This window comes from Sus scrofa, unplaced genomic scaffold, assembly GCF_000003025.6.
Source record: "Sus scrofa isolate TJ Tabasco breed Duroc unplaced genomic scaffold, Sscrofa11.1 Contig74, whole genome shotgun sequence".
Lineage (NCBI taxonomy): Eukaryota > Metazoa > Chordata > Mammalia > Artiodactyla > Suidae > Sus > Sus scrofa.
Window position 1 is genome coordinate 305,515 of NW_018085302.1, and position 69,227 is coordinate 374,741.

Below are 69,227 nucleotides of genomic sequence, written 5' to 3' on the forward strand. Positions count from 1 at the left end.
ATATGTTATATAAATAAGCAAATTATAAGAAATATATGTAAATATATATACATATAATTTCAGTGAACAAGATAAATAATCATAAGGCAATTACATACCTCTGTTTACTAAAGACCTCAGGATTAGTGTTATGGTTCCAAATGCAACTATTAGCTGGTTTTTACATTTAGCTAATTAAAAAAAAATTTACATGTATATTTTAAATTTTTAAATTTTTTAATTTTTTTTGTCTTTTGTGTTTTTAAGGCTGCACCCATGGCACATGGAGGTTCCCAGGCTAGGGGTCTAATTGGAGCCGTAGCTGCCAGCCTACGCCACAGCCACAGCAATGCCAGATCCGAGCCACGTCTGCGACCTATATCTCAGCTCATGGCAATGCCAGATCCTTAACCCACTGAGTGAGTCCAGGGAGGGAACCCACGACTACATGGTTCCTAATCAGATTGTTTCCGCTGCACTACAACGGGAACTCCATACATGTATTTTTTTTTTTAATTGAAAAGGCACCTGGAAATTAAATCTCATTGTCAATTCTCTAAAGTGGTTCTAATTCTGGAGGGAGACTTTGGGGGGAAGGCTTTCCCCAGGGTCATTAACCTTTTATATCATTCTCTTTAAAGTGACCCAACAAGAAGTAAACAGCACTTGTTGCCAAAAGTACTGTGAAATGACAGGTTTCAGCTGGTGAGAAACAGGCTGGGAGCAACAAAGACATGATTTCAACCAAACTTTGAGTTTTTTTGGTCAGAGATTCTTTGAAATTAATTATTCACAAAGCAATTCTTAAGGCATCACTTAACTTTATTTTGGAAAAGCACACTCAAATTATCAGAAGAGAGAAAGAGAAATAAAGCAAAACTCAAGCCCTGGGCAATACTGGTGAGATATGTTTTCTTCTAAAACTAATACTAAATTTTGTGGAAAAAGAGGATTGAATCAAATATCTATATTTTGAATGCTTGTGATATAATTTCAAGATACTGTATAATTATAATTTTATGGATGATGATAAGATAATGAAGCGCATCCACACATGACTATGAGAGGGTGTATTCCCGATTATGAGTAAGAAAATGCCAGAATTTCAAAGGAAAGTGAGGCATTATCATGTTGAAATGCTCAGGAAGGGGAGGAAGGTATTGATTCACGGAGAAAGAAGACTTTCTCATGGACATTAGAGAATGGACAATGGAAGCACAGTTGCTAGGATTGTGTTTAAATGCACAGTTTCTTCTAGATGAGAACCAAGGAACATTATTCACAGTTGTCAAAAACTGCTATGATTTGAGCTCTCTTAAAAGGAAAAGCTCTCTCCGTGGGAAATAGTATATTTCCTTCAATTCAGGAGGAAAAACAAAAGGGTTATATAAGCATGTAAAACAAGGGAATGTGTTTGAGTGTGATTTGGAATTATTATTATTACCTTATTCTTGTTATCATTATTCTGTCCTATATAAGACACTAATATAATTAAATAGAGTAATATAATTAAGTAGACTAATATAAGTCTAACATACAGATCTGCGGAAACACAGCCCTGTAGTTTCCCATAAGCTGCAAAAGCCAGGCCCAACGTTGCTGCAAAGAATAGAGGAGAGCCCAGGGTTCAAGAGAGACTGTAAGCCCTGAACTTGAACTTGACAGAACTTTGGAATGTGTCCTCAGGTGGACACAATTCCAGATGCTTACCTAAGACAGCGTGCAATTCTACCCCAGCCCAGAACTAAAGGAATTGTTAACATCTGTAGCTTGGTTTAAAGAGTGACTTCTGAGCCCATTTAATCAAAACTATGTCCCAAAGCCCTTTCCACACATACTTTGCAGTGACCTCACTAGAGTGTTCAAGTTCCACCAAGTGGAGAGGCATCCCTTAATAAATACGAAAGAGTGGTGAGATTAAGAGCAGAGTCGTCCCCCCCCCCAACTAATTTATTTCTTCACATTAAGAGACAAATGTGGGAGTTCCCATCATGGCACAGTGGTAACGAATCCAACTAGGAACCATGAGGTTGCGGTTTTGATCCCTAGTCTCGCTCAGTGGGTTAAGGATCTGGCGTTGCCATGAGCTGTGGTGTAGGTCAGAGATGAAGCTCAGATCTAGTGTGGTTCTGGTGTAGGCTGGCAGCTACAGCTCTGATTCAACCCCTAGCCTGGGAACCTCTGTATGCCATGGGTGCCGTACAAAAAAAAAAAAAAAGAGTCTAATGTGGAATGTTTAAAATACCAAGGCAAAGCAATTCCTGGGGAATCCACAAACACAGTTGGAAGATGAAATTTTCTTTTCTTTCATTGCAGATCCAACAGCTCCTGATATATCTCCAGCAGTTTTTTTTTTTTTATTTCTTTTGCTGCCTTTCTTTCTGCCTCCTTTTAAGCATCTGATGGTTTTTCCAAACTGAAAGAAATGATTTGATTCCATAGTAGAAATAGCAGTTAATATTATATAAACTTTCTTATTTGCAAATGGAATAACAGAAGCCCCAGGAAGCTAAAGGATTTATTTAGGCATACAGCAACCATATCTCAGAATCAGATTTGTATAATTTTGTTTACCTTCTGCTACTCCACACCACTTCTTGACCGTAAAAGCTTTATATTAAATAGGGGATCAAAAATTCATGCACACAAAGATCAGAGTTTTCAAAGGAGAAGCATCTGCAGGGTTATCAAGTCCCAACTAATCGAACCCTCATGGCAGAATTCAGAAGGGAAAATGTCGGCGTATGTTTTGACTTCTGTATACAAAATGAGATGCTAAATTATATAAGTTAGAGAAGAACAAGTATGGTATCACTTATATGTGAAATAGGAAAAATAAACAAACCAGAAAATATAACAAAAATGCAGACACACAGATCTAGAGAACAAATTAGTGGTTGCCAGTGGGGAGCACTGGGGAGGGGCACCTCAGGGCTCAGGGAGTGGGAGGTACAAAATAGTAGGTTCGGAGTAAGATAGGCTCAAATTGATATTGTATAACACAGGGAATATAGACAGTATTTTGTAATAACTAAACAGAGTATCATTTAAAAATTTTATGAGAATAAGATCATTTTTTTCAAAATATAAACATTACCATATCCTCCAACTCAAAAGGTATCTCAAATTTAGGTTGAGTGCCTTTGAAAGATTAGAAAGAAGTAAATTGTTAGAAACAAAGGAAGGAACCTTAAAGAAAGAGGAGGGAGGTGAACTCAGGGTTAGGTGTGTGCCTTAGAGGGGTTTACTTTATTTCTCTAGACTCTGTTTCCTCATCACATGTAAATGACTAGACTATCATTCTGAAGTAAGATGATCAGAATATGGACTTTGATTTTTTAGGTATACAAACCAACCGGCTGGAAGCACCCTTTTTTTTTTTTTTTTCCATTTTTAACTATTCTGCTGATTCATTTCATTTGTTTTGAGTTATACATAAATGTTGGTGGTCTTTGTTATATGTTTCTTTCAGGTAATTTAATGGTCTCTTGGGAATTTGGCCTTCTAGAGTAACTCCATGGAGAAGATAAACAATGTAACTGAATTTGTTTTCTGGGGTCTTTCTCAGAACCTCAAGGTTGAGAAAGTGTGTTTCGTGCTGTTTTCTTTCTTCTACTCTGTCATTCTTCTGGGAAACCTGCTCATCATGCTCACAGTTTATGTGGGCAACCTTTCCAAGTCCCCAATGTATTTCTTTCTCAGCTACCTGTCTTTTGTGGACGTCTGTTACTCTTCAGTCACAGCTCCTAAGATGATTGTTGACTTACTGGCCAAGACCAAGACAATCTCCTATGTGGGGTGCATGTTGCAGCTCTTTGCAGTACACTTCTTGGGTTGCACTGAGATCTTCATCCTCATGGTAATGGCCTATGATCGTTACGTGGCTATCTGTAAACCCCTACACTATATGACCATCATGGACCGGGAGAGATGCAATAAAATGTTGCTGGGGACCTGGCTAGGTGGGTTCTTGCACTCCATCGTCCAAGTGGCTCTAGTAGTCCAGCTGCCCTTCTGTGGGCCCAATGAGATCGATCACTACTTCTGTGATATTCACCCTCTGCTGAAACTTGCCTGCACAGACACATACGTCGTTGGTGTTGTTGTGATAGCCAACAGTGGTATCATCGCTCAGGTGAGCTTTGTTATCTTGCTCTTCTCCTACATCCTCATCCTGGTGTTCCTGAGAAAGCAGTCAGCAGAAGGCAGGCGCAAAGCTCTCTCCACCTGTGGCTCCCACATTGCTGTGGTCATCATCTTTTTTGGTCCCTGTACATTCATGTATATGCGTCCCAAAACTACCTTTTCAGAGGATAAGATGGTGGCTTTGTTTTATACCATTATCTCCCCTATGTTAAACCCCCTGATTTATACACTGAGAAATGCAGAAGTAAAAAATGCAATGAAGAAACTGTGGGGCAGGTGGGTTTTCTGGGGAGCAAAAGGTAAAGAGTTGGAAGTAACAATACAAGGTGGATGATCTTCAATGGTCTCATCTGCACAGGGAAGACAATAATAACCTCACGGGGATTTTTTTTTGGGGGGGGGAGGAGCAACTAAGAGAATAAAATGTTCTATACAAGTAAGGTATTTTTAAATCACTATTATTTCATTTGTTTGAAAAGTCCATAAGCATGATGTTCTAAAATATCTAGGAAAAAGAAATCTTATTAAACTCAGAAGCTCAGCATGATCATACTCAGCACCAAGATTTTCTCCTTCCCATTTCCCCCATTTGCCAATGTCTTTAAAGAATTGAGAGTCCTCTGTGAAGTAAGGCTGTTTTATTTAAAACTAAAATTGTTAGATATTGTACAGTCAAAGATAAATGCTGAATGAAGGAAAGGCTACATGGAAAATGACATTAATCTGAGGTAATGTGATACAAATCCTCTAAAACAGTGAAAACTAAGTTTCCTGAGGTTGGAATTGGGGGGGGGGGGTCAGTGTGTGCAGAATGCCAAAAGGAGATAAAGAACAGACTTGGAAACAAAAGGCCTGTCCTTGTCCTCTGGTTTGGAGAAAAAGCTTTTTTCTTTCTCTAGCTCACTTTCTTCATGCAAACTATAAGTAAATTGGAAAAAATTACCTCTAAGATCCCCAGTTTAACTGTAACATCCCATGTATGTGCTTCTGCTAATTGACTCTTTACTTGTACTCTGTAGCCAGAGATCCTGTCCCTATTAATGTAAGGTGACTCACAGGAAACCCTCAAGAAACTGAATGAAAACAAAATATTTGTAATGAATACATGATTGTGCCTCAATCAAGAGGGTCAACACGACTTTCTGAAATGCATTGTTGGGAAACCATATTCCCTCCACTGTTTGAACCAAGCAGCTTTACTGAAAACCGTGAGTTTATCACTGCTTCTTTGCCCAGCATGACCTGACTTCCAGCTGTGGATTCCAGAGACATTTGTTCTGGACAAATAAACATATCTTTCTTATGTGAACTGACACTTCCTGGTGCTATATTCCTCCTTCACTTCACCCAACCTGAGATCACATCACAGATTATCTCTCTGCCATTGCTTCACTGTCTTTTCCACAAATCTTATTATTCAAGTTGCTGCCCATACCTGGGTCTGTGTTTATTGTTGTGGAGTGTGTGTGTGTGTTTGTATGCAAGTGTGTGTGTGCATGTGCATGCATGCACACATGTGTGTGTGTGTGTGTTTTGCACTCACACATTAGGTTGAGGACTGTTATGTAGTGCTTTAAAAAATGATCACTAATGATGAGGCATTCACAGAAATAAGAAAAGAAAAATCAAAATGAAGCAAGATACCTGGATTCAAAGTCACAATTAGGAGTCCCTTACCCTGGCCCACACAAACCCATGCTTATTGTCCCTGCTTGGACATACACTGGTTCTACATGAACCTCCATTTGCTCAATTTTAAAGTGGTCCATAGGTTGGTACTTATGAAACTTCTCTGATCATTGAAATCATCTTGAGAGGTTTCTGAATAGATGAAAGCATCTATTCCAAGAATTTCTGATCCAGTAGGCTAGTGTTAGAGGGGCTCCACACTAACAAGCTTCTCTGATAATTTTTATCCAGGCAATGGTGCATTCAAGACCTTAGACTTGGAAATACTGGAGCCTGCTGATGTTCTTAGAGCACAAGGGGTTTATGGATCAATAAAACTCCAAGAACCTTACTTTCAGATATATATTTCTATGTTTCTGCTAAAACACAAAGAGACCTTAACTTGAAGTGAATTTATAAAATTCTGGAATGAATAAATGCTATCCATTTGATGTGTCCTCCGCAATGCTCTTCCCTTTATGTTTCTGCACTTAAGACTTGACTATCAAGGGACTTTAGGGATATTGACGGTCTGAAGTCCCTAGGAAGGTAAGAGCTGACAGATTCAGTACTCTCAAAGATCAACACACAAAGAATCTATACATGTATGTGTAACTGGGTCACCATGGTGTACAGTAGAAAATTGACAGAACACTGTAAACCAGCTATAGTAAAAAAATAAAATAAAAATCATTAAATACAAATAAGATCAACAAACAGAACATATGAAATGGTTTTCAAGTTTCTACCACTGAGTTTATAAATGTACTCCAGTTCAAACAAGTTCCTCAGGGTCAATCCCAATCAGAAGAGCTCAGAGAGTCTTATTGGTACCTTGGAAAGAGATGGCCAAGAATCATGGTAATTCAACAGTCTCCAGTTTCTGTGGGGGTTAGTCTCGTCAACAACATCATTTTATTTTATAGACGTAGGATCAATACATTGGCTGCTAGTTGTATAGTTTTATAATCTCACTGTTAAAAGAAGGCAGATATGAGTTTGATTATAGCTTTCACCGATGAAAATAAATGGTAACCCTTTTCATTTTCTAAGTGGATAACCTAGTTTATGTCACAGTAGAAGCAATAAAAAATATATTTCTGTGCATCTTCTAACCTGTGGTTATACTCCTGCCCCTGGAATAGCAAAAAAAATTAAAATGTGTACTACTAATTGAATAGGTAAAGACAACTTTCATGTTCCTCTTCATGTTACTCTCCCTTTTCTCTTTTGAACACATCCAAGAGATTGAAACATATATCTCATGTCAGAGCCTCCAGAATTTTCACTACTTTTTTTAAAATAGTAACTGAGTGGGAAGTCCTCATCTTGACAGTATTCTGATGTGTCCAGTTCTTACCTGGTGACCTGCTTTGTTTTGTGTTTTGAGGTGTAATATAACTTCATCGCTTACTTCAGAGCTTTGAAATAGTTCTTCTTCTGCACTTTCAGTGTAAAAAGATCCACAAGGTAAGTGCACCGCAATGTAGAGAGATGCAACACTGTACATATTCTTTGCACTCTGTAAAAGTCAATGATACAGTCCAACATCACATGTACAGATATAAAATTTCATTTTCCTCAGGCTTACCTTCATTTTATTTTTAAAAAAATGGAAAACAACATGAAGTGTATCTGAGCCTACTCTGCAGTTTGGAATTTAGCCTAGTCAAGCCTGACCTTGGTCAGCTGAACCCCAGTTGATCCAAAGACACATGAGCAAGAATTTTCAATGTCTAATGTGTAAGTGGTGAGTTTAGGACTGGCTGATACATGACATCATTGAGCTGATTTATCTAAGAATAGCATGATCAAACTGTAGGAGTGGGAGGCACATTCTTTTTTTTCTTTTTTTTTTTTTTTTACCTTTTAGGGCCTCACCTGAGGCATACAGAGGTTATCAGGGTAGGAGAAATTGATTGGAGCTGGTCTACACCACAGCCATAGCAACACAGGATCTGAGCCACCTCTCTGACCTACACCACAGCTCATGGCAACGCCAGATCCTTAACCCACTGAGCAAGGTCAGGGTCGAACCCATATCCTCAGGGATACTGGTTGGGTTCATTACCACCGAGCCACAACAGGAGCTCCTGGGAGGCATGTTTTTGAATTGGTAAAACCTCCAGTGTTTTTAGTGAAAGTACTTTGAAAGGAGCAGTGTAAAAGGGCCAAGTAGGACAGAATGGGCATGAGAGACAGTGATAATAAAAATAATAAAAAATAAATTCAATGGTAAGATACATAATAAAATAATAAATAATAAAAATAAACAATAATAAAAAGCAAATTCTAAAAACCTATGTAGGCAGCCAGCCTCCCTCCCTCCCTGTTTCATCCATGGATAACACATAGGAAGAGAAGGGCATAGGACTAACCACACTTGGGTAGATTCCTTTTCACCCCTCCTTTGTTGATAAATTACAAGAACAGAGTCAACACAAGATAAGTATGAGCCATATTCAAATAGATTTCTTTAAGACTTCTTTGGTTCTTAGAAGCAACCAAAATAGTGAATTTGTCACAGTGAGAAAATATAATCCATCACTGGAAAAAGTGGCCTACATAAGCATCAGGAACAGGCTTATGAAAAATAAACACTGGAATTCGACAGCTGCCCATGCAGCTCTGACGGTTCTGTCCCCCTTTGCCTTCCTGATTCAGATCAGCCTCCCAGGAGGTAGTCACCACCAGACCTATGTCGAAACAAAACCCTGACTTGCTTTGCTATTGTCTTGCTCAGCTCCTTTTCAATGTACTTCGTTATTTGTCTGCCTCCTCTCATGTTTTAAGTCTCCTAAATTTTCAGGCAGTACACATGTCAGGGTCTTGTTGGAAGAGAAACTATATTGCTGAAATCTTCATCAACCCCTAGCTAATTTCTGCGTGTGTACACCTCACCTTACAATGTGGATTCCTGTTGAACAAGGCACAATAATTCTTTAAAGATACACAATTTCTTAGTGGGGACTGGTGGGGCACCAGATGATGAGAGGTCTGGGTCTCTCATATTTGAAAACTTGGTGAACCCACCCTCCAGGACTCAGAGGACCCTGGGTGACATCAGAAGTCTCTTTCAATTCATAAACTGGAAGATTCTTGTCTCAGTGTACCAAGACCTTAATGTATCAAAACTGATCTTAGCTTATGCCCCAGTTTAGTTTATACCTGCTTCTTAGTCTAATCTTTCTCCCTTCTCTGAGGACCTGTGTGAGTGGAAATGAGACAAATTTTCAGAGCTTGAATAATTGAAGAAAACATAAAAATATACTATTAGCATGAGGAACAGAGAGGGTTAACCAAATGCATCCCAGGAGCATTCATCCCATCAGCCATGTGCTTCCTGAAGCTCATGGTCTTTCACAGAGTGGGAGCTGTTCACTTTGCATATTTACAAAGAGTATCACTTGGCACACCATGAAGACTGTTAACACGAGGGGATAAGGCCCCACTTGGTGGCCTGGCCATCAGGCTGCCCAGCCACACTATGCCAGTGTCTGTTTCTCAATGTCTTTGGCCTTTATTTCTAATATGAATCCAGCAGAACTTCCACATGAAGCAGACCTCTCTGCCACTAGTGTGTGTGGAGGGGGGGGGCTCCGGCCTTCTGCATGATGACCGGGGCAGGGGGAGTGACTTTTCAAGTTGTGGCTGAACTCTTTTGTCAGGGATTGTTGAAGTAAGCAGAGCACTGACCACTTCAGGCTATCTTCCAGAAGTGGCCTATGGTCTACCTCCCTCGACCCAGCTCTGTCCCCCATCTGTGGAACCAATCCTCTCCATCAGCAGGGCTATTCTGTTTGGAGTTATAATCACATCCCCTTCTCAAAGACAGACCCTTTTCTTTCCAGAAGTAAAAATGTACGAGGAGGGAGCTGCCTCTCCTTCCTCGGCTTGAGTGCCAAGTCAAGATATTCCCATGATGCCAAGTCTTGCTTCTGCATCAGAGATACCCAGAGGACCATCATGGAGCTCAGAAATGACCTCCAGCACTCCTGACACTGAGGCAGCTAATTGAATCTGTGTGGTTATTTTCTAAAGGAGAAGCTTATGGCCTGTCCATCACCTCCCCCTGGGCTATGGTGCTGGCTTCTTTGGGTGGAGACAAGGGAGCTAGCTCCTTCTGGGCTCCTGAGAGACCCTGAAACCTTGGACTGTCATTCCTATAGAATGGCAGCTCTTCACTGGGGTAATTTACCCCCAGGGGGCATGTGGAAAATGTCTAGAGAAACTCGATGTCATGACTGAGAGGGTACAGGATCTGGGAGGTCAAGTCCAGGAATTCTGTTCCAATCCTACAATGCACAAACTCCTCCTATACTCCTACACCACCCCCACACCAGCTTTCCCCCAAACACGCATGACCAAAATTCCTCTGGCTCCAGAGGCTGAGAAACTCTAGTCTAGAACCAGTTGTCCCCTGCATGACTTATGGGGGAAGAACAAGAAGGAAAGACAGAAATTATGGACAAGCAGGTTCTGGTTCAATTTTCAGAAGACATTTCTAACACTAAAACTTCAAAACCATGTCCTGGGTGACCTCAGGATGTGGTGAGCTCCCTGTCAATGGAGGCATTCAAGGTGCAGCTATGTCAGGAAGGGACTATGGTGGGAAGAATCCTGGAGTGGGAATTAGGAGACTCAGCTCTGCCATAACTTGAGGGCTCTGGCAAGTCTCCATAATATTATTTTTTCCTCACAAACTAAAGACATTGATCCAAAAAAAAAAAAAAGAGTTGATAAATAACATAACAAAATTACATGTCTAAGATTGAAAAAATAGTTCATTATCCAATTTAAAACTTCTAATTACCTCTGATAAGGCACTAAGAATTAATTACCGCAACGTCCATAAATATGGTATGAATAATATATTTATATTGCATTTTTAAGAAGCACAGTGTGTTACTGAAATAATTAAAGTATAAAACACTTGTAAAATGTTTCACATTGCTTTTTTAAATTATTGCAGTGGAAGCCTTAAAAATATGGAGGTGTTTAGGACAACTCTGTGAGAGGGGTCTCAGTTAAGACGGCCACACCTGCTAAATCTTGCAGTCTTCGTAATTTGCCCTGATAAAAGTGCTATGATGCCCACTATCTCAGTGATTGCTAAGGACAGAATGCTCCAGAATGTTAGTCGTAAGTTCCAGAGTGTCAGATCTACTCTTCTGGTACAGTCTCAAAAAAGTAAAGTGACAAGAGTTCCCATTGTGTCTCAGCAGGTTAAGAACCTGACTAGTATCCATGAGGATTCGGGTTTGATCCCTGGACTTGCTCACTGGGTTAAGGATCTGGCATTGCTGCAAGCTGCGGAGTAGGTCAAAGCTACATCTCCAATTCAATCCCTAGCCTGGGAACCTTCCATATGCCACATGTGCGGCCCTAAAAAGATTTAAAAAAAAAGAAAGAAAGAAAGAAAGAAAGCATAAAACAAGGAAAGTGAAGTGGCAGAGGGGCCCTCTCTCTTCAAGGCTTGCAACTTTTCCTGGCAGCACAGAACCTCCCTGTACCCGCTGCGTGTGTTCACGTTAATGGTTCTGCGGACAGAACAGATCCGGCAAAGGGCACACCCCCCAGAGGCCACGCTTCCCTTTGGGGAGGTTGTCTCGGCACCACACTTTCCTCATGGCATTCTGCATGTCTGTGTTTCTCAGTGTGTAGATGAGAGGGTTGAACATGGGGGCGATCACGGTGTAAAACAGGGCAAAAATCTTGTCGTTACCGACAGAATCAGCCGTGGGGACATAGGTGAAGATGAGGGGCAAGAAGAACAAGAACACGACGGTGACGTGGGAGCCACAGGTGGAGAGGGCTTTGCGGCAGCCCTCAGAGGAGCGGGTCCGCAGCGTGGACAGGATGATGACGTAAGAAATGACCAAGGCCACAAAGGTCAAAATGGACAGCCCCCCTGTGGTGGTAATGATTGCGATCACCCACAGGCTAGTGTCGGCGCAGGCCAGCTTCAGCAAGGGGAACACATCACAGAAATAGTGGTCTATCTGATTGGGGCCACAGAAGGGAAGTCCGAGAACAATCAGCACCTGCAGGATTGAATGGATAAATGCTCCGAGAGCAGAAGCCACTACGAGGACATCGCACACCTGGCTGTTCATGATGACCATGTAGTGAAGAGGTCGGCAGATGGCTGCATAGCGGTCATAGGCCATGGCCACCAAGATGAAGATCTCAGTGGCCCCAAAGAAGTGGGCAAAAAACATCTGGGCCATGCAGCTGTTGTAGGAGATGATCTTCTGCTGGGCTGATAAGTCAGTGATGAGTTTGGGGACCATGGTGGAGGTAAAGCAGACGTCCATGAAGGACAAGTAGCTGAGGAAAAAGTACATGGGCTGTTCACTGAGGCGGCTTCCCCGGATGGTGAGGAGAATGAGCAGATTTCCTGAGAGGATTGCAATGTAGCAAAGTGAGAACAGCACCAAGCAGGCAACCTTCACCTTCTCATCACTAAAAAGACCCAGGAGGATGAATTCTGTGATGTTTTCATGTCCCATGGCTTCTGAGCATTTAATCGTTTAGAAGAGGAAGTTAATATGCCTGAAACATGCAACTTTTTGAAATTATTTAAAACTCGCTTCTTCAATAAATATACATTGTCTATTATAAGACAATCATTATCCTGGTGCTAAGGGTGCACCAAGGTACAAAATACACACAATCTCTACCCACAAGTAAACTTCATTAGCGCCAACATACGGTGACAAGAATAGTGCAGATAAGCAACTCATTGACATGATGATAAATTTCAAAGCCTCACACTTCCTATGAACAGCAAGATAAATATTTAAAGATGGGACACTTTTTGGGGTCAATTTTGAGATGCACTTTCAGTATTAAACCCTGAGAGTGATTTTTGAGTCTCTGTTATGTATGAAAGAGCACTGGTGATGTCTGTTCTTTAAGGACCAGATGGTCCTTATAATTCTTAGTCCTTCCCAATGGCTATATCAGTGCTAGGTACTGAAAGTTCAGTAATGTCACTAGACTTCCATGAGGTATAATTTTGAATATCTGGGTGACTATATTAGAAAGTGCCTTAAGAAATTTTTCATGAACATTTTTGAAATGGAGGGAGGAAAAGAGCAACTATCACATCTTTGGGGGGAAAGTCTCCATTGTATGGGCTTCTAGGACATTGATGGCTTCCTGAAATCAACATTATTTCCCAGTTTACTTTCCAGTCTAACCCTGGAGAGCTCATCATTTTGGTCCTTTAGACACTTTCAGGCACTTCCTTTTATGACAGCACCCTTGGAGGAGCAGACTGCATTCAGAGATTCTTTTTCACTCGGTCCTTTCCAACAACTTGATTCTCTTTGAACTGAATCTCTTTCCTTACCAGGCTCATCATATGTCCATGGGACCAAGTCCTGGAATATTTTAATTACAAAGGAAATATGTCATTGGTGCAAAATATAGCACTACATCTCTTAGTACCTTTCTGCAAGATGACCTAAAATGTATTACAAAACCTCAAGGCTCAGTTTTATAAAATGATAAACCCTAGATATTGATAACATTTGTCAGCCTCTTTGTGCAGGTTATTACAGCAACTGAACATTGCATTTTTTTCCATATGACTTTTTTTTTAAAGATGTATATTTTCCTAAATTAACACATTTAATAATTAAAACAAAAGTTCTGACAAAATATTTCATGAAATTAGAGAATCTGATTCCTCAAGTAGAAACTGTTCATATCCAAAGTGGTTAGCTTAACTTTTCAAGAAATCAAAAAGGAAATTTAAAAATACCTCCAGACAAATGATAATAAAGACAAAACCATTCAAAATCTATAGGATGCTGCAAAAGCAGTGCTTAGAGGGAAGTTCACAGTGATACAGGCCTTCCTCAAAAAAAAAGAAAAATCTCAAATTGACAACTTAACCCACCACCTAAATGAATTAGAAAAAGAACAAATAAAACCTAAAGTCAGCAAAGGAAGGAAATCATGAAGATCGAAGAGTAAATCAATAATATAGAGATTTAAAAAATAGAAAAAACCCAAATAAAACCAAGAGCTGGTTCTTTGAAAAGATAAAAAAAATTGACAAACTGCAGGGCACACTCACCAAGAAGAGGAGAGAAAAAAATGCAAGTAAACAAAATAAGAAATGAAAAAGGGGAAATCTCAACAGATATAAAGAAATACAAAATAAAATAAGAGAATAATATGAATAATTATAGGCCAACGAATTTGACAACCTAGAAGAAAGACAACTTTCTAGAGACTTAGAGCCTGCCAAAACTGAATCAAGATGAAACAGATCAACTGAACAGATTGATCAGTAGAAATGAAATTGAATATGTAATAAAAACACTCCCTACAAACAAAAGTCCAGGACCAGATGGCTTCAAAAGAGAATTCTACCAAACATACAAAGAGGAAATTGTACCAATTCTCCTTAAATTTTTCCAAAGGTTGAAGAAGAAGGAACACTCCCAAAGACATTCTATGAAGCCATCATCACCCTAATCCCAAAACCAAAGTTACTACCAAAAAAGAAAATTATAGGCCAATATCTCCAATGAATATAGATGTGAAAATTCTCAACAAAACTTTAGTCAACCGAATCCAACAACATATAAAAAAGGTCATACACCACAACCAAGTTGGATTCATCCCAGGTTCACAAGCATGGTTCAGCATACACAAAACTATTAACATCATATACCACGTTAACAAAAGAAAAGTCAAAAACCACATGATCATCTCAATAGATGCAGAAAAAGCATTTGACAAAGTTCAACATCTGTTAATAAAGGATGAACTCTTAACAAAGTGGGCATAGAGGGAACATATCTTAACATAATAAAAGCCATTTACAACAAATCCACAGCAAATATAGTGCTCAAAGGAAAAAAGCTGAAAGCCTTCCCACTAAAATCCGGAATAAGACAAGGATGCCCACTCTCACCACTTTTATTCAACATAGTTTTGGAAGTCCTAGCCACAGCAATCAGACAAACAAAAGAAATTAAAGGTATCCAAATTGGAAGAGAAGAGGTGAAATTGTCACTGTATGCAGATGACGTGATACTGTATATGGAAAACCCTAAGGACTCCACACAAAAACTACTTGAACTGATCAACAAATTCATCAAAGTAGCAGGATACCAGATTAACATTCAGAAATCGGTTGCATTTCTATATACTAACAACGAGATATTAGAAAAGGAATATAAAAATACAATACCTTTTAAAATCTCACCACAAAAAATAAATACCTAGGAATAAACCTGACCAAGGAGGTGAAAGACGTATGCTGAGACCTATAAAACATTAATCAAGGAAATTACAGAGGAATCAAAGAAATGGAAAGATATTCCATGATCCTGGACTAGAAGAATTAATATAATAAAAATGGCCATACTACCCAAAGCGATCTACAGATCCAATGCTGTCTCCATCAAATTACCCATGACATTTTTCACAGAAATAGAACAAACAATCCAAAAGTTTATGTGGAACCATAAAAGACCCAAATTGCCAAAGCAGTCCCAAGGATCAAAAACCAAACAGGATGCATAACTCTCCCAGACTTCAGGCAATGTTACAGAGCCATAGTAATCAAAACAGTGAGGTACTGGTGCCAAAACAGACATACAGACCAATAGAACAGAATAGAGAACCCAGGATTAAACCCAGACACCTATGGTCAATTAATTTTTGACAAAGGAGGCAGGAATATAAAATGGGAAAAAAAGACAGTCTTTTCAGCAAGGGTTTCTGGGAAAACTAGACAGCCACATATAAATCAATGAAACTGGAACACACCCTCACACTATGCACAAAAATAAACTCAAAATGGCTTAAAGACTTAAATATAAGACAAGACACCATCAAACTCCTGGAAGAGAACATAGGCAAAACATTCTCTGACATCAATCTTAAAAATGTTTTCTAAGGTCAGTCTCCCAAGGCAACAGAAATAAAAACAAAAATAAACCAATGGGACATAATCAAACTGACAAGTTTATGCACACTAAAGGAAACCATAAAAAAAAAAAAAGACAATCTATGGACTGGGAGAAAATAGTTTCAAACAATGCAACTGACAAGGGCTTAATCTCAAAAATATACAAACAACTTATACAACTCAACTGCCAAAAATAAAAAAATAACAATAAAAATAAAAAGCCAGCAACCCAATTAAAAAATGGGCAGAAGACCTGAATAGACATTTCTCCAAAGAAAATATACAGATGGCCAACAAGCACATCAAAAAAATGCTCAACATCACTGATTATTAGAGAAATGCAAATCAAAACTACTATGAGGTACCACCTCTCACTTGTCAGAATGGCCATCATTAGCAAGTCCAAAAATAACAAATGCTGGGAGGGTATGGAGAAAAGGGAATCCTCCAACACTGTTGGTGGTAATGTAAATTGGTATAGCCACTATGGAAAACAGTATGGAAATACCTCAGAAAGCTAAATATAGAACCACCATACGACCCACCAATCCCACTCCTGGGCATAGATTCAGACAAAACTTTCCTTGAAAAAGATACATGCACCCCTATGTTCACTGCAGCACTATTCACAAGAGCCAAGACATGGAAACAACCTAAATGTCCATCCATGGATGAATGAATTAAGAAGTGGTATATATACACAATGGAATACTACTCAGCCATAAAAAGAATGACATAATACCATTTGCAGCAACATGGATGGAACTAGAGACTTTCATACTAAGTGAAGTACGTCAAAAAGAGAACTACAAATACCATATATCGCTTATATCTGGAATCAAATACATGGCACAAATGAAACTTTCCACAGAAAAGAAACTTATGGACTTGGAGAGCAGACTTGTGGTTGCCAAGGGGGAGGAGGGATGGGATGGTCTTGGGAGTCTGGGATTAGTAGATGCAAACTATTGCATTTGAAGTGGATAAGCAATGAGATCCTTCTGTATAGCAGAGGGAACTGTATCTGGTCACTTACGATGGAACATGATGCATGATAAGGTGAGAAAAAGAATATAGGTATTCATCATATATATATATATACATATATATATGCATATGCTTGACTTGGTCACTTTGGTGAACTGTAGAGATTGACAGAACACTGTAACCAACTGTAATAGAAAAAATAAAAATCATTAAAAATTTAAAAAGGTAAGAACAAAAGAACAGACATACCTTTCAGAATTGAAGCATATTTAAAAGCTGGGTCAATTACTTAAGTAAAAGTAGACATGGATGTTATTCTCTGAGCACACTATGCCATCAATTGTCATAAAAGATGTAAATATTACAGGCTGATACATTTCTATCCACCTCACTCTCCTCCATAAGGAGATATCTTATATAAGAAAATAGGAAACACATCTTTATATATAATGCATCTACATTTGTGCTAATATCTGCCTTCCTTTTTACATAATATGGTGGATTTTTTTTGCTTTTTTTTTTTTTTGTCTTTTTAGGCATGTGCCTCCAGCATATATGTTTCCAGGCTAGGGATTGAATCAGAGCTACAGCTGCTGGCCTATACCACAGCCACAGCAAGACAGGATCCAAGACATGTTTGCAACATACACCACAGCTCATGGCAATGCAGGATCCATAACCCACAGGGTGAGGCCAGGGATGGAACCCGCATCCTCATGGATACTAATCGGGTTCATTACTGCTGGCCTCCAACAGGAACTCCAATATGGTTTTCATATCAGCATTAAAAAGTCTAGTTATAGCTGTGTAAATGTGATAAGATTTCAATAAATCTGAAGATTATTTGTTAAATCTAATAACTGCTATTATTGAAGACTCAAATTTATAATTTGCTCTTTTTCATACCTCTGTTTTGCTGAACTAATACCGAGTCTTATTATAGTTTTAATGGAAGAAAACAATCCATTTGTAACAGAGGATGCTGAATACTTAGGTCATGCTACACAAAAGGTGTCTGATATGTGGTGGATTCAGTGGAAAGGACATTCATATCTAATGCTTCCAATGAACTGAAAACATCAGCTCTGCTACTCAATTAAAACAACCTACACTGGAAAGTATTCTAAAAGGTATAGTTAAGAAACAAATGTTCACTCTGCCTTACCACAGAATCTAAAAAGGAATAAAAAGTGAAAAACAACCACTACCACCCAAGTCCTGATTTTCAGCGTTATTTTGATTTCCTCCATCCCCCAGAAAATGTTTCTTAGGAAACAAGACTGACTAGTCCTTATTTCTAAAATAAAATTAGCAATTGTACTTACAAGGAAGGCAGGTTTTCATAGTAAGTGAGGGTGCTTGAGTTACACCAAATGGGTTGCAGTAGATGGCCCATTACTTAACTGTTGAATAATTTTAGGCATGTTACATATTCCCTGAGGCTTGTTGGTTGTTTTGCTGTTGTTGTTTTTCCAACTGAAAACAGTGATAATAATAGTACCTACCACATAGGAATCTTGTGAGAATCCAATTAAAAAATCCCCATAAAATATATAGATACAGATATGTGCATCTAATACCTCACAAGAATTAACTATCAACTCTTTCATTACTAGTTCAAAAAAAGGATTCATATGCTATAAATGTTTCACCATTTATAAAACAAAGGGAGCTCAGGAATAAATTGTCTTCAATGAGTTTAACATACTACTGAATATAGATTTCCACAGATGTTAGAAACTATTCTGGGGAGTTCCTGTCATGGAGCAGTGGAAACGAATCCGACTAGGAACCATGAGGTTGTGGGTTTGATCCCTGACCTTGCTCAGTGGGTTAAGGATCTGGCGTTGCTGTGGCTGTGGTGTTGGCCAGCAGTAACAGCTCCGATTAGACCCCTAGCCTGGGAACCTCTATGTGCTGCACGTGTGGCCCTAAAAAGAACAAAAGAAAAAAAAAAAAAAAGAAACTATTTTGACAACTGGTCACTACTGAAAATCCCTAAATAACTACCAGGATATGGGGTACGTAATAGAATTTCCCACTTCACAGGTGAGAGAACTGAAATCAAGATAAAAATTTATTTATGATGACTTCCAGAAATCTACAAGAGATAATCTCTCTTTTATAGTTAGGAATACTTGAATCAGACACTTCAAGAAAAGAGTTATTTCATTCATATATTCATTCATATATTTTATGGAGGTCATTTTTAGTTTTCTGCATTTTTTTTCAATTTGAATAGTATATGCATGATTTTCGTTAAAGAAATAGCTATTAATTATATAATTTGAACTTATCCAACTGTGGCCACTGAAATTTCCTACTACACTACACCAATTTATTTCAAATATTAAAGATTATTGCAAATCATTACAGACCTAAGATACATGAAGCAAGGAAATGTAGATTTCACTGCTGATCTGCCACTTCCTGATTGTTTTGAGGAGAAAGTCCCTCAAATTTTCCTCTTAAGAAAATAAAGAATCATCATCTTCATGGATTTTTTTTCAGCTATCAAGAAATATTTTTTTTACACCAAGTGACTGACTAAATAATTTATCAAATAATTGTCATCATTTTATCATCTTTATTCTGCTTATTTATTGACTTAACTATTTTATATTTCCAACACTTTTTTTTTATTGTCACTTTTCTATCCAAAGTAGGTTGCAAAATATTCTAAAATTCTCTTAACCTCCTATCTTAGCAGTCCCAGGATAGGACTAAAAGTCCCAGTCTGAAAACCAGGATTTCAAGATGGCATTCCCATTGTCCATTTTCTGTTAAAACAGGCTTAAAGTTTTTCGTGAACAATTAAAATGCTGAATTGTAATATGACACAATTTACAGGATTAGAAGCTAGTAAATATCATAAAAGAAATAGTTACCAAGCAGATCAATTTTTTTAGAATACATATTCAGGAAAAATAATTTATTAGGTAAAAAAGCAGATAAGGATATTTGACTATATATAGCTGTTCAAATAGATGACTTTATATAGACACATGCATGAAAAATTTTAAAAAGAAAGGAAAAAAGAAAAGATGGAGAAAGAGAAAGGAAAATAAGAACTCACATATTTGATAACATCCAATTCCAATCAGTATTTGAAGAGTAGTCTTGTTTTCTTGAACTCATGACAACAAATGAGATATATATAAGATTAATTAATATATGAAATTATATATTTTAAATCAAAATCGTAAACAAGATCTCTTAGGGGAAAAAAGCAATGAAAAATTCCCGTGCTTGGTATCTAGTTTTCAAATTATGTCTACAATAAATATATCTCAAAAACTAGCCGTATGTATACTCAGATTGGGAATAAGAATTATATCACAGAACTGCAAGAAAATGTCAATTGCATAATGGCCTTATTCTCTTGTCTTTTTTCCCTTTGATTCAATAATGATCAGCAAGATCCACTTCCCTAACTGCACGGGGTTTGGGGGTTCCCAGGATATCTGCTCTGAAAAAGTCAGGAAGACTATTTAAAGGCACTGGAGGGACCTGGGTGCAATCCCTATGGTGCTTCTTGGACAAGGGAGATAGAAATCACTGGTGATTTTACTTTGCTAATGGTTTGGCTTTTCAAACTTTTAAAAATGAATTCTTTTAGATTATTTCAAATATATGATGCTAAATATCAAATGTAGGTTTTATGTTTAGTGGCCAAAAACCTGTAAAAATCTTACTACTTTCTACATAGAGAACGAACCCTAATGCATTCATTATATATATTGAGTCTTCTTCTGCTTCCATCACTAAAGCTAATTATTTATTGAAATTGAAAGTATTAAGCTTTTTTTTTTTTTTTTTTTTTGGATGCATCCGAGGCATATGAAAGTTCCAGGGCCAGCAGTGGGGGTGGGGTGGGGGTGAGGAGTCGAATCTCAGCCACAGCTGCAAATCACTACAGACCTAAGACAATGCTGTGCCACAACTTCAGCAACACCTGATGCTTAATCCACTGTGAGGGTCTGGGGATTGAACCCGGACTGTTTCCGAGAAAACGCCAGGCCCTTAACCCACTGTGCCACAGAGGGAGCTCATCAGCTTTTTCTTAATGTAGTTAAGGTCAAATTTTAATGTCCTCATTTCCAAAAATCTATCCTTTTTCACCGTTTTTCCTAAAACCAAATTCCATACGCTAAATCATGCCATTACATTCACAATATTTAATTTCACCAGACTATTTGTTTTACCTTTCATAGATAATCTGAGGGATTTTGTTTTGTGGTTCTGTTTTTTTGGGTTTTGCCTTGTGTTTTTAAAATATTGGTGTTCTTTTTTATGTTATAAATAAATTATTAACTCAATAACATTAAGGTCTACTCTTTCTCAATTTTTATCTGATAATTTAAATTTTAATGATGAAAAGGGCAATGGCATGTATTGAAAACTGTCATTACAATCTGCTGGTAACTGCGGTAAAGGTAATAGTAGTATTTCTACAGGGGCGCATAAGAGGCAATTTGACAAGAATAGATAAGTACTAACTAGTATACTCCAACCAATGTGACTGTGGCTAAAATGCTTCACCAATACAACAACTGTGAACACTTGACACATAAAAGCACTTAAAAAAGTTTTTTGGATATTCAGTTTAAAAAGTTAGAGTTCAAGTTATGTATTTGTTTCCAACTTATACAGTTCATTCTAATAGAACTTCAGTAGTAACCACAGAATACATTCCTGAAATAACCTTCATGTTATTTGATGATGGCAAAGTAACATAAATTTAAAGGATTTATTTTTACATTTTCCCTTGAACTACACTTATAATTATGTTTCACCACTTAAATGGTTTAATTGTTGTGCTTTTGGTGTCAAAAACATCACAAGGAGGAGTGATTATTTTCATGTATGTGATATTTGGGGTGTGTGTGCATGTGAATGCTAACAGGACAGTGGCTGAAAGAGGCAACATAGCAACAGTATCAAAACCTAGTTAGATACACATTTTAAGTGTTCAAAAGAAGGACAACAATTTTGGGTGAGGTGCCGGAAGTCCAGGATGATTTCATAGATACCACACAAATGTTGAGGCCAGAATGTCTACGTGACTTTGGTCAGTGAAATCATGGGCAAGAGAATCTGTGTTGATAATTGGATGGCAGCTGGCTCACAAAGCTTGACTTGGATAAATCACAGCAGAACAATGCGGAGTACCAGGCTGAAAATTTTTCTGGTGTCTAAGGTGCTCATAGGCAAGGATGTTAATTTGGAATTTGAGTTTCTGTTGCAAATAAAAATGACTAAAAATATATATATTCACACATGCACACGCACAAAAATCTATAACAGATCAGACCAAATGTAGACATACCACCACTCTTAAATTAGCAATTAACATCTTGTAGGCAGACATGCTCCCTGCTCACTTGGAACCGTATGTATTTTAGAAATGAAGGAATAAAGTAACTTGAAAAAAATAATTGAAGCCTTATATTTACCTATGAAAGCTGTTAAAAAATACTGGTCAGAGGAGTTTCCACTGTGGTTCAGTGGGTTAAGGATCCAGCATTGTTTCAGCAGCAGTGCAGTCTGATCCCTGGCCCGGGAACTTCCATATGCCAGGTACAGATGAAGAAAAAAAAAAGACTATTGGTCAGAGTTCAACAGAATCTGTAAGGGGCAGGGATAAATACGCTTAAGTTAGAGGGGAAATTTAGAAATTATTTTCTCAAATTCAAAAATAAAATATATTTTTTTAAAATTCTGAATTTGAAAGATTCAATTTCTGAGATATTATAACAATAAAAATAATTAATAAGAGTTTTTGTAAAGGATATTAGAAACTCAGTAGGAAATTAATTGCACCTAGGAAAAGAATCAATAGAATGGCTGTTATCAAAAAGATATAACTCTATTAGCTATATTGTTTGTGTTTTGCCTGTCTTATGAGATTATGGTTCTTTATTTTACCAGATAGGTGACTGAGCCATTGTAACTAAGTGACTCAAAGCAGTTAACCAAATATATATTTCTTTACCAGATCTGTGTTATAATAGTGTAACGCTATATATGGGAAGCTACAACAAGAGGGAATATTTTCCTGGACATAACAGACTAGTAAGACAGATGGTCCAGAGACTTTTGGCTACTGTAATAATACCTAGTCCAGTAAGAGGCCATTGAAAGGCCAATCAGCAAAATCTTTGCCAGACCTGGGAATGAGCATTCCTAGCACCATGGGACAAAATGATCATGAAGTACCTCCCAAAATAATTGTCAATTTTATGATCATAATGGAGCCCTGCGAATTGGAGATTGGCACTTGCCATCCACCTCTACATGGATTGAGTCATGAGCCACCATAGCTGCTGACCTTCAACACCTCCTAAAAGAGCTCAGGGTGCAGATCAGGAGTGAGGCACTCTGTGCTCTGGGAAAACTGGCAGAACAGGTCTTCAGACAGTTAGATATTTTCAGGAGAATATTTTATAAGCCCAATTCTTACATCTTCTCTTACCTAGAAAAGCACTAAAATCATTAACAGGGATGTCTTCCTTGGCCACCAAGGAAAATACTATGAAAAATGGAGTACCTGGAGTTCCTGCTGTGGCACAGCAGAAAGGAATCTGATTAGTATCCATGAGGATGCAGGTTCGATCCCTGGCTTTGCTCAGTGGGTTAAATATCCAGCATTGCTGTGAGCTGCAGTGTAGGTCATGGAGGCAGTTTGGAGCTTGCATTGCTGTGGCTGTTGCATAGGCCAGCAGCTATAGCTCTGATTCGACGCCTAGCCTTGGAATATCCTTATGCTGCAATTGTGCCCCCCCCCCAAAAAAAAGGAGTACCTATAATTTAGACATCCAAAGTAATGCTAGGTGCATTGTGGTTTCAGACAAGCCCTCATATTGCTGGGAACGTGAGCTTTCTGAGATGTGTCAGACTTGAGATGCCACCAGCCATTCTTAAAGCAATGCCTGCTGGCAGCTGGTGGCTGCAACTTCATGGTTTCAAGATATCCTCTTGCAACTATTAAATTTTTAGATAGTGAAATTGCTTTAGACCAGATATTTGCAGGGAAAAAGGAATTATGTTATGGCCCATTGCTCCTGTTGTGTATATGTCAATACCACATTAGAAGTTAAAAACCTACTTAGACAAAAGTGGACAACTGGCTACCGAGCTAAGAGTCTCCCCAAAGCGACAGTTCCAGACTGGGTGTTGGACTAATTGTCCTGAATTCTCAGGGAATGAGATCTATTTTGTCACTGAAGTTCCAGTTGTCATTCCTCCACTTTTCACTAGTTCTGTTGCACCAGAATGTGCAAGGGATTGAGATCTTAATCAGACCCAGGACTTGGAACTCAGGAATATTTCTAATTTGGTATCCATTCCCCAGACTAAGGCAAGACTATGCCCCATTTCAGCAGGAAGTAGCCAGAGCAGTCATGGCCCTATTCCCTGAAAGACTTGGGCGATAGATAAAACAGAAGTGGAGATTTAAAACTAAGCCCCCCAAAAACCAAGTTCCTTCGCCGAGTTTAGGATGAACATCTCTATCCAAAATGATTATTTCCTTCCTTGCCCAATACCCATTCTCTTCAATTTGAAAAGAATCAAAGAAGAGGGTGGAATGGAACTGAACATTGGTCAATGACCTAGGTTTAATCTATTGAACTCAAGGATAAACCAGGTTTGCTCAGATTGTTTCTCTGAAGTTCTGAATAGGGACCTAGCAGGCTGGAGGGAAGGGGAAGAATATTGTAAAAGATATATGGTGAAAGAATTTGTGGTTTGACAAATGAGCCATATGAAAGCAGACTTTTCTTTTTTTCTTTTCTTTTCTTTTTTTTCTTTTTTTTCTTTTTTTTTTTTTGTGTGTGTCTTTTGTCTTTTGTCTTTTTAGGGCCGCACCTGGGGCATATGGAGGTTCCCAGTCTAGGGGTCTAAACAGAGCTGTTGCCACCGGCCTATGCCAGAGTCACAGAAACGCCAGATCTGAGCTGTGTCTGCAAACTACACCCCAGCTCACAGCAACGCTGGATTCTTAACCCACTGAGCGAGGCCAGGAATCGAACCTACAACCTTATGGTTCCCAGTTGGATTCATTTCTGCTGCTTCATGACGGAAACTCCGACAGCAGACATTTCAAGTGAACAGAGAACATGAAAGTCATAGAGGGTAAAAAAATGTAAGTTCATAGAAAAAAGATGGATCACATCCAAGCTTTTAGAATAACACTTATGGCACGAGTTGGGTCTTCCAGAACCCTGAACTACTAATGACTTTCTATTTTATCTTAAAGCAAAAGGACCGTTATTATTAACTTTATTTCACACACACACACACACACACACACACACACACACACACACACATCCACATTCTCTGTTTTCAATAACTAAATGAGCCTGATTGAACTCCACTGCCTCATTCATTTTTTTTTTCTAAAATACCAACTGTAATTTTATTATGATATGCAAGAAATAAATAACTAATTGTCATTTACCTTTTTTTTTCCATGATAACAAGCAATTAGGAGATATATATATACACTAGAAATCTGCAGAGAACTGCACAATAAGTGATTGGCAGAAATACACTGGTTGCTTGGCAGGAAGAATGAGGTGAGGACCTTTATATAGGTAGTAATAGATTAATAATTAGATATTAGTAGGTGACCTCTAACCTTAGAAAGTTGTAGGAAAATGAGTCTTGTCAACTACAGAACATTCATTTTGCAGGTTTCAGATCAGAGCTAAATTATTGAGGAAAATAGAAAAGTCACTATAGCCAATTGGTGGTCCAGCAATCCAGTTCCCCCTTTGCTTTCATTCAAAGATGGGTTTCTGTTGCTCTATCTTCCCATTCACTAGTCTTGCCATCTTTCCTAAAAACTGAAACTCTTCATTTATAAATAAAATACAGGAAATAAAAAGGTTATTTGAAATATCCAAATGCACTGGGGGTATAATTTTTAGGTAATTAGGCAGTATAATACAGATCTTATATTTTATCCTCCCCACCAAAGAACAAACAAACAAACAAACAAAAACCTTGCCTGGGCTATGTGCATAGTCCTGGGAAATGGAATGGTGAGATCATGACCTGTTCTGGCTGCTGGCATCCTGGGAGCAGTGAGAGAAAAGGGACCTTGCATTTCATGGTGTAGATTTTCACTTCATCTTAGTACCTGCTGCTGCACTTTTCATCACTGCCCTCTACAGTGATACCTGAAACTCTTTAGTTTAATTAAAATGATAATAATAACAATAAACTTCCAGTCTTTTGCGGGATGGTATAGAGGAGGTGTCACCTGGCAATGTAGACAGTGGGCTAGAGAGAGAAAATAGTCTTCGTGTAAATTCAGTGTGCATTTCACTCCTACATTCTGTGGAACTTAATGCTCTAAGCTCAGAGCCTCACAAGAGTTTCACAGGTGAACTCCATCTATTTTCCTCTACCCCATCCTATTTACCTTTATTCTCAAATGTTTGTTAACTTCCTCTGTTAAACCATTGCCTATTACTCTTCTCTGTGTTTCAAAAAACATGTGGAAATCTTTCACCAACTGGTGTTTTTCTGCCTGGTTATTTTTATCATTGTGGACTAACACATAATTTTTGCCTTTTTTGAGGAGGGTGTACCTGCAGCATATGGAAGTTCCCAGGCTAGGGGTCAAATCGGAACTGCAGCCTCAGGCTTATGCCACAGCCACGTGGGATCCAAGCCATGTCTGCGACCTACACCACAGCTCACAGCAATGCTGGATCTTTAACCTGGTGAGAGAGGCCAGGGATCGAACCCACATCCTCATGGATACTAACAGTAGGTTCGTTACTGCTGAGCCACAGTGGGAACTTGATTAACACATAATTTTATGGGTTTTTTCCTTATTTAATTAGAATTTATAATGAAGAGGAAATATGTTCTTATGGATAGTTCAACATGTTTAACAGAAATTTATGTTTAAACATATAATTTTTGGTTTTGTTTTTTATAAATAAAAAGAAGAAAACCAAAAGTTACAGAATATCACCATCCAGGTGACCTATTTACATAAAAGTAGGAACACAGGCATAAATTTTGAAAATTCAAACATGTGAAAAATGTACAACATGAATAAAAATCGAATAATCTGTTTCTCAATCTCTCCAGATAAAATAATCATTGTAAATTATTTCTTATTGTCCCTGCTGTTAAAAAATAATTGTATGCTTATATCCACATATTATTTCTAAATTTTATTGTGCTTATTATATTCGTGAAAAAGAATAATAGTATAATCAATATTGCATAAGGTACTGTGGCTGTGTTTACACAGTAGCACTTGCAAATGAACCTCCATGGTGTTATCCTATTGGATGTGGAGGCTCTCAACACAGCAAATAGAACAGAGATTGTACCAGAAAACAACCCTCTCCCAGTGAAGGCAGCATGGAATGAAATGAATGTGGTAACACCCAGTGTTCCCAAACCCACATGTGGCCAAAAGATTGGGAGATAGCAACAGAATTCCTTTTAGGGTGGTGACAAGTCATGCTGGATTTAGGTTTCACCATAAGACATCAATTTTAACTTCATTATCTCTGTAAAGATCTGCTTTGTGTCACCCTCTGCCTATGGAGAGGAAGGTGATTAACTAGGAATCCCCGGCTGCAGGCATCGCATCGGAGCCTACGCTTCTGGGAGGCCCCTGTAGCTGTTTCCCCAACCAGAACCAATGCTGTGTTTTTTATGACTGTAAGATGTACCTCAGCAACAACCATCTGGGAACTGTTAATAAAGAAAGTTTATTCCTCAGAGGTCATGAAGGGTACATAGCCTGTTAGAGCCACACAAGAAAGGAACAGAGAAAGAGAGAGAGAGAACTTGAGAAGCTGCCTTTATTAGGGTCAAAGCTGGGGTGCCTTCATTTTTCACAAGTTTACTCTCTCAGTGAATTTAAAACATGAATGGAATTAAATTAAGGAGGACAATGCAGAGTCACTCACAAGGTCACTTATAGGTCATCCAAGGCTTTGTAAAAGGGGAACTTTCTCCGTGGATAGTCTCATTCTGGATCTGGCTGTATAGCTGTCAATGTGTTTGTTCAAGGTGGATGTGTTTGAAATAGGTAGCTGGATAATCGAAAGCTTAATGTCAGGCACTTATATTACAGTACAGAAAGCTAACTGTCATGCACTTACACCACAACATCCTATCTCTAAATAAACTCACACTCTGAGGTACTGGGGGTTAGGACACCAAGACGCTTTTTTCTTGGGGGAAACAATTCAACCCATAACAACATTAAATTTCAAGTTATGGGTGAGTGTCTCCAAGCAAAACAACTTTCACTTGCTTGATATATATATATATATATTTCTTTTGCTTTTTTAGGGCCATACCTGCGGCATATGGAAGTTCTCAGGCTAAGGGTCAAATCGGAGCTACAGCTGCTGGTCTATGCAACAGCCATGGCAACCTGGGATCTGAGCCAAGTCTGTGACCTATACCGCAGCTCACGGCAATGCTGGATCCCATACCCACTGAGTGAAGCCTGGGATTGAACCTGCATCCTCATGGATACTAGTTGAATTCATTTCTGTTACAGGAATTCCTTGAATTTATATATATAAGAAATTTTACACTTAAAAATATAATTCAAGGAGTTTCCGTCATGGTTCAGTGGTTAACGAATCTGACTGGGAACCATGAGGCTGCGGGTTCTATCCCTGGCCTCACTCAGTGGGTTAAGGATCTGGTGTTGCTGTGAGCTGTGGTGTAGGCTGGAGGTTATAGCTCCAATTAGACCCCTAGGCTGGGAACCTCCATGTGCCACAGGAGCAGCCCTAGAGAAGACAAAAAAAAAAAAAAGGAAAAGGAAAAGAACACTTGGAATAAATATGCTTTAAGGACACTAAAATTAATAATTTCACAGTTGTCATGTCAGTCAGCTCACAATTCTTTTAGTTCGGCTTCTTTTATCTCCGCTGAATATGGACAACCTGATTACATAACTCATGTCTGCCTCACCTGGAAACTTTGGGAGCTGATTTCTTCAAGCAGTTTCCATTAAGGCCCTCTAAATATGAATTAAGTTCAAATCATATTCACTTCTAAGCTATCACACCTAAGAATTGTATAGACTTTTAAAACATCATCAATACCTAAGATCAAAAAAAAAAAAAAAAAACCCAAAAAAACCTGTGTTTAATAGCTCTGCCTTGTCGTTCTTTCCTACAAACCTAACACCTAGTTCTATGAGTGATCCAGACCACAGAGCCACTCTGTGAGGCATTTCCAGTGATGCAGGTTTACAGAAAAAGCCACATTAAGATAGACCTCAACATCAGACAGTATTTTCCATTCTGTGTTGGCACCTTTAAGATCCAGTTCCATAATGAAGTGTGCTCCCTGGTTCACTTGTGCATAGTAGCCAAGTCCTATAAGTCCCTTATGTATTTTTTTTTCCTTTTTGAGCAAAATTGTACTTTCATGTTTGGACTTCCCTGTGACTTGTCCCTGGCTAGCTGCTTTGGAAGCAGTAAGAGATGAAGGAGGAAGTTCATAGGGAGGATAAGTATTTTTACATGATATTTTTTTTCAAACAAGGTGATAGCATGGTGTCCAGGCTTGGGGAGACTGTTCTTCCCTCTCTCTCAAGAAAGGGGAAGCTACTTGTGACAACCAAGGTCATGCAAGAATATTTGTGAGTTCATGTTTCTCACCCTTTTCCACACAAGTTGTGTCTATTTTAAATTTCAGAGTCCCACTCTTGCTCTATCAGAGCACTGACTTCAACAGAAAATCCTGTGAGGATGTACATTCAGCCTTTTTGCAGTTCTCTTATTTTTAGTACAGGAATTCGATTACACATTTCTGTCTGCAAGAGATGTGGTGACAGTGACATGGGAGTTCTAAATCCACAGCCTGTCCAGAAGACATATTATATAGAGTGCATCTGGGGAGGTACTCAGATTGGATCCAGGATACAACTCTTTTCATATTTTCCTTGTCTTGAAATAGAAGTCTTCAACTAAAACTCTATAAACTGGAATCTTTTACTATGCAAATCTTGCAAAAACAAAAATCAAACCGTAGTAGCTATGATCAGTGATAAACTGCTTGAGATAGATTAGCCATGAAAAATATAGAATTTGATTTTAAAAAGGTGATGTAGGAGTTCCCACTGTGGCTCAGAAGATTAAGAACCCAACATAATGTCTGTGAGGATGTGAGTTTGATCCCTGGCCTCACTCAGTGGGTTAAGGATCAGCCATTGCCATGAACTGTGGTGTAGTTGCAGATGCAGCTGGGATCCCCCGTTGCTGTGGCTGTGGCTGTAGCCAACAGCTGCAGCTCCTCTTCAACTTCTAACCTGGGAAATTCCATATGCTGCAGGTGCGGCCCTAAAAAGAAAAAAAATAATAATAATAAAAAGGTGATGTATATATGTCACTGGAGTTCACTGTGGAATTCATAGGTTTCCATCCTACTGAGAAATAAATTACTTTTTTCTCAAACTAAAGAAATGTAAATTTCTTGGTACAATAAATTTAATGTAAATTTAATAATCTTAATATAATTTAGTAACATGTAAAGAGAAATGGAAGTTCCAAACAAGGAAAAAAATATTAAATTTTCTATATTGATAAAAATAGTAATAAGACAACAAACTGAAATCAGGAAGATTCTTTTTTTTTTTTTTTTTTTTGTCTTTTTGCCTTTTCTAGGGCTGCTCCCACAGCACATGGAGGTTCCTGGGCCAGCAGTCTAATCAGAGCTGTTGCCGTCAGCCTACGCCAGAGCCACAGCAACACCAGATCCAAGCCAAGTCTGTGACCTACACCACAGCTCATGGCAATGCTGGATCCTTGACCCACTGAGCGAGGCCAGGGATCAAACCTGAAACAACCTCATGGTTCCTAGTTGGATTTGTTAACCACTGAGCCATGACGGAAACTCCCGTCTTTTTGTCCTTTTAGGGCTGCAGCCTCAACATATGGAGGTAACCAGGCTAGGGTCTAATCAGAGGTGTAGCCTCTGGCCTATGCCATAGCCACTGCAGTGCCAGATACAAGCTGTGTCTGTGACCTACACCACAGCTCATGGCAATGCTGGATCCTTAATCCACTGAGCGAGGCCAGGGATTGAACCCGCAACCTCATGGTTCCTAGTTGGATTTGTTTCTGCTGTGCCATGATGGGAACTCCTGAAATCAAGATTCTTAGTGATCCTGTAATTAGAGACTGCAGTGACGGTAAATGGTGACAAAAGGTGATATCCACCTCCATTGCATAAATATAATTTTCATCTAAATGCCTCAGTCTTTCTCAGATTTCTTTTCTGAATTACATCAAAACTCACTAAAACAATTCATATCTCCGAAATAACTATTTTCCAATCCTAAAAACCCTCCTCTGGATTATAACATTCTTTCTTTAATTGATTATTATTTTCAAATTCCCTACCATCAACTACATGTACTCTGTACTTCTACCTTACATGAATATACCTTAATTTGGGCCGTCTGTGCTATAATCATAATAACCCACTATTATAAACAAATTATTGAAATTAGTATGATTCAAGAAAAAATGTAATATTTCTTCCATAATATAAGAGATCAATTTAATAGCAAAAAAGGATTTGTTTTTTTCTTCTTCTAGGGCTGCATCTGTGGCATATGGAGGTTCGCAGGCTAGGGGTCTAATCAGATCTGAAGCTGCTGGCCTACACCAGAGCCACAGCAATGCCAGATCCAAGCTGCGTCTTCAACCTACACCACAGCTCACGGCAACGCCAGATCCTTAAGCCACTGAGCAAGGCCAGGGATCGAATTCGCAACCTCATGGTTCCTAGTCGGATTCGTTAACCACTGAGCCACGACGGGAACTCCTGAAACTGTTGCTTTTTGCTGAGTCAGGAAGAACAACCAAGTTGAAGTTCCACAATGAGATGTAAGACCACAGTTTCTAGTAAATAAACTCTCTGGAAGGAAACCCTGTCAGGCTGTGGTTATAAGCAAATAGAAGTATTACTATAAACAGAAGTCAACGCAAAGGGCAGTGGAAACAGGAGCTCAAACCCACCAGTGATATTAGGCAGACAAGAAAGGCAGAGACACTTAGATAGCAGTGACCATCTAAGATAAGGTGTCTCACATGACTGTAAGATCTGTCTCTTCTTCTACATAAATTTGACCCAACACTATCTAGCACATATGTTTGTATTGTCAATATTCCTATAGAAACTAATCTTCATGCCCCAAATTAGGATTATAGTAACTCCATAATAAGATATTATTCAGTGTGGACTTCTTTTTAGGTCCATCCAAACTATGAGGAAAACTGAAACTTCCATTCATCTTTTGTTGTCTGAAACTAACCTCTTGGTCCATAGCATCCTCATTGCATTTTTCACTTCTGCATTCCTTAGTGTATAAATTAAAGGGTTGATCAAAGGTGTTCCAAGTGTATAAAACACAGCTATCATCTTATCCATGGAGAAGGTGGTTGCAGGGCGTGTGTATATAAATATGCAAGGACCAAAGAACAAGATGACCACAGTGATGTGGGAGATGCAGGTGGAGAGGGCTTTTTTCCTCCCCTCTGCACTGTGGTTTCTCAGAGAATACAAGATGATGACATAGGAGACCATCAGCATGACAAAACTCACTGTACAGATGGCTCCACTGTTGGACACCAAGAGTAGGTTGGTCACATAGGTGTCTGCACAGGCAAGTTTCAGCAAAGGCTGCAAGTCACATATATAATGATCAATCACATTGGGACCACAGAAAGGTAAACTCAAGGCTAGAAAAATCTGAGCTAAAGAATGCACACAGGATCCCACCCAGGCCACAGCCACCAACACACCACAGACCCGGTGGCTCATGATGGTCATGTAGTGCAGGGGCTTACAGATGGCCACATAGCGGTCAACAGCCATGAGGATAAGGATGAAGATCTCCAGGCAGCCAAAGAAATGGAATGAAAAGACTTGCACTATGCATTCATTAAAGGTGATAGTGGCATTCTTCAAAAGGGCATCTGAAATCATTCTAGGAGCTATGCAGGTGGAGAAGCAGGTATCAGATAAGGATAAGTGGAAAAGGAAGAAGTACATTGGACTCCCAAGAGCCTGGCTGGTCTTGATGGCAGTAATAATCAGAAAGTTACCCAGCAATGTCCCCAAGTAGAAAATCAAGAAAGTAAAAAATACGATTTTCTTCCTAATAGGATCCTGAGTCAACCCAAGTAGAATGAACTCAGTCACATTATTGTTCAGATGCATGATTTCATGAATAAGAAGAGGTGAGGTGAAATGGTTTATCTGCAAAAAGAAAAAAAAAAAGAAAAGAAAAAGAACAGAATTCATTCATAATGTGATATGTGATTTTTAGGAATATCTTTAGAAAAATAAATATTCCTCCTCATAGATATTTTAGCTATGGTTTCTTAACAAGTCACCTCAACACTTCATTCCCCAATTTGTAATGACTACCTCATAGGGTCATTATGAGTCTCAAATAAGCTTGTGAGTAATAGACTTTTCTATAACCTTCTTCAAATGCAACCCTTTGTGATTAATGTTAATAATTCAGTGAATACAAATTTAAGAGATACAGTTCCATTTTGTTAACTTCATTGTTTTTCCATATTCAATAAATCTTTTCAAATTCAATAAAATTTCAAATTCAATACACCACACATGTTTGGGTGGTGTATCAGCTGGCATTTTGGAAGTGCATAATACAAAGGTAAAAATCGCAGCCTACTATGACCCCATACAAATGTCTTCTGTGTATGCATATTAACCATGCGTTTGTATACATATTTATAGAAATGTATATTTTATTATTAGGCATATTGAATTATATGCCCAAATTCACTGTGCACTCTCTTCTAAATATTCATACTGATTGAAAAGAGGAAGAGTGTGCATGTATAATCTCTAAGTAAAATGCCCTTTCTTTGAAGCACCTTTATGACATTTAGTATTTGACATACACTAATACAGAGAAGTGAACATTCTTTGGTAACTGGTAATATGTTCAATATCCCCGTTACTATTTTTCACTTTTCCAATTTCTGAAAATCATCCTTCAAAGGATGAAATTTCCTAAGGGTGCCTATAAATTACAGGGGGATACTATCATTCAATAGTTTATATTTTCACGATTCAATGGTTTGCTTAAACATTTTAGATATGAGGTCCTTTGGGAAGATGTCACCAGGCATTTCATGTTGGACCAGATCATGGTTCTAATCCCCAGTAGAGTTTGTTTTATCCAAGTACCTGAAATCTCCACATTACTGTAAAATATTCAGTTATTCAGAAGAAGGATGGAATATAATTTTTCATTAAAAGGGGAGAGGAGAGTTAGTAACCAACTTTATTCAATTTGCCTTCTAACTTGGCAAAATCAAAGATAATTCAACTTTGAAACTTTGTTTCCCTCAAAGGAAGATTTTTTTTTTTTCCAGATATGGAAAAAAAAATTATCATTAGTTTACCTTGAAGAACAAGATCTTTCTTCTAAGTCTTTCTTGTCAAGATGATGTCAAAAAGAACACCATTTGCAAGAAAAACAGAAACTGAATGTGACAAATTTAAATATAATTTGGAAGACTTACCCCATTGTATTCCTTCTCAGTCCCACCCATACATTCAATGCATTCTCTCGAAAGCTGTGAGCAGCCAAAGCAAAGACTGAGACAGACCAAATAGGAAGCAAAATTACTCTTAATTATACTTTTGCTCTCCTTTGGTAAATGTTCTTCTCAACAAAGTTGAAACGTGTAATATTCTTCCAAAACAAAAATTACTCATGGGAAATATCTAATAAAGTGAATTACTTTATTACGTCCAATAAAAAAAAAAATCTCTTTAGACCATGTTATGGTTGGTAAACATTTTAAGCTTTCAGAGAACTGAGTCTTAGTATCTTAATCAGTACAATAAATTTGCACTTCCCTCACCTTATTCGAATGAGTGACCCATATGAAGTATTTGTACTTGAAAACATGGCCTATGTTTGTGAACATTCCTTTGAGTGTGTGGATTTTAATTCATATGTTATCAATCCCTTTAGACTGCCCATTTCAAGAACAACCTTATTTATACATTAGGACAAACATTTTTTGAGATAAATTTAGAACCATAAACACATGTGGTTTCATTAATTTATTAACGATTGTGAATCCCCTCAAACATTCAATCGACAGCATAATCACTAGTCACCTTCCTTCTTCAAATGTAATTTTATTTCCAGCTACTTTAACTGTCTCACAATTCCAGGACCCAACTACTAGGAAACCTCTTCTGACTGCCTTCAGTGAGGGCTTTGTGATAAAGGAAGTTTTTCCTATTCTCCAAGGCCTTCTTTTGATAGCTTTTCTTATAACAGTATATAGGTGATTCTTAAATGCAATTGTGTGTGCTTTCTTTAGCTACTTTCTTAGAAGGAAAATCTTTGAAAACTACATATTCTCAGGATTTTATTCTTCACATTTCCAAACCCAAAGCCCTATACAATGTAGGTATTTAGTAAGTGTTTTTATTTATTAGTTTATTTTTTTTTCACCCCACGGCATTTGGAAGTCCCTGGGTCAGGAATTAGATCCAAACCACAGTTGCAACCTATGCCACAGCTACTGAAACACCAGATTCTTAACCCACCGCACTGGGCCAGGGATTGAATCTGTGTCCCAGCAGGGCAGACACATAGCCTATTCCACTGTGCTATAGCAGGAGCTCCTTTTTTTTCTTTTTTGTATAAGTGTTTTTAAATTGAGCTTTTAAATTACTTCTTATAATAATTATCTCATTGTTTTGGTACTGTTCTGATTATAAAACACATTCACACTGTTAATACTATGGTCATATATATATATATTATGGACAGTGAACAGTCAAACATACTCCCAATCTATAAATGCAGATAAAAATGGGATAAATTTTAAATAACTTAGTAAATCAGCTCTATAACCTGGAGTAGAAATTGCACTCAGAGCAGTGCCGCATGGCTATATAAGATTTTGGAGCTCTGGCACCCATAAGAGAGATCATCTTGAGTATTTGACAAGATTTACATGAATTCTTGGCCCTTCAAGGACACAAGGAGAGCCTTGACATGTTTCCTATCCTCCTAACATTGATGTGTGTTTTTGTACATGTCTCTGTGTATGACCATGGACCCACTTTTTCCAGATGTGTCTTGATAGCTTTCATGAGATTCTCAAAGGAATCTGACACACAAAAAAAGCGGGTTGCAGTGCTTGGGACACAAACAACACAGTTAAAATAGAACATCTTTTAATAATTACTCTACTCACCTCAACTTTTCAACAAGGTTAGCCAACTTTAAAACGCCTCAGTGTGTCAAAAGAATGATGAAGTGATAATATGTTGAGGCAGCAGGTTAACCAAGAAGAACGGAAAGAAAACCACATAGAAAAGGTAGAGAGGTGGCATTCCCGTTGTGGTTCAGTGGATTAAGAACCCAACTAGTGTTCATAAGGATGCAGGTTCAATCCCTGGCCCCACTCATGGTGTTAAGACATCTGGTGTTGCCAGGAGCTGCAGTGTAGGTTGCAAATGTGGGTTAGATCTGGTGTGGCTGTGGCTGTGGCTGTGGCTGTAGGGTAGGCTGACAACTGCAGCTCTGATTTGACCCCTAGCCTGAGAACTTCCATATGCTATGGGTGCTGTCATGAAAGAAAAAGAAGAAAAAAAAAGAGAGAAAGAAAGAAAGAGAAAGAAAGAAAAGATGGAGCAAAGATAAGGGAGGAATCCATACTGGTAAGTGGATCCTTCAACCCTGCAAATCTGTCTTATAGCAGAAGCCACCATGAGAGGCATTGCTTTTCTTAGGACTCTTTTCTTAAACTACCCAGCTGTCCCTGATCAGTTACCCTATACCTCTCTCTTGGGGAAAATCCCTACTCTGATTTTATGTCTATGGAAAAAAATCTCCTTTCTCTTATGTGAAGGTTAATGGATGACTCCAAGATTATTTATCCTTCAAAAGCTCGAATTAAGGAATGATAAACCTCCTTATATATATATGACACATTATCATTCACCTTCATGATACAGTTTTTAGCCTCCATGTTGTCACACTTCCTCTGAACTTTCCATCAAGAGTAGTTGTTCAGCTTTTCAAACTAAATCTCAGATGTGTACCATCTGCAAATTATATTCTTAAAATATCATTTTAGAAATAAGTGAAGAGTAATCATTTTAGTCTTCTATTTAAATGTCTCTTGGATGTGGAAAGCTGACATTCTCCAGAAATTGTCACAGTCATTACCTCTCTTTGTTGTTGTTGCCGTTGTTTCTTTCTTAAAGGAAGTAGGAGCAACATAGTCATAAGACATAAGGAAATATATTTGAAAATTGTTAGATTATTCTGTAATGATGCCTCTCAGTATCATGATGAAAGTAGTCTGTCACTTACCTGTTAGAACACTCGAAATTTGTGTCAAATCTTTCCATCCCTTTTTGAAAGCAGCCTTCCCATGAAATACTAAAAAAAAAAAAAAAAAAAAAAAAAATCTTTCTTAACTCTAAAGGGAATATTTTAAGATATAATGATGTAAGATATTAGCATCCTAGAGAGTAGTATTCCCTAAAGTTTCTCCTCCTTTGCTAATCAGAAACATCCCTGATGTGGTCATAAGTTGAACTTTGCATTTTTCCATTTAGCCTGTGGAAACGTAAGTTACCCCTCCTTGTACTCAAGGGACCAAATACAGAAGAGAGTCTGGAGGTATTAGGTGCCTCAGGTTGACCAAAGATACCAGTGAAAAAGAGGAAAAGGCACGTGTATGGCAGAGAGGGTAACAGAGAACAGGAAGAGGAAAAAATCTTTGTCCTTGGTGTAAGCACCCTATTCCCACCCAATGCCTTTGTTGCCCCTTTTTGCTAGATAAGCTTCTCCCGCTTTTGTAAACTATTTGTAATCGCAAGCTAGGAAAGCCCCCACGGTGCCTGAAGCCAGAGGTTCTGTTCTGTGTGCTTGTCACCATCCCTCACCAAGGAGCCACAGATGTGTAGCAGGTGGTCTGAGGATTAAAATGTATATGAGCCCTGCTAGATAGCAAGTGGTTTGAGGATTAAAATGTATATGAGCCCTGCTAGATTGCTCACATTTTATTCTAATTCAATTCCATTTGTTTTGCTAACTGATGTTAGTACCAGGACGCTTACTAAGGAATACGTATTTTATTGAAGGAATTTTACTTCACTATTGAGAAAAGTCACAATTTTTTCCCAATAGAGTTTCTGAAAGTATAGACCCAGAAACCCTGCCTAATCTTAAAGTCTGATTGGAAATGGATCCAAGAAAGAAAACAGAGTGAACGAAGGGAAGAAACCAAGAAACCAATTCTTTTTTTTTTTGGCTGCATGCATGGCATGTGGAAGTTCCTGGTCCAGGGATGAAACCCATGCCACAATTTTAACCAGAGCTACAGCAGTGAAAACACTGCATCCTTAACCAGCTGAGCTACAAAAGAATTCCCAAGAAACCCATTCTCATCATAAGTTTTCAATTGCAGAATTCACCAATTTCCAAACATTTTCAGAATCTTTTATTTTATTATTTTATATTCTTTATACATTTATGTAAATAATAAAGAGTCCTTGCTACCATCTCAAGAACTCAAATATTACTAATAATTAAATATATTTTAATCTTTTCTCTGCCTCCTGCCTCAAAAGTAACCAATACCTTGATTTTATCCTAAAAATAAAATGCTGTTTATCTATATGTATTTTTTCCTGGCTTTGAATTTTAGGCAACACAGCATCTTATATGTAGTCTACTAGAAATTGCTTTTATTTTTTCACCTAACACTATGTTACTAAGTTTTATGTTGAGTTTGAGTAAAGTCGTAGGCTCATTTTCACTGTTCTATCACATCCTATTGTGTGATTATTTCAAAATATGTTTGTTATCCAGCCAGTAGATATTTGACTACTATGAACAGTAACTATGAATAGTTTTAAATAGGTTGCAGACTGTGGCATATTCAGCTTTACAAAATAATGCCATATATTTCAACAAGGGGTCCAGGAGATGCAATCTAGCTAGGTGCCAGAAAAGAAGAGGGCTGGAATATTAGTGAACAGATCTTATAAACTTCACATGATTAGCAAATAATTAAGTAGGAGAACGTTCTATTTTGTTGTTGTTTTAATGAAGACCATGGATCAATTTTATTCTACAAACCAACCTAGGTTCATATTTTTTTTTTCTTTTTTTCTTTTTTTTTTTTTTTTTGTTGTTGTTGCTATTTCTTCGGCCGCTCCCGTGGCATATGGAAGTTCCCAGGCTAGGGGTTGAATCGGAGCTCTAGCCACCGGCCTACGCCAGAGCCACAGCACGCGGGATCCGAGCCTCGTCTGCAACCTACACCACAGTTTATGGCAACGCCGGATCGTCAACCCACTGAGCAAGGGCAGGGACCGAACCCGCAACCTCATGGTTCCTAGTCGGATTCGTTAACCACTGCGCCACGACGGGAACTCCCCTAGGTTCATATTTTTAACATCAGTTTTAAAATATCAATTCTTAGGTACTTTTTCCTTGTCATATTTGTAATATAAGTCGCTTTTTTTCTTTGCTTTTTTTTGTTTTTGTTTTCATTTTTATATAATGATTTTTATTTTTTTTCCATTATACCTGGTTTACAGTGTTCTGTCAATTTTTTTTTTTTTTTGTCTTTTTGCCATTTCTTGAGCCGTTCCTGCGGCATATGGAGGTTCCCAGGCTAGGGGTCTAATCGGAGCTGTAGCCACCAGCCTACGCCAGAGCCACAGCAACGTAGGATCCGAGCCGCGTCTGCAACTTACACCATAGCTCACTGCAACGCCAGATCCTTTAACTCACTGAGCAAGGCCAGGGACCGAACCCGCAACCTCATGGTTCCTAGTCGGATTTGTTAACCACTACACCACGACGGGAATTCCCTGTCAATTTTCTACTGTACAGCATGGTGACCCAGTTATACATAGAAGTATATATTCTTTTTTTCTCACATTATCATGCTCTGTCATAATCATGGACTTGAAGAATAGATTTTCTTTACTTTTTTTAGGGTCACACCTGTGTCATACAGAAGTTCCCAGACTAGGGATCAAATCGGAGCTACAGCTGCCGGCCTACACCGCAGATATATATATATCAACGCCAGATTTGAGCTGCGTCTACTGTCTGCACCACAGCTCATGGCGATTCCGGATCCTTAACCCCACTGAGCGAGGCCAAGGATGGAACCCACATCCTCGTGGATACTAGTTAGATTTGTTTCCACTGCACCACAACGAGAACTCCTATACTCTAACTTTTTGAAGATTAAAGTAGACCAATGTCCTGTGAATGGCAGATAGTGTCTTCAAAGCAGAAAGTCTCCCCCTTATTTATTAAATATGTGCTCTATAAAGTTAGATTTGGGGATTATTTTTTAAAATATTATTAAGCTATATGATCTATCAAGTTAGATTTTGGGTTTATGATTATGCTTCTATTAATGAGGGGCATATTTATAAAAACATTTCCACCTATTCCTACTTATCTACATTAGATAAAGATGACTTGGAGAGTTTAAGGGAGGAATTACACTGAAGGATTTTAGTGTATTGCATGATCTCATAAAGTTCTTGTCCCCTGGAATATGGCCTGGGCACAAGGCTTAATCAAATATAATAAGACCCTCTGTTGGGAAAATGATAGAAAGATGTATCATATTTACTCTCTCACTGATTTGTTAAAGATGAATTTCTAGGACCTTGAATCCTAAGTAAACCGAGTGCCTCCTACTGGCAAGTCCTGTCTATTCGTACTTTAACTATGACAAATTCCTTACATTGAGTGAAGAAGTTCAAAAGATGGCCATATTAAAGATAGATTTCCTTTTATCCTATTTCATCATTTAAAAATGGTGGGAGGGAGATGAATAGGTAAAGTATAGAGATTTTTAAGGCAGTTAAAACGCTCTATATGATACTAGAATGATGGATGCAGGTCATTGTACATTGGTCCAAAGTCATGGAATGTGCATCAAGAGAGAACCCTAAGGTAAACTATGGCCTTCAAGTATTATTTTGTATCAATGTAAGCTCATCAATTGGAACAATTGTATCACTCTGATAGGGGAGGTTGGTCATGGGGGAGGCTATGTGTGTGTAGGGGCAGAGAGTATAAGGGAAAGCTCTGTACCTTTTTCTCAATTTTACTGTCAACCTAAAACTGCTCTAAAAAATTAAGTCTGAAAAACTTACGGTTTCCAAATGAGATAGGGTGGGGGAGGGGATGCACTGAGGGTTTGGGATGGAAATGTTATAAAATTGTGATTGTCGTTATACAAGTATAAATGTAATAAAATTCATTGAGTAACAAATTTAAAAAGTAAAGTAAGGAGCTCCCATTGTGGCTCAGTGGTTAACAAATCCAACTAGGAGCCATGAGGCTTTGGGTTTGATCCCTGCCCTTGCTCAGTGGGTTAAGGATCTGGCGTTGCTGTGAGCTGTGGTGTAGATTGCATACGCTGCTTGGATCCCGTGTTGCTGTGGCTCTGGCATAGGCCAGTGGCTATAGCTCTGATTTGACCCCTAGCCTGGGAACCTCCATATGCCTCGGGAGCGGCCCAAGAAATGGCAAAAATAAATAAATAAATAAATAAATAAATAAAAGTAAAAAAGACAAAAAAATAAAGTAAAAAAAAAAAAGGAAACAAAGTTTCTTGTAAACAAAATTGTCTTTAATAAAAGTTAATCCAATTTATTTACCTAATTGTTGATGTATAACTTCTACAGGTGAATGCCAAATGTTTCTCTGGAGTGTAATTTTTGAGGGTCATTAGCTACATTGAGGCAATGGCCAGGATACATTCTTTAGATCAGCCTTACTTACAGATGCCTTGGCACTCCAGTCCCCGTCTTTGGCTCAGGAAGCAGGCAAGTGCATTCCCTGAGGAATATGGTGCTTTGTGGTCACTATAGCCTTCCAACATGGTCTCTTGGTCTCCAAGGCTGATGCAATGCTTTAATTATTAAGAATGCTTGCTGCCAAAACCACTTCCACACTAACAGGCACTTTGGTTTATCAACTCCCCAGTGATAACTTCTTTTAACAACCAATGGTTTCTTGGCCAGAAAGTTTGGAGCTGAATCCTACAATGGAGCTACTGACAATGGCTCCTACTAGTAGGTCTCAATTCCCCAACATAATCAAAGATTCTCTGAAGACACTACATCAGCCACCTTGAAAGATGTCTTTGTCTCCAGTGCCCTGTCCAATCAAGAACTGCGACAAAGGCCCGTATGCTTTCCCTCCCATCCATGATTTCATGCCAACTCCCTCTTTTAGACAGAACATCTTCCTAAGATCACTCTTCTCCCCCTTCCTGTCACTCAGTGCATGGGCACAGTGCCATGTTCACATTCAAGACTGGGTGTCCCTTTGAGGGTTCCATTGTTTATATTCACGACAACTAAGGGTAACTTTTTAATGTGCAGCCAGTTGTTTCTCAAATGTATCTTACAGAAAACTTTTGAATAGGTAATCTCTGAAGTTCAGCTTCAGCCTTGGTGTTCAGCCAAAATCATTTATCAATTTAGACTTTGGCACTGGAAAGGCTGAAGAGCTAAGTGTCTATACAAGTATTGTTCCTGACATCTCTGCCCTTCAGGGAAATGACTGCATAGGATGGTGCCATGTCCAATCCCCATCATGGTACTGTTACAAGTTTGTCACAGAATTCAGATTTATTGTTAATATATGAACATTTTCCTCTCACATATTGGTGAAAATTTTAGATGTGACTTGGAGGGGATACCTCTTTATTTGTTTCATGGTTTTGTTTTTCACTTTTTTTTGGATATGAAACATTAAAAAAATTGACATTCTTATAATATCAATGCTTATAAAATTAACCTCTTTTACAAAATGTGAACACAGATATGACAGCCACAGCTGCAACTCAGAGTAAATCACATCAGGAACAAGTACAATAAGATCACAAAGCAGAAATGTAATTGCATATTTTTTTCTTCCTTTCTTTTTTTCTAATCTAACATCTCATTGATAAAGAATGGAATCCTATTTTTTTTTCTTGCTGCAAATTAATTAATAAAATTATCTGATAGGGCTTTCGCAGTTTGGTAATATTTAATTGGGTGTGTGTGCATGCAATCCCCTAAAGAATATGAAATTTATATTTATTAATTTTTACTATTGGTTTGGTTTGGGGATTTTTGTAAAATGATGATCATCGGAAAGGGTCTCAGAGAATTCCTTTAATGAGATGTTGAAAAAAGTTACTAGAATAGGGCAAGAAGAGGGAGGAGGAGAAAGCAAAGTTAAGATGCAGGCTGGGTAAGTTAAAAATGCCCAGTCTTTAAATGGAAGGAAAATAAGCTCTTTCCGGAACCCATTGAGGAAGGTGGATGCTCTATGTACCATTTCTGGTGCCCACAAATACTTTCAAAATCATCTCTCAGCATTGCTTTCAGCAGGGCATGCTGCAACAGAAATGGATCTAGGATCCCCAGCTCCTGGAACAGAACTGAAAAACTAACAACTGGCATGATTTCTATTCTTGCTGTGTGGGTCAGAGACTGGTGCGGGCACACTTGCGTATGTATGTGGGGAGGTCACTGTAGTATCAGCAGTGTAAGGTAATGCTAACTCATCGGTGGTGTGTGGTAGAGCTAACTTATCGTGAGTGACCATCTGGAATCAGCTCCTTGGGCAAAAATTTGTGGGGATCTAGGCAGCCAGGAACATAAAACAGAGGTCCCATCCCCATTAAATCCGTAATGAAATATGCTCTCAGATTAGAGTGGACTTTGGTTAGATTTGGTGTCCGTTAGTATTCTCTACTTTGGTGTTGGCTCTAGTAAGCTCTAACCTTAGAGCTTACGGGTTCTTGGAATAGAAGCAAATGCTATTTAATACATACTTTGGCACTTCTGTTCCCATTCAAGTTGTCAAAGCCTGGCTGGATGTAACTCAATCAATCACCTCAGCTATTTTTAAAAAACTTTTTTCTTCATATTCTTTGTATTATTTATTGTCTTAATTTTTAAAAATATGATTTACCATGTATGCCATGGTACATGTTTAGAATTTTCCTGCTGATGATATTTTGAAATGGGGCAGGAGACATTCTGGTTTTTTTGATTGTATCTTTGTTTAATAACTTTCATATGAACATACTCTAACCACCAATATTCTTCCTGGCTTAAAATTATTTAAATTTCTGAAAACATTTACTGGTTCAAAAAGGACTTAACATCCTTTCCAATATTGTATGTAGCCAACATACTCTCTTTTTGGGGTGGTGCTGTGCCCACGGCATATGAAATTTCCCAGGCCAGGGATAGAACAAGGGCCACAGCAGTGACCCAAGCTGCAGTGACAACACCAGATTCTTAACCCTCTGCACCACAAGAGAACTTCCAACAAACTCTCTTGAGAGTTGCATTAACTGTCAATTGATTTTCCCATTTGCTTAATCACTTAAGATCTCTGAATTGTCTTCGAACTATTTAATACTCAGAGCATTCATGCCTATCACTTATCTTGGAGAATTCTACTCTTGCAAAGATTAATACATACAAATACCTCAACTGGCTTATAGAATATCAACACGTAGAAGATGCACAGAGACTCAAATTCCCAGAACTCCCCCCACTGCACTCTTTCTCTGCCTCCTGAATCCAATAAACTTATTAGAATCCAAGCCCAGAGCAGCAGCTGCCACAAGCCCCTTCTCCAACCACCAACATGACCCATGATCCTAGCGTTTTGATAAGTTGGGGACATGAAGAGTTTCTGTGCACAGCTAAATCCTCACACCCTTGGAACATAGAAAGCTGGGCTCTTCTGAGAACATGAGACTACACTTCCTGGATTATTCATGTCTTTCCCCCGATACTCACATGACTAGGAGAGGTTCCCAAAATGTAAAGTACAGGCCCTTCTCCTCCCTTTAATTTTAAGGAAACTACCCTTTCACATCCGTATTTCTTTCTCACTTGTTCTCAGTCTTGAATTTTCCACCTTCTGAATCTTGATATGCAATTCTCTCACTCCCAACCGTCCCTGCATCATTATTAGAAAAGCCTTCTCTATTGCAAAGTTGTCAGTTTTTCCATAGTTTCCTCTGTTACAATGACAGGTACTTCTCATTTAAATTTTGTCTGTTTTTATTACTGTGATAGAAAGAATACATTTCCAGATAGCTACACATTGTCCCAGTAACTTTTTTTTTTTTTTTTTTTTTTTGCTTTTTAGGGCCTCACTCGTGGCATATGGAGATTCTCAGGCTAGGGGTCAAATCAGAGTTACAGCTGCTGGCCTATGCCACAGCCACAGTAACGCAGGATCTGAGCTGCCTCTGCAAACTACACCACAGCTCACAACACTGCCAGATCCTTAACCCACTGAGCGAGGCCAGGGATTGAACCTGCAACCTCATGGTTCCTAGTCAGATTCATTTCCCCTGCACCACAATGGGAATTCCTGTCCTAGTAACTTTTTTGAATGATTTATATGTTTCCATTAATTTGAGATATTGCTTTAACCTTATTCCAAAATCTCATATTCATTATGTTCTATGTCAGGGGTTTATGTTCAGTTTAAATGAGATATTTATCTGTTGTTAATACCACATTTTTATAATTATTATAGCTGTCTGCTATATTTTGATATCTGGTAGGCCTTTCCGTTATTTTTTTTTTTCCTCCAAAGTTACCAGCACATTTATTTTTCAATATGAGCAAACTTGTTTGGTTAAAAAGTGTATTATTAACAATTTTACTGGGGAACTCTTTAATGTGTAGGTAACCTTGTGCATAGTTGAGGTTTTTAAGATGTAGAAAATCTTAATTTTAGGACTAGTGATTTTTTTTTTTTTTTTTTTTTTTTTGGTCTTTTCTAAGGCCGCACCCACAGCATATGGTGGTTCCCAGGCTAGGGGTCTAATCGGAGCTGTGGCCACCGGCCTACACCAGAGCCACAGCAATGCAGGATCCGAGCCGCATCTGTGACCTACACCACAACTCACGGCAACGCTGGATCCTTAACTCACTGAGCCCGAGGCTAGGGATCAAACCCGCAACCTCATGGTTCCTAATCAGATTCGTTAACCACTGAGCCACAATGGGAACTCCCAAGGACTAGTGATATTAAAGGAGGTATTTCTAGGAACTTACACAGACGTTTAATAACTTGGGTGGAGCAACATCCTTAAAGGATTCAGACAAAAATTGTCTAGTTAGAATTCAATACTTCTCAAAATTATCTTTCAAAACAATGGTGAAGTAAAGACTTTCAGGTATTCAAAAGTCAAGGAATCCATCAATTCCAGATTTCAGTTCAAGAAGGGTTAAGGAGGTCTTTCAGTCAGAAGATAAAGGATACCCAGGGGAAATCTGGATCTCCTGAAAGGAATGAGGGCCCCCAGAAGTGGTGAATATATGTGTACATACAAATAATACGGGAGTTCCCATTGCAGCTTAGTGGGTTAAGGACCCAAGGTTGTCTCTGTGAGGATGTAGGTTCGATCCCTGGCCTTACTCAGTGGGTTAAGGATCTGGCGTTGCCACAAGCTGCAGAGTAGGCTGCAGATGTGGCTTGGATCCAGCATTGCTGTAGTTGTGATGTAGGCCAGCAGCTATAGCTGTGATTCGACCCTTGGCCTGGGAACTTCATATGCTGTAGGTAGAGCCATAAAAAGAAAAAAAAAAAACAAAAACAAAAACACAATGACCTTAATGTCAGAAAATATCATTATTAATTAATTTTAAAAAGTGAAACATAATTTCATCTCAATACATTAGCATCTCAATGCTTCCTTATCCGTGTACCAGATATTAAAAATCCAAATTTAAATGTCCACTTGATATAGCCATAACCTTCCTCTTCAATATGTTAAATGTGCCGATCCGTATAAAACCACCCCAAACGGGGCTAAAAGCTGAGGGTATTGCAAGTTTTAAAGCCTCCTGGACTATGAGAAAAGTTTCAGGGGGTTCCTGTTGTGGATCAGCGAGTTAAAAATATGACTGGAATCCACAAGGATACGGGTTCACTCCCTGGCCTCATTCACTGGGTTAAGCATCCTATGTTGCCGTGAGCTGTGGGGTAGGTCACAGATGTGGCCTGGATCTGGTGTTGCTGTAACTGTGGTGTAGGCTGGCAGCTACAACTCCGATTTGACCCCAGCCAATATATATATAAAGCAATGTTTCAAAAATGCCCTCATCTTTAAGGGAGAGCTGTAAACGGTCACAATTCTGCTTTGTCGGTTTATCTATCACTTGGGTAACTGTCTGGCCCTCTGAGATTGGAAATGTCACCCAAAAAGCAGAAGCTAAATGAACCCATCCTACAGTCCTGGGAACATGCGCGAGGTAGGAAAGGAAACCATGGGAGAAAAGTGACTAAAAATCTATCCCAAGAAAATGAATTTGAACCACATCTACAATTATAGGTATTACAAAGTGGAAGAATCTTGCTATTATATGAAGAGTTAGCAAGAAATATTTGGGATAAAATCAGGAATACAGGGTGCTCTAGAGACTGCTCCTGGGGCAGTAGTAGCAGCTTTCTGCCAGATTTAAGATGTTTCAAAATCCATTTGGAAAAGATGCCAAATATACCATTTACAAATTTTTTTTCCTTCTTTTGTCTTTTTAGGGCTGCACCTGCGGCATATGGAGGTTCCCAGGCTGGGGGTCTAATCGCAGCTGTAGCTGCTGGCCTATGCCACAGCCACAGCAATGCAGGATCCCAGCCATGTCAGTGACCCACACCAGAGGTCATGGTAACCCAGGATCCTTAACCCACTGAAGGAGGCCAGGGAGTGAACCTGTGTCCTCAGGGACACTAGTCAGGTTCATTAACCACTCAGCCACAATGGGAACTCCCAGAATTATTTATTTTAATAAATCTTATTAGAGTATAATTGACTTATGCAGAATTCTTAACTTAAGCACAACACCTTTGCTCAGACCTTTCAGAGAAAAATAGAAACAAAGACTCAACCTGGAGCAAAAAGGAAAAGCTAGTTACTAAAGATAGCAGGCAATATATTTTTTTCAAGTTGGGAATTTGTCACATCTGTGGACAAATAAGCTCAGCTAATTATATGATAAATGTTCAGGTAAAGATCAGTTCCCAGGAGGATTTCCTAAACAGGTAGGGGAACAAGCCACCCAACCCTATCCCTGCACAGATGAGGGCAACTTGATTAGTGGTCTTTTCTGTAGTTTCTACAACCCTTTGGTTAACGTGGCATTTAGGCTATCTTCCCACTAGGTGGCACTCGAGTCAAATAGTAGGCTAAGTCCAACTCCTTCAAATTTCACCCCAAAATTTTGTAGATGTGCTTGTCTTCCAGAAGATGTTAACAGACTGTGTATATTTTTAACTATGTTGTGCTTCATCCTGGGAATAGTACTTTGGGATCACACTAACCTATATTATCTTAAATTCATGACCTGGATCTCAGGTGAGTCTTTGATGCTGCTCAACCATCACACTGGAATTCCAGGATCCACTTATTCTCTCACAGTTCTAAAGTGAGTTACGGACCATTAGGACTGTCAGTGATAAAGAACTGGAGGAGTATCTCCACCTTTCCCTCTGTCTTTAAAATTCCAGTACTTCTTCTTCCTTTCTCAGTCTCAACCCATGATTTACTTTCTACATAAAGAAACCATGAAACAATTAGAAATCATTTGTACAAATTCACATCACTCTGTTCACCCCCAGGATCTATAACCACATAATCAGCTTCCCCGGCCCCTCTCCACCTGCTATAGAATCCTGCTCCCTGTAATCTATCTGTTCTACTACTCAAAGCCACTATCTCCACTGTGCACCAGATCCCATTTCCTCCTGTCTACCTAAGAGCAGTGGTCTGACAATTCACTCCTCTCTCCCCTTAGCAAACTCTGTGCAGGATCTTTCCCATCACCATCAAACATCTTGTTTCCTTCATCTTAAAATATCTTCTTTTTTATCCCCACTCCCTTCCCAGCTACTTTTTCATTAATTTCATCCCTACCATGTAAAATATGTTGGAAAAGTTTTCATACTGCCTATATCTAATTCCCTTCCTCTCAGTTCTTCTTAAACCAATTCCAGCCAGTTTTCCCCAGCATTCCACCTTAAAAAAATTCTTGGCCATATTGCATATGACCTGCACATTGTTAAATCCATGGCTCCTTCCTCTGTACACTTACTCACTTGGTTTTCCATTTACCTTTCTTTCCTTTTTTTTTTTTTTTTTTGCCATTTCTTGGGCCGCTCCCGCGGCATATGGAGATTCCCAGGCTAGGGGTCTAATCGGAGCTGTAGCTGCCAGCCTACACCAGAGGCACAGCAACGCGGGATCTGAGCCATGTCTGCAACCTACACCACAGCTCACAGCAATGCCGGATCCTCAACCTACTGAGCAAGGCTAGGGATCGAACCCGCAACCTCATGGTTCCTAGTCAGATTCGTTAACCACTGCGCCACGATGGGAACTCCTACCTTTCTTTCCTGATTGTCCTCCTGCTTCACAGGTCGCTCCACATTTTATTTTGTTGACTCTGTCTTTTCTCTCTGACTACTTAAGATTGCTGTACCCCAGGGCTCAGTCTTAGGTGTCCTTCTTTTCTTCTGTCTCTACATACTGCTTCCATAATGCATGCCATCCTATAGCTTTGAATTATTATTGCTGAATATTTGCAAATTATATCTGCATCCAAGACTATGCTCCCTAACTCCAGACTCAACCTAACTGCCCACTGAAATCTCCACTTTGTTGTCTAAAAACACTTAAAATTTTAAATGTCAAAAAATGAACTGGAGTTCCCGTCATGGCTCAGTGGTTAACGAATCCGACTAAGAACCACGAGGTTGTGGGTTCGATCTCTGGCCTTGCTCAGTGGGTTGAGGATCTGGCGTTGCTGTGAGCTGGGGTGTAGGTCGCAGACGTGGCTCGAATCCCGCGTTACTGTGGCTCTGGTGTAGGCCGGTGGCTACAGCTCCGATTAGACCTCTAGCCTGGGAACCTCCATATGCCGCATAGAAAAAGACAAAAAAAAAAAAAAAAAAAAAGAGGAACTGATTCCACTGCCTTTCACCCTCACCCCATCCCCACCACCATGTTCTTCTTCCAGAGAAGGCTTTCCTCAGTTAAAGGCAAGTCCATCCTATCAATAGCTCAGGCCAAAAGTCTTTAAGTAACTCTTCCCTTTTCCCTTCATACCCGCATCTAATCTAACACAAAATTCTGCTGGTTCTACCTTCAAACTATGTGCAGAATTCAACATTTCTTACTATCATTACCAAGTTGATCAGAGGAAGTCATATTTGGTTCTCACCAAGATCATTCCATAACTTGCCCCCCTGATTCTATCATTACTGTCCTTACCCCCCTCCCCAGGTCACCCCGTAATTGAGCAGCCAGAGTAGTCTTGTCACAGATAAGCCAAGTCTGCTCTTCTCTGATCAGAGCTTTCTAATGGTGCTCAGTTTCACTCTTACCAAAACGCTACACTTAAAATGCATAAGCAATGAGGTCCTACTGTACAGTCCAGGGAACTATATCCAATCTTTTGGGATAGAACATGATGGAAAGTAGTAAGAGGAAAAGAATGTGCATATATACATATAGCTGGGTCACTTTGCTGTACAGCAGCAATTGGCACAGCATTTTAAATGAACTATACTTTAATTAAAAAACAGCAACAACAAAAAGCGAATCCTTACCTCAACCTACCAGGCACTATATTCATAATGGGACATCATCTCCTGCTGCTCTCTGGCTTCCCACCTCACTTACCACCAGTTACTGGTCCTTGAATCCACCAGACCCTGGTCTTCAAGTGAATATCCTCATGGCTGACTCAGCATCTTCCAATATTTACTCAAACGTTATGTCCTCCATGAAGACTGATCATTTAAATTTTAAGACTGACTACTTAACATTTCAAACTGAAGTTCCCGTTGTGGCTCAGTGGAAATGAATCTGACTAGTATCCAAGAGGATTCAGATTCGATCCCTGGCCTTGCTCAGCGGGTTAAGGATCCTGCGTTGCTGTGAGCTGTGCTGTAGTTTGCAGATGTGGGCTCAGATCCCGCATTGCTGTGGCTGTGGGGTAGGCCAGTGGCTGCAGCTCCAATTCGACCCCTAGCCTGGGAACCTCCATATGCCCCAGGTGTGGCCCTAAAAAGATAGATAAATAAATAAAATAAAATAAAATAAAATATCAAGCTGACCTTGCCCTGATAATTTTCATTCCCATAGTTAGTGTAAACCTAATGAAACACATTATTTATAGGTTAGATAATTAATCCAAGTCTTTCTCCTTCTCAGGAATCTAAGCTCATGGGGGAAGGAATCTTTCTTTGTTTGCTGCTTCATCTCAAGTGCCTAAACTATTTGGGCCCACAGGGGTTAATCGATACATACTTGTGGAAATAATGAAAATATTTCTAAGATGTGCAGAACTAAAGAATGAAAAAAACTTGGTAGATTCAGATCTTTGGTCATATATCATGAATATAAATTAAACTGAAACAAATCTAGATGAGACATGAATCCACCACATATCTACAGAACATCTTTTCAAAACAGCTTATTGTATATTAATTGCTGTAAATGCTATAAATATTTTAAATTATTGATTACTCAGTAAATTTGAAAAATTGACCCTTAGACAAAAATGAACATTTCATTACTATAAATTTTTAGCAAAATTGCATAGAATTCTGTGCTAGGCACAAAGGATGGAAACCATTCCAGTTACCAAAGAATCTTCGTTCTGTCTTCTTTTTTCCCCTTACCACTTTAATAAAGCCTTTAAATATCTCCCTATGTGGAAAAAAAAAAAAGATTTTTTCCTAATGAATAGCTGGAGTCCATACTTTGCACTTGCACTTAGCACTTTGCGTTGGCTCTCTTGACCTCCAGCCCACTATCTTCACTTGGGAAGGTTTGGAATGCTAAAAGCCATGTTTATATCTTGGTCTCCGAATATAAATTAGATCCCTCCCTGTACATGCTTTCCTGAGGGACTTGGAAGATGATAGCTTTGGCCGTCTTCTTTTAGCTCTTGGCAACATATGAGCAAACCACGCCCAGAGGAAGATGAGAAATTTGCTTTATGCTCAATGTTCCACAGATGGTAAGTAGCCGTTAAACTCCTCCAACTCCTATTTTTAATCCTTACTTCACTGCTCTGTGTACTAAAATACAGCTTTTGGGAAAGGCAAGATCATTTTTGTCAATCCAACTCTAATTACACCTCCAGTCATTAAAATAATTTGGCTAATTAGTTCAAAAATTACAATAAAGTTGTTGTGGCACGTCCTCCTCTATAACTTTGGGAAATAATGTTCCACCAGGAAAATGGCAAATTACTGGCAAATCATCTGATAGTCCTGTCCTACCTGAGCCTGGCCTATGACCACAGCAGGTCAAGGGTCAGCACTGCAGAAGTATTGAAAAAAAATACCATTTAATCCAGGGCATAAGCAAATATTTAAATATTGAATTTATGAAAGGGAGTTTAAGTGAAAGACAACAGATTAATGGGGGAGGTGCTAAGATAGTTATGGATGAGAAATAAACAATAAAAATGGCAAGAGCTGGAGTTCCCACAGTGGCTTCGCAGATTAAGAACCCGACTAGTACCCATGAGGATGCAGTTCAATTCCTGGCCTTGCTCAGTGGATTAAGGATCTCTCATTGCCATGAACTGCAGCAGAGGTCACAGATTTGGCTAGGATCCCATGTTGCTGTGGCTGTGGTGTAGGCTGGCAGCTGCAGCTATGATTCAACCCCTAGCCCAGCAACTTCCATATGTCATAGGCACCACCCTAAAAAGAAAAATAATAATAATAACAGCAATAATAATAATAACAATAATACATTTTTGAAAAAGGGCAACAACAATCCAGGAAGTATCAGAACCCCAGGAGGTAACGGATGTCATTTTGGCTACCTCAGAGCAGAGGATCTTCCTAAGTTAGGAATTATTTCCAGGAACCAAGTCTTGCTTTTCATTTACATTGTGACACTGCTCGAGGATACCAATGGCCACCAAAAACGACTTCAGTGGTAAAAATAAGTTTTCCAGTGGGGAGGGGAAGAAAAGCACTGCATCTTGAGAAGCATAGGACTCTGTTGGGTGATATCACGTGTAGCCATTCTGTAATTGAGGTACAGATCACAGTGCAGGAAACAATGATGAAATGGTTATACTGTGATCTAGATTTCTGCATGTCGATCTGGCCCCAGGGATTGGACTATATTCAATCTTTGGTGATAGAACCTTATGGAAAATAGGGTCACTAAGCTGTCCAGCAGAAATTGATACAACAGTATAAATTAACTATAATTTAAAAAAAAAGAAGTTTTTGATGTAGAGAATGATGGCAAAAGTAGAAGAATCATTGAATAGAGTTATGGAGGGTTGTATGCCGTAATGACACAATCTCCTCATCTAAGGACCAGAAGTTAGAGGAAAACAGCCACCAAATAAGATGAGGGCCAGTTTTTAGAGGGAAGCAACAGTGCTGTGGTGAGACAAGGCTTTAACAGCCATAAGGACAGATGGCAAATCTCAACATGGCGGATGCATAGTGAGGGGCAGGTGAAGGGCTCAAGGTGTGCTTGGAGAGTTAGAGGCTGTAGAAGGATTAACCAGGTAATTCAAGGACAAGGCAAGGTGCTTCTATAGGCAATGGGAAGCCAAAGAATGTCATGAAACAGTAGAGTATCCTAATCCTTCTAAACACTCTAAATCATAAATCAGATGAATATTTTAAAGAAAACCCTCCAGCTGTTAATGGAGAATGATCAGTTTTATTTCTCACACATCTCTGAAAGAAGAATCTCTCCTTTTCAGAAACACGCAGTATTCCAAGCATGACAGTCACTTGCCAACCACATTCCCTGGTTTCATCCACAGTTTCCTCATGGCATTTTTCACCTCTGTGTTCCTCAGGGTGTAGATCAGGGGATTCAACATGGGTGTGATGATGGAATCGGACACAGCCATTGCCTTGTCTATGGGGTAGATGGCCACAGGCCTCACGTACAAGAACGTGCACGGCACAAAGAACATGACAACCACTGTGAGGTGGGAGCCGCAGGTGGAGAGGGCTTTCCGCCACCCTTCAGAGCTGCAAGACCTCAGGGAGCAGAGGATGACCACGTAGGAGGAGATGAGGATAAGGCAGATGGCCACACACATCACCCCACTGTTGAGGATGACTAAGAGGCCCAGGAGGTGGGTGTCCGTGCAGGCCAGGTTCAACAGTGGAAACAGATCACATATAAAGTGGTCTATGATATTGCGACCACAGAAAGGTATCTGATACATGAAGACAAGCTGTATTGCTGCATGAATAAACCCCCCCACCCAGGCCCCTGCCAGCAACAGGTGGCACACCCAAGGCCTCATGATGACCATGTAGTGCAGGGGCTTACAGATGGCCACGTAGCGGTCATAGGCCATCACGATGAGAAGGATGATCCCCACGCCACCGAAGAAGTGCTCCGCGAAGAGCTGGGCCATGCAGCCTTCCAGGGAGATGACAGTGCTCCCAGAGAGGGAGTCCACAATCATCTTGGGGGCAATGACAGAAGAGAAAGCGACATCCAAAAGGGACAAGGAGGTTAAGAAAACATACATAGGTGATCTCAGACTCTGACTTGTGACCATGGTTACCATGATGAGGAGGTTTCCCAAGACGGTGGACACATACATGACCAGAATCACAGCAGAGAGTAGTCGCCTCAGCTCCGGATTCTTTGTAATGCCCAGAAGGACGAATTCTGTCACGTGGCTTTGATTTGCCATGTATCCTGGCAAACTGGTGGTGCTATGGGCACCAACTGAGAGTTATAAAATCTGAAAAAGCAACATATGATTTGGAATTAGTGATTCTTTGACTTCATGTAGTTCCAGGATCTCAGGGGATTTTTTTTTTCCTGTATTCATCGTCCAGGCCTTTGGCTTTTAATAACCTGCAAAAGAAAGAGCTTAAAAGAGAGCTCCTCAATGAATGCTAGTTTCTCCCTGAGACATTCCTCCTCTCCCTTTAAATGGTGCTTCCAGGTGAAGTACGTTTCCCCCTTTTACTGTTACTAGTAATAACCAATTTGCTGAGCATCTACTTTACTCCAGGTACTAGAATAATCCTCTGACTGACTATTTTTATCACTGAGGGAACTGATTCTCATAGAGTTTAGGAAATTTTACCAAGGTTGCACAGCAAGTCCGTGGTGACGCCTAAATGTTGACCATATTTTCTGATGCCAGAATCAGTGCCCTCAAACATCAATATTTTTTTCTCTAGTCATTATACTGTGATTTTTATAATTTTCGAATCACCATGCTATGTATATGACAATATAGCATTCCTATTTTATCTCCAAATACATATGAACTTATTTCTTCTTTCTGTGCTCTTTTTTAAATGCTATGACAATTCTTTTGTAATTGTGTATTTTATCATAAATATCCAATTATTGAAATACATCTAAAACTAGTGATTATATAATTCCTGCCTAATATATTTCTCATTAATGAAGGTTCCCAGGTAAGATGATCCAGCCAGACCTAGGCCACAATATACTTGATTCAAATCTGAATCAGCTCAAGTCATTCCTTTCATTTCCTCTGTTCCCTAAATGGAGCAAAATATTCTGGAACATAGTAGGAACAACAATTCAATAATTAGCTTTTAGGTTCACTAACTATGTTGCAAGGTGCCAAGTATAATATATGTATTACCTCATTTAAAACTCACGATACCATGTGAAGTAGGTACCATTACTATTCCCACCTTAAAGTAGAGAAATTGAGGTCTTGGGAAATTAAATCTCTTGCATAAGATTATATACCTAGCTTGCTATGAAGCTGACATTTTTGTATCTCACACCTCAAATTCTTTTCTTTTCTTTTTTTGTCTTTTTGTTTTTTTAGGACCTCACCCGAGGCATATGGAGGTTCCCAGGCTAGGGGTCGAATTGGAGCTGTAGCTGCTGGCCTACACCACACCCACAGCTGCATGGAATCCAAGCCTTGTCTGTGACCTATACCACAGCTCATGGCAACACCAGATCCTTAACCCACTGAGCAAGGCCAGGGATTGAACCCTTATCCTCATGGATACTAGTTGGGTTCGTTAACCACTGAGCCACAATTCTTAACTTCTATGTTCCACCACTGGAAAAGAGAGCAGATTTATGTAGTATTTCAGAAGAATTACTCTTGCAACCTAGAAAAGTACAATGAAAATATGCTTCATGCTTATTGGGATTTTTAAGCAGAGGCTGGATGCCACATCTTAGGAGTTGTGTGAGCAGCATAACTTCAAATCGACATTTGGATTATAATACTCTGCAAATGCTGAGAGGTCACTCTGGCTACTCAACAACCCCACTTCCACCCTCACGCCCACTCTTACACAAGAGGCAGAGTGTCCACAAGTGAATATGGAAGGACCATTTGGAGTTCCCATCGTTGCTCAGTGGGTTACGAACCTGACATGGTATCCATGAGGATGCAGGTTCAATCCCTGGCCTCGCTTAGAGGGTTCAGGGTCAGGCACTGCAGATGTGGCTCAGATCCCATGTTGCTGCCTCTGTGGCATAGGCCAGCAGCTGCAGCTCCTACTCAACCCCTAGCCTGGGAACTCCCATGTGGTCCAGGTTCAGCCATAAAAAGAAAAAAAAAAAAAGGGAGTCCTTCCGTGGCTAAGTGGTTAACGAACCCAACCAGGACCCATGAAGATGTGGGTTCAATCCCTGGCCTCGCTCAGTGGGTTAAGGATCCGGCATTACCATGAACTGTGGTATAGGTCACAGACACAGCTCAGATCCAGCATTGCTGTGGCTGTGGTGTAGGCTGGCAGTTGCAGCTCTAATTCGACCTTAGGCTGGGAACTTCCATATGCCGTGAGTGTGGCCCTAAAAATGTAAAAAAAGCAAAAAAAAGGACTGCTGAGATTTTTCCAGTAAGAGCCCTGTGAGGTATAAGGATCACTGGTTCAGGAGTCAGGGAAAGAATAGTGAGTTTTACTCCACATCGTGTCACTAATCTTATGGGTTACGTGGGTATGCCACTGGAATCTCTAAGCCTCAGTTTTCTCATTGACAGAGAAAAGATGGTTTACTAGATAAGTAGTAATACCCAAACATTCACCTTTTCATACCCAAACATTCACCTCATACCCAAACATTCACCTCATAAGTGCATTCATTGCTTATGCCTCTGGGAGAAATTTTCTTAGAGAGTTGATTCATTTCATGTTAAAAAAAAAATTTGAAAACCACTGCTCTAAGTTCTACCTAATGTCCCATCTGTCCTTATGGCTTGGAAGTTAGAGTAACGCCTGCCTGACATTCAACTCCAGTCTGTAACATCCCCTCCTTTGCTCATTCAACTTTATCCCTTGGTTCTCCTCCCTCTATTTATTTCACTGTCATCCCATCCACTTCCTGCCAGACTCACATCTTTTTCTTTCCTATCTGGCTTTCTGTTTGCAGGAAATATCACTGGATCAAGACATAGCAAACCTCCCTCCAAGTCACAGCCAGGCTGCTTACTGGCTAGCAGGTAAGTAATCTCAGCCTTATCAAGCCTCAATTTCAGCAGCAGTGCCATTAGGTATAGAGAAAGCATAGATGCTATGTGTGTACTGCTTACTATTTGAGGGGAATGTGCAGTTTTTTTTCTCACCTAATAATCACCAATAGTTAAATGATATATTACGATCTTGTGGATTTTCTGAAACATTCACTGTTGTGTAACTTCCTCACAGTTCCTTGGCAGTCATGCGGTTAATTCCAAAGCACACTATATGCTATGTGCTTTTAAATTAAATACTATGCTTTCTGACCTGTACCTACCTCCTGCCTCACAGAGCTGCTGAGAAGGTCAAAGGAGGTAATTCACAGGAAGAAACAATATATACCTTTTTTTTTTCCTAATCACACCTTATGTTTTAAGGTGTGTTATGTTATGATCATACCTAAGTTCTGAGCTTTCTTACTGCGTTTGTCCATTCCCTCTCTCAACCAATCCATCACCACGTATCCTGCATGCTACCCTTTCCCCAATGCCTGCTTTCACCTTCACCAGGCTGAATGTTGATTCCACTTACTGATAAAACATTTTTTTCTGTAGATTATGGCTTCAGATTTATTTCCTGTTTCTTTTATTTCCATAGGGACATGTTTAAATACTGCTATTATTTCACATTTCTAAAAGTTCTTAATAAATTAGTAAGAATGCATTGGTATCAATACAATCCAATACATTGTATCAATTGGAAGGAAGGTGCAAGGGGTTATAGGTGTCAGCTCATCCTCCAGGTTTGAGATCAGACCTGTTCTTAGAGTCTGGTTGCTATGTCTCCATTAACCAAGCACAACGATGCTATTGACTGGCCTTTATCTTTACCATTTATATTCCTTGATATGCTTCCACCAAAACCAAGACGTAAACAGTACCTTGAACTTCCAGTCCAGTGTTGAATCACACCATCAGCTGCATCCCTAATATTTCCTTTCTCCATTGGTCAGTGAAGCTATTTTTTAAGAATGCTGTTCAAGTGAAGACAGGGCAATTAAAATTAATGCTTTTCTTTTTCTTTCCGAGTCTACTTTCCTCACTTTTCCTTAATTATTCAAGTAGACAACAATATTTTGAAAGTTTGTTAGATGTGATGCATTTCCTTAAATAAGGGCAGGGTTGGTAAATTTAAAATAATTACAAAAAGAATCATTGTGAAGTGGGTAAATGAAGGAGAAAGACATTATTAAAGAAGACATAGACTTAAAGTTAGGCTACAGCTAAGAGAAAGGAAGACTAGATCTATTCCCAGCAGAAGGAAAAACATGGGCAAAAGCCCAGAGGTGGGGGTTAAGAGACATTGTACAATGTAAAATCGAGAGCAAAGGCATTGAGTTACACATGCTAGTTCTAGTTTTGATTTCTGGAACTCTTTTTAGCCATGTAATTATTTTAGCTGTGCAATTTATTCTTTCAGGTGTACATCTGCATTTAGAAATATGGAATTTGTATAATTATACAATAGGTGCACATATATAATGTACTTTACATTTTAATGAAAAAATTATCGCTGATATCACTCCACATCGGTATATGAAGATTTACTTTATTTCACCTTTCTGCTGTTTTAACAATACTGCAGTTTTAAAAAATCTTCTCTTTGTGCTTGTGTATACATCTACACAATATATACACAAGCACAATACATATGCAAGCACAAGATGTATTTTTACAATGGAATTGACCAATCAAGGAATATAAACATCTTAAACTGAATAGGTATTGGTATGTTCTCCTTTCAAATATTTATTCCGGAGTTCCCCTCGTGGTGCAGTGGTTAACGAATCTGACTAGGAACCATGAGGTGGCAGGTTCGGTCCCTGCCCTTGCTCAGTGGGTTGAGGATCCGGCGTTGCCCTGAGCTGTGGTGTAGGCTGCGGACGCGACTGGGATCCCGCGTTGCTGTGGCTCTGACGTAGGCCAGTGGCTACAGCTCCGATTCGACCCCTAGCCTGGGAACCTCCATATGCCGCCGGAGCGGCCCAAAGAAATAGCAAAAAGACAAAAAAAAAAAAAAAAAAAAAAAATTATTCCCACCAATATTGTATCAGAGAGCTTTGTTCCTTCTATAATTTATACCTTAAAAGAATGCACTGTAATTGTAAATCAACTATATTCTGATATAAAATAAAAATTAAATAAAAACAAAAAAACAATAGAATGCCTTGTATGTTGTAAAACAATTCAGAAAATATTTCAATGAACATTTAGTTTCCTAGATACAAGACAGTGAGAATTATTTTTTGTCCGTTCAATATATCTGTTTCAAAATAATGAAAGTAATAATAACAACTAGCATTTGTTAATTATAGAGTTTGTCACTTTCTTAAGGTCACAGAGTTAGTGAGTGGCATAACTTGGATTTGAATTCCAGGAAGCCTGACATGGTGGCGTCTCTTCCCCAATTCTGTTTTGTATATAAATATATAATTCTCCGGTGAATATCTGAGTACCTAAATGCTTCTAGTGCTTGCATTTGAATTGTCAGTTGGATGTATAGTTGGTGCACTTGTAGCTTATAGAACTCTATGAGCATTCAACTCAATAATTAGATTTATCCCTGAAGGACTTTAAAACAATTCCTTTATACAAATATCTTCCCAGTTCCTTTCTCTTTTCATAAAAATAAAGACCAGTCAGTGGAGTGCAACAAACCCCAGTAAAATTTTGCAGAATGAAAGTGACAGTGGTGTTGTAATTATAATAGTAATAATAATGGTAAAGGTCTATGGTGACTTCTAGTGTTTTCCCAGGATGTTCCTAAGTTACCTCCCTGGTTAACATCCCTAAACCAGCAGCATTACCACCACCAGCCCCAGTACTGGCGCCGTCACCATCACTGTCACTGTTGCTATAATCATTCCTGTATGTAGATCTACTTACAACGGAATTTAGTCCTTATGTTTTGACACAGATAAATATGAAAGTTCTTCTCATTCTTTTTTTTTTTTTTTTCTTTTTTGTCTTTTCTGTGGCCACACCTGCAGCATATGGAGGTTCCCAGGCTAGGGGTCGGATCAGAGCTGCAGCTGCCGGCCTACGCCAAAGTGGGATCCTAGCCGCGTCTGCAGCCCACACCACAGCTCATGGCAACTTGGGATCCTTAACCCACTGAGCAAGGCCAGGGATCGAACCCACAACCTCATGGTTCCTAGTTGGATTTGTTAACCACTGAGCCACGATGGGAACTCCATTCTTCTCATTCTTAAAGCCATCAATCCAATATATTATTAACTAAATATAAGACATTGTAAGAAAAATAGTACGTTAGTTTTTTTTTTTGTTTGTTTGTTTTTTTTTTTTTTTTTTTAAGCATAGATTAGAGGCCAATAGCAGGAAAGAAAGAGAGAAAAGTCTTGGGATATAGGAAAAAGGAGAAAGAGAAAGGAAAAAAATGGAAAAGAGTGGGAAACACATGCAAACTCACAGGAAGGAAGAGGGGGATAAAGAGGGGTTAGAGGAGGGAGGGAGAGGATGAGAAAGGAAAAGAGAAAGAAATAGTGAGAGAGAGAGAAAAGTGAAATTGGAATGGAGGGTAACAGAATTTCCTGGTAAGAATTTCTCAATACATTATCCACTCATTTTCTTGCTACCTATGAGCACATTTAAAAATATATATAGTTTATTTTATTTAGCAATTTTCATTTCTAAGAGCCATTCATTTAATTTTTAAAAATTTGCTCAAAGAATTATGAAAGCAGATCAAGCAAAATAATCTAACTCAAAACTCAAATTCATAATTCAGATTTCCTAATGCAGAGAATATATGCTGCTTACAGATAAAGCAATGAGATGGTGAGTGTGAATTATTTAAGTACTTTAAGAGTAATAGATGCCTATGTACTTTTTCATTGTAATTAATTCAATTAATTATTTCCATGTTTTGAAAGTGAATTCTATACTATACTTCTATGAAACCACCACAAGTATATATATGAAATAATTGACCAAATAACAAATGAGTTCTTAGAGCTTAGTCTTAGAGTTAGTCAAAAATAGAAAGCTGTATGAAGACAGATTCAAGGGTCATTTGAAGTCTAACTAAAGTCTTACCCAACTCATGATACATTTAATGAAGTAACTGTAGAGGGTCCAAGAACCAGGAGAGATTATTCCAGCCTGGTTTTTCTAATAGTGGAGGCAAGCCATCTGGGATATAAATAAAGTAAAACTCATCTTCTTGGTCAAATTTGCAGGACGGTTTTTATTGCTTTCCAAAAGAAATTTAAAGCAGAAGCTTTAAATATTTACGATCCTAATGAAAACATCATCTTTCTGGCTTGCCAAAGGATTTAAATTCTCTCCAGTTAAGGACAGTTGCTAAAAGGTATCCAAGTACAGTGTTTACCAAATCATCCAGGTCCTTTTCTGAATTCTAGTTGAGGTTGATCTAGTCTCAGATCGAAGTAGAAATAATTTTTGCTCAGCTTCTGAGAAGTTACATTACAGCTGTAACCTTCCCCTTTAGGTGATGGACTCAGGCTATAAGTGGTCTGAGCAGCTATCACAAGGCACAGACTTGCATCATTGTGGTTCACCCCTTGAGTCTGATTTTCCGCTGACATAGGTGTTAATCCCTAATGCAGTGAATTTCCATCCACCTACTTCAATAATAGGGTGTTCCCGGGGCAAGACCATCCCTGGGGCCAGATTGACATGCAGAAATCTAGATCACAGTATAACCATTTCATCATTGTTTCCTGCATGTGATCTGTACCTCAATTACAGAATGGCTACACGTGATATCACCCAACAGAGTCCTATGCTTCTCAAGATGCAGTGCTTTTCTTCCCCTCCCCACTGGAAAACTTATTTTTACCACTGAAGTCGTTTTTGGTGGCCATTGGTATCCTCGAGCAGTGTCACAATGTAAATGAAAAGCAAGACTTGGTTCCTGGAAATAATTCCTAACTTAGGAAGATCCTCTGCTCTGAGGTAGCCAAAATGACATCCGTTACCTCCTGGGGTTCTGATACTTCCTGGATTGTTGTTGCCCTTTTTCAAAAATGTATTATTGTTATTATTATTATTGCTGTTATTATTATTATTTTTCTTTTTAGGGTGGTGCCTATGACATATGGAAGTTGCTGGGCTAGGGGTTGAATCATAGCTGCAGCTGCCAGCCTACACCACAGCCACAGCAACATGGGATCCTAGCCAAATCTGTGACCTCTGCTGCAGTTCATGGCAATGAGAGATCCTTAATCCACTGAGCAAGGCCAGGAATTGAACTGGACATAGTCCCCTGTGCTGTGCAGTAGGACCTCATTTCTTACCCACTCTGAATATGATAGTTTGCATCTACAAACATCTTCATTTTAGCAACAAGGACCAAAAGTAAAATTGCTTTTTGTAAGTAGCATTTGAGTTTTGTTACCTTCCATCTCTCTCTGGAGGGGACATTTGTGAAGGAAGGTGTTTTATTTTTGCTCGGCCCATGTTCGATTTTCAATAAATACCTGGTGAATGATTATAGGCTACAACAGTCTTTCTTTCTCAGATCACCATATTCAAATGGATGGAGGAAAGAGAAAACAGTCAATAAAGTTAAAATTAAACAATATAGAAGCTCCTTTATGGCACAGCAGGTTAAAGATCTGGTGTCACTGCAGTGGCTGAGATTGCTCCTGTGGTGCAGGTTTGATATCTGGCCTATGAATTTCCACATGCCTCAGATGCAGCTAAATATAAATAAATAAATAAATAAATTGGAGTTCCTGCTATGGCTCAGGGGTAATGAACCCGACTAGTATCCATGATGATGCAAGTTTGATACCTGGCCTCGCTCAGTGGGTTAAGTATCTGGCATTGCTATGAGCTGTGGTGTAGGTCACAGATGTGGCCCAGATCCTGCGTTGCAGTGGCTGTGGTGTAGGCCGGCAGCTGCAGCTCCCCTAACTTGGGAACTTAATGTATGTTACAAGTGCAGCCCTAAAAAAAAAAAAAAATACACAAACAAATAATCAAAACAAAACAAAAAGGCAGAATATGATTAGTAGAACAGAGTTAATGGAGTGGAGGGCTGTGATTATTCCATGGAAGGTACTTCATGCTGGGTAGTTGGGGAATGATTCTATTAGCAGGCAACGTTTCAGCAGATTTTTAATTTTATTGAGATGACGTTAGAAAAAGTTGTGAAATATATACTTTTTTGGTTTCTTTTCTTTTCTTTTTTTCTTTTTAGGGCCGCACCTTTTTAGGTCATATGGAGGTTCCAAGACTAGGGGTCTAATTGGAGCTGTAGCCCTGGCCTACGCCAGAGCCACAGCAACGTGGGATCCAAGCCGCGTCTGCAACCTACACCACAGCTCACGGCAACGCCAGATCCTTAACCCACTGAGCGAGGCCAGGTATCGAACCTGCAACCTCATGGTTCCTAGTCAGGTTTGTTAACCACTGTGCCACAATGGGAACTCCTGAAATATATTAACCAGTATGTTTAACACCAAGGAGCATCAATAATTGGCAAAACTGTTAATAAGGAAACAGTCATGCGAAGATCAGTGGGATGAAGATTCTAGAGGGAGAAAATTCTAATGCAAGGAATACTATGGTATTTTCAAGGAAACGTAAAAAACAAAAATGAATAGAAATAGCAATCCAAGTAGAGAGTGGCAAGAAGCAAAATCAGAAGTGTACACAGGGCTCTGATCATGCAAGGCTAATGCTTCTATCCTCCCCGAATCCCCGAAGAACATAGATGTTGTTATTTGCTCTTAAAAATGAACCAAAGGCTATGGAGTTCCCGTCGTGGCGCAGTGGTTAACGAATCCAAATAGGAACCATGAGTTTGTGGGTTTGATCCCTGGCCTTGCTCAGTGGGTTAAGGATCCGGTGTTGCCGTGAACTGCGGTGTAGGTTGCAGACGCGGCTCGGATCCCGCGTTGCTGTGGCTCTGGTGTAGGCCGGTGGCTACAGCTTCAATTAGACCCCTAGCCTGGGAACTTCCATATGTCGCGGGAGCGGCCCAAAGAAATGGCAAAAAGACAAAAAATAAAAATAAAAAAACCACACACACACAAAAACACAAGAAACCAGAGTATTAAGAGTAACTCTGTGAGACTCTAACTGAATGTTAATAGTAGCAAAATGTCTTCCAGTGGAGAGTGAATTTTCCCTGGCTTGGTGTAGAACTGCATCAGTAAGAATTGATTCTGCCTAAAGGGGACATCCGAAGCTGCCACACATGTGTGTGTACTTGGGGCCTCCATCTAAGGAATTTTTACATCAAAGTATCCAAGATGTATATATTTATTACTGCAGTGTTTTGACAGATGGCAGGGAAGAGTCTTGTAAACAATTAGTGTGCTATGGCAATTTGCTATATGGAAGTAAAGTGTCTTGATTGCAGACCAAGCATTTCCAATTTATGCAAAGTCACCATATGAACAAGAGGCAGGCATGGGAGTGTCTGCTGCCATGGGTACCTCATAAAGCCATTGTGAAAATGGATAAAGCATAGTGATCAATCTCTGGTACAGATGCTTTTGGTTTGTGTTTTGTCTGTTGTGCAATAAATATATTTCCTTTCTTTTTTATTTGCAATATTAGACTCACACACACTCTCTGCCACTCTCAGACCATGAAGTTTATTTATTATTATTATTTTTTTGTCTTTTCTAGGGCCGCACCCATGGCATACGGAGGTTCCCAGGCTAGGGGTCTAATCGGAGCTGTAGCCATCGGCCTACGCCAGAGCCACAGCAACTCGGAATCCGAGCCACATCTGTGACCTACACCACAGCTCATGGCAACGCTGGATCCTTAACCCACTGAGCGAGACCAGGGATCGAACCTGCAACCTCATGGTTCCTCATTGGATTCGTTAACCATTGAACCATGACGGGAACTCCATCAGACCATGAAGTTTAATTGATATCTCCACCCAGGCTCCAAGGGCAAATGTGATATACACTTGGAAAATCAGAGCAGGATACTGGCCCTAGATACTTAAGGCACATATCAAAGGAACAATTCAAAGAGCCCAGACTCTTACATCTCTCCATACAAAGAATAGTGCTGAAGTTGTTGAGATGCCTGGATTTCTTTATTTATTTTTTTTTTCTTTTTGTCCATTATAGCTGGTTTACAGGGTTCTGTCAATTTTCTACTGCACGGCAAAGTGACCCAGTTATACATACCTGTATACATTCTTTTTTCTCACATTATCATGCTGTATCACAAGTGACCAGACATAGTTACAGTGGTATATTTTATTAAGAGTAACATTTTGATGTTCATACTACCTGGTTTTTTGTTTGTTTGTTTGTTTTGCAAAGCTCCCTGGCTCTTTCCTTACTTCTTCAGAGCAGTCTCGCTATCTTCTAGGCTTAAGTCTTCCTCAGTTCTGTTCACCAAATAAAACATAATTCTCAACTTTCAGATTGTGCTCTTTTTTTTCTTCATTTGTGCTTGGAGTAATCCTTCCCTCTTTCTTCATTATTCCTTCTTAAAGTCATTCTCCACCCAATTCACTTTGTCATTTTCCCTGTTTATAAATAATTGTACAAATTTTTGTCCATTTAATGTATGTTTTATGTGAGTGCAAAAAATACGTCTCTACTTAGAGTAATGTACAATCCTTTTCTAAAAGAAGATGAATTCTCTTGAATTCCAGTGTTAGTACAAAGTATTTATGAATTAACATTTCTTAAGTAAAAAAAGTTAAAGCTGAAATTTTGACTAGACACAATAGATATGCAATTAGCAACCTCGCTCCAATCACTCTGTGCCTGTCTCCAAACCAAAGGAAATAACAAAAATAAGCATCCTCCAACTAGACAAAGGATATAAATCTAGTCAGAGTATAAAGTGGGAGAGTGGTTTGTGAGAACAACCTTGGGGTAAATCACTGTAGAGATGTGCCCAGTCTTTATCCCAGACCTTATGTGTGTGTGTGTTTGTGAGTGTATGTGCGTGTGTGTGCAGTTGTGTGCTATTCTGAGAGCCTAGCATGAGGTCCTCCATATTGGTGGGTACAAGGGACTGAGATCAGAAAGGTCTAGGCAGGAAAGAGACTGACTTACTGGTGGAATCAGGCTAGTGTGGGTCATTGATGTCAGCCTACATTAACAGTCTTTCTGCATTAATAGTGTTCCTTAGGGCAGAGATGCATGGATGTTTCCCCACAGACTGCCATACATGGCTATTTTTTTTTTTTTTTTTAGGGCCGCATTCGCTGCATATGGAGGTTCCCAGGCTAGGGGTCCAATTGGAGGTACAGCTGCTGGCCTACACCACAGCCACAGCAACACAGGATCCAACCTACACCACAGATCATGGCAATGCCAGATCTTCAACCCACTGAGCAAGGCCAGGGATCAAACCTGCAACCTCATGGTTCCTAGTCAGATTTGTTTCTGCTTTGCCACGATAGGAATGCCTTTCTTTTTCTTTCTTTTTTTTTTTTTTTTTAGGGCATACATGAATTTTTGAAGGACCAAACCAATAGAGCCACGTAGTAGAGTGCAGAATTTTTAAAGTAATCCCTGGCTTTCTAAGAGCTAAGCAAGGAGTCACTAATGATTATAAGGAATAGACATTTTCCTTCTAGGTCAAGAACACCAGGATGAGAGGACCTATAAAAAGTCACCAAAAGGAAAGAAAATAAAAAGCTTTCGACACCCCTCAAGCCCAGAAACAGTAAGCCAGGTTGTTAAGACACCAGGTCAATAAGACTTTTGTGTCCTTTGACTATTTTTCTAATTAGCCTTTGTCTAAAATCTAAGTGAAACTGGGTTCTGTATTACCTATTAATGAAAATAAAATTCTTGGGTTTTCATCTAGGCACAGACAAAAAATAAAATTTCCCCAATCTATTAAACTCAAAGAGCGAACAAGAGATAAGAATTAAAGTTTTATTTGGATTATGTCTTTTTACTTAAGAACCAATTACACTTAAATATAATCCTTATAGGACCAGATTCAAATACTTTAAAAATAGAACCATTAGATATAAAATTAGAAAAATCAGGATGTTTATTTGGAGGGAGTGTGAAACAAAATTGCCACTTGTGAATATGATATTGAGAGCTCTGATAAATGTCCCTTATGGTCTTAAACAGTTTTTTTTTTTTTTTCCTGCCACCACTTTCTATATCAGAACAATTAGGGATCTTTGGTGCAACACGATAACATTTTGTCTTCATTTTATAGAAATGCTTCACATACTTATGAAGTTCATTGTGTTCTTTTCTTAATCACCTGCATCATTAAAGGAATATTCTTGGTGCCAATTTGATAGGAATTATAAACTTGGGTACTGAAAAAAAAGATACCATTTAATTATGAGATTATAAGGTGATGGTAGTGGTGCTGAGTGGGTATTATACATACAGACTCGGCTATTATCAAAAGTGAGAATACACAGTTTTTAAAAATAGCATATACAGCTGAAGGGCCAAACTTGAGAAGCACTAGAACTGACTTTTTGATTTCAAGTTCTCCCAAGAAATCTGGATTTTTGAGTTTTTGGATGTTATTGGGAAGTGAAAAAAAAAAAAAAAAGCTTATATCCCAATACTCTAATAAACATAATACCCAAGGAAGCTTAATAATACAGGAATATATTGAAATTTCATTTTTTTTCCTGCAAATGTTCATATACCCAAAAGTGATTCTCAAAATATATGGAAGATAAACATCCTTCTCTCCCACTTGGATAAAATGACCACTACTTTTCACATTTTCTCCCTTCAACACGAATTGTTTTCTGTCCTCCTTCCTTCCCTTTACTTCCTCTTCTGCAAATTCCTGTTGCCAAACTCTCTTACTTCCCCTTCTCTCTCCTTTAGGAAGAGCAATGTGAAAGACTCTGAAGGGCAATCGACTGGCTAATATTTCCTACAAAGTCAAATATAAGACTCCCCCCCCAGCCTCACTCTGCCTAGAACTTTGAGAGGTTTTCCAAGGATAGTCTAGGTTTTCACTGCTATTTCCAGCTTTTATTGGAGTTTGAGGGTCCACCAATGCAGATACACCACAGAGACAGGTTCAGGCATTAATTTCCAGAGCAATATTTTCTCAGTACATCTTCTCTAACCCTCAGATGGTCAGGACAGCAATTTTGATTCTGTAAGATTCCTGCCCCTTATGGATTAACTCCTATGAGCACATTCATAAGATCTAGAATAAAATCTAGAAAAAGAATCAATGCGAACAGGCACAAACACTCATTATGTCAGTAGTACATTTTTTTTGGAGAGATGTCTCTATAGATTACTACGTGAATATGGTCATATGTTGATAGAATTCAAGTTAAGAGTCATCGGAGAGTGTTCAAAATTGTTTTTTTTTTTTTTTTGTCTTTTTTTGTCTTTTGTTGTTGTTGTTGTTGCTATTTCTTGGGCCGCTCCCGCGGCATATGGAGGTTCCCAGGCTAGGGGTCTAATCGGAGCTGTAGCCACCGGCCTACGCCAGAGCCACAGCAACGCGGGATCCGAGCCGCGTCGGCAACCTACACCACAGCTCAGGGCAGCGCCAGATCGTTAACCCACTGAGCAAGGGCAGGGACCGAACCCACAACCTCATGGTTCCTAGTCGGATTCGTTAACCACTGCGCCACCACGGGAACTCCCCAAAATTGTTAATCATTCCTCTAGAATAAAGATATGATGTATCTATAGCTATCTTTTTATCTACACCTACATATTTCTTAATTCTTTGTTTCCCAACAAAAATATGTTATCGTTCCTGTTTATTAAACAAAGCTAATCTGTTAAGGAAATATACATTAGAATTCCTGTATATCATTTATTAACTGAAGTCACACGTTGCTACACCATACCTTTTTCATGGCACTTTTTACTTCTGCATTCCTTAATGTATAGATCAGGGGGTTGAGCAAGGGTGTCCCAATACTATAAAACACAGCCACCATTTTGTCTATTGGAAATGCGATTGGCGGGCG

At 39.1% G+C, this 69,227-nt stretch overlaps 5 protein-coding genes across 5 annotated transcripts in view; 1 reads left to right on the top strand and 4 right to left on the bottom strand.

The window, feature by feature from the left end:
- The first annotated feature begins 3,481 nt into the window (after positions 1-3,481).
- LOC110259072 (olfactory receptor 4S2) lies at positions 3,482-4,459 on the top strand. Its single transcript, XM_021082365.1, has one exon. The coding sequence runs from the start codon at positions 3,497-3,499 to the stop codon at positions 4,457-4,459; it is 963 nt and encodes a 320-aa protein (XP_020938024.1). The 5' UTR covers positions 3,482-3,496.
- A 6,865-nt stretch (positions 4,460-11,324) lies between these two features.
- On the bottom strand, positions 11,325-12,305 carry LOC110259073 (olfactory receptor 4P4-like). Its single transcript, XM_021082366.1, has one exon. The coding sequence runs from the start codon at positions 12,303-12,305 to the stop codon at positions 11,325-11,327; it is 981 nt and encodes a 326-aa protein (XP_020938025.1).
- Positions 12,306-32,020: 19,715 nt separating this feature from the next.
- Positions 32,021-32,953, bottom strand: LOC110259079 (olfactory receptor 4C16-like). Its single transcript, XM_021082374.1, has one exon. The coding sequence runs from the start codon at positions 32,951-32,953 to the stop codon at positions 32,021-32,023; it is 933 nt and encodes a 310-aa protein (XP_020938033.1).
- A 20,655-nt stretch (positions 32,954-53,608) lies between these two features.
- LOC100623999 (olfactory receptor 4C6-like) lies at positions 53,609-54,538 on the bottom strand. Its single transcript, XM_021082367.1, has one exon. It carries the CDS (start codon positions 54,536-54,538, stop codon positions 53,609-53,611), a length of 930 nt encoding a protein of 309 aa, XP_020938026.1.
- Positions 54,539-69,083: 14,545 nt separating this feature from the next.
- Positions 69,084-69,227, bottom strand: part of LOC110259068 (olfactory receptor 4C11-like) — a 915-nt gene continuing 771 nt past the window's right edge. Inside the window, exon 1 of the mRNA XM_021082359.1 lies at positions 69,084-69,227. This exon is cut by the window's right edge and continues 771 nt beyond it. Coding sequence (XP_020938018.1) covers positions 69,084-69,227 — 144 coding nt within the window.

Excerpts from the sequence above, each read along its gene's own strand:
- LOC110259072 (XM_021082365.1), top strand. The coding sequence starts at position 3,497 with ATGGAGAAGATAAACAATGTAACTGAATTTGTTTTCTGGGGTCTTTCT.
- LOC110259073 (XM_021082366.1), bottom strand. The coding sequence starts at position 12,305 with ATGGGACATGAAAACATCACAGAATTCATCCTCCTGGGTCTTTTTAGT.
- LOC110259079 (XM_021082374.1), bottom strand. The coding sequence starts at position 32,953 with ATGCATCTGAACAATAATGTGACTGAGTTCATTCTACTTGGGTTGACT.
- LOC100623999 (XM_021082367.1), bottom strand. The coding sequence starts at position 54,538 with ATGGCAAATCAAAGCCACGTGACAGAATTCGTCCTTCTGGGCATTACA.